Source organism: Oenanthe melanoleuca, chromosome 8 (assembly GCF_029582105.1).
Source record: "Oenanthe melanoleuca isolate GR-GAL-2019-014 chromosome 8, OMel1.0, whole genome shotgun sequence".
Taxonomy (NCBI): domain Eukaryota; kingdom Metazoa; phylum Chordata; class Aves; order Passeriformes; family Muscicapidae; genus Oenanthe; species Oenanthe melanoleuca.
The window spans coordinates 15,561,939-15,614,125 of record NC_079342.1 but is presented as its reverse complement, the minus strand read 5'-3'; the positions used below and the strand labels follow the sequence as shown (position 1 = coordinate 15,614,125).

Here is a 52,187-nt window from a genome sequence, read left to right as displayed (position 1 = left end):
TACTGCATGTGAATTCCCCTTTGCTCTCTTCCTTCACAATCAGCTCTCAGGCTTTGACACTGGGATTCCTCTCCAAACACTTTCTTGCCCTTCTCTCTTCTCTCCAGTGAAATTCCACTAATGCAATTACTGAAAATATAATTATCTTTCATTAGCTCTCTGCTTATCAAATCCTACTGTTTATCAAGAGTAACTGGCTTACTGAGATTTCATAGGTAATTCTGCCTGGCTTAAGGCTATATCTATATAGACTGTATTAATTTAGTAAGAGCTGAATGGTTACATGGCTGCCTATCACATTAATATATTCTAATTAAGGGTATAAACTTGTTTTCCAGCTTTCTTTAGCACAGATGTTACTTGAAGTAAGCCAACACTGTGAGAACTACTTATAAAAAATTAGATTATTGTTAATTAAATCTTTCCACAGAGATACCTCTCGACATCACAAATGAGTGCTCTTTCTTTTCATTAATGTGAATTTATTTCTTCATCAAAAAATTATCTTCTGCCAGGAAATTTGAACATTTTCATTTAGTTGAAAACCTCGGGGCTGAGTTCCTGCTTCTGGTTGTGGTTTGTTGTTGAGTCTAAAGCTCCTACTGTGCTTTAAGATAAGTATGATTCTAGGGAAAAAACAGTGTTATGAAAACATGAATTTTTTTCCAAAATTAGATTTGTTTGCCTAAGCTGTTGTCTTACTCTAATTTTATTTAGTTGACTTTGGCCTGTAATGGAAGTCTCATCACTTTTGGATGATAAGACATTCAGATAACTTTTTATTATTTATCTGGAGCAATCACATATTTTTGTATCCCTATCAACTTGTAGCTGTGGTGGCATGGCTCAGGGAGAGAAATGTTTATTTGAAACATAGTCATTGGCTATTCTGCTTTTTCTGCTAACCAGATGCCTTTTACTTTGTTTGTAGCCCAGCATCTCATATGTTACTTGAAATCTTCCTACTGCTTTTTAATGAACTTTGGATTTGTATTTTAAGATACACTTAAAGAATAACACTGAAGTAGTTTTACCTTGAAACAAGAAAAATGATAAGAGGAGAATCAGAGAAAAAAACCCCAGAAAACCAAATGAACATTCCTACTTATGAATATATCAGAATAGGATAGAATAGAATATTTCAGAAGAATAGAACAGAATGGAATGCTGGAAGGGGCATAAAGTGACCATCTAGTCCAACTGCCTGATCACCTCAGGACTGAGTAACTTCAAGCATCTTTTTAAGGATGTTTCCACATGACTTAACTATTGACAAGCTTGGGGTATCAAGCATTGCTTGAGGAATAAATGAATATAATAGGTTAGGATAATTTGAAGGAAATTATTTCTTTATTTAATTTGACTTAAGCACACTGATCAAAAAGAATACTTGATGAAAGATTTCTTCTGCCTTGTTTTTGCATTGTCTCCATCCTGGAGAATGGAAGAAGAGAAAAGGAGATACTATGAAGCTAAAAAGAGTTAATTTAGTATAATTTTGTAGAATGTTTGTTCTTTGTCTCCAAATACTAAAGAGATGAGTCATAAAAGAGAATATTTTGCCCTATATATTTAAAATGAAAGAAAATTACATTGTTATTTTTATGTGTAGAACTATACTTCCACTCCTGATTAAGCCCACTTACTACAAATTACCCCAGCCTGAACAGGCAATATTCAGTCAGTAATGGCAATATGTGTTTCCTCTGGCCTTTTAAAAATTTGTGTGTACAATAGTATAAAAAATTTGATATTTTATATAATCATAACGAAGGCAACCCTTGGTTCTGAAATGTCAAATGTAACTTTTAAAAATACGCTAAAAATGTTTAATCTGCTATTCATTAGTCAGATAAATGGGTACAGAACTGCTACATGAAGTTTCCTATAAATTCTTGAAAGAATGCTTTCAAATTCATAGGTTTATAGGAAGAACATCCTCAGTGATACACCTGCTCTGTAATCACATTTCTATTATTCTATTCCTCTTCCCTCATTTCTAAGGGCTGTACTTGTATGAAGTAATGCATAAAGCTTCACATAAAAAAGAATCAAACCACACTCAGAAGGATCTTAATCATCTCCCATGTATGCCTTGTAGCATCATATCAGAAAATAAAGGGTTCAAGGAAGTACCAGATACAAGGTTTGCAAATGAGGAAGAAGGAAAGGGAATCATTGTCCTGCAGTTCTTTCTGATGCAGCCAAATTAGTCACTATTTGTAGCAATCAGATAATTTTAGAGAACAGTATGTGATTAAGATGAAAGTGTATCCCTAAGCAGGAATAAATGCAAATCAATAAACTGACGCAATGAAATGTTTCAGCAGCCACTTCTAAAATTCAGCACTGGTTGTCATGATCCATTGGGGAATCATTTGACCAATATGAGGCAGCCCAATTTTTATGCTTATGTAAACATTGCTCAGAACAAATGTGAATAATGCAGTATAGAATCAATTTTTGTTGCTGCATTGAATATCCTGGCAGATTGCAAATATTCTTAGACTGGAAACTTGTGGGTTTAGTAACGTGTTGCCATTTGGAAGTTTTGTCTGTGTCTTTGATAGCTGGATGATGATACTTGAGCTCTCTCCTCCTCTGCTAGCACAGTTTGGCAGTGATGACTCAGTCAAACTCAGCAGTTTCAGCAGTTTAGCACTTCAGTTTTGGGTTTGCCCATCAAGGAATTATTTTGCAGGTCTGTTGGTATCAGAAACAATTTGCTTGGTAGCAATAGTACCATCAGCCATTTGATGACCAGTTCCTTGGTTAAAGGATGGCCTCTGAATGGACTTCTTGTGAGATCACATTAAAACAGAAAATCTATCTTTGCTATTTCCAGTCAAAATAACTACACTGCAAATATGAATGTCACAAATTATAGCAAACCTCTGTGTCCCCTCTCCCGCCTCCTCACCAGGGAAATTGAGAATATTTCCTTTTTTTTTTCTATCTATGGCAACTCTTACCTCATTTGCCAGGAGCTGTGTCTCATTATCAAGAAGCAAATAATTTAAATTCCTTGCTGAGAGGGATGTTTAGTAAACAAATCACCATTATCCACAGCTGTACTTCCAGTAAGAGCAAACAGTCCCTTTTCACATATCAGCAGGTGGAAATCTCTGCAGAAAGATGTATGTTTGTTGTTATGATCCCTGATGACCTTTCTTGGTTTATTTCTCTCTGATAGTGAATGCTTACTGGCATGTTGGTGGTTTTAACCTCCTGAACTGATCTGGGGCTTGTTGCAAAACTCCATTAATTTATATTTAACTACCTAGAATTTCCTCCTTTAGCTGCACTGGCCAGTGTCCCAATTCAGGCAGTACTTAAGCCACAATTTGTGACTGTTTTACTGCTTCATGGTGAGGTATGAAGGTCAGAGCTGTGGTTATCAGAATGACAAAGCCACGGGTGAGCTGTCTGCATTCTGCTGAACCACACTTTTTAAAACACTTGGTGAACTGTCTTAACATATTTTAAAACACATATTTTGAATATGACAGGATACAGCAAATATTTTATCCCTCCTCCCTCAAGAATCAAGCAAACCCAGGGTCCTGAGACACATCTTTAAGGGGACAAATTCCAACTTCCATTACTTGCTTCAGACACCTACATGGTCTAACTGCACCCAGTATGGCCGTGCATGTGTTCTTACTAAATCTGTTTCCTAGCTTGGGCAGAAACTTACTGTCCTGTCTTAACACTATCAAGCCAGGATCTTCAGGATACAACAGTCACATAACACTTTTTAAGGAAGCTGTACTTGGTAAATTGACATGGGTGTTTAAAAGCCTATGAATTTGTGACATCCTTTATTGTGTGCTTACTGCCATTTTACTATGCACATGATCACCTTCCACATTACTGACCTAATTTTCTGATTGCATTTTCCAGTCAGGAGGTGTAATTAAATTCTCAAGAAAAATTAGCCCTTATCAGTCAACTGTTTAATGAAATGTGATTGCAAATTGTCCTTCACTACTACATCATTTAAAACCAGTTTCTTTGAAAATCTGCTGTAAAATGAAGTTAACGACCTTAAAAAAGACATGGAAATAATTCCTCATTTTATAAAGAGAATACTAAAAAACACCACTAAAAACCCAAGAATTAGTAATGCTGGTGCTCTTAACAAGTGACTCAGATTTTCCATGACTGTAATTTTTTATCTCCTGCTTCTGCTGTCTGACTATTGCTAACTTCAGAACAGAGCAAACCTCTGCCCAACCTCTCAGCGTTGGTTATTGACCTTTTGAAACTCATCATTTGCATTAATTTATTTCTTTTCTCTCAGCCATATAATACTTAGAATGGTATGGATGGATCAAAATATGTACAATGTTTCTGATGTAAATCCCTCCTAGACTAAATCTCCTTTTGTATCCTCATGTGGATATCAGCTTTTTCATTTGCATAGCTCATTCATTGTGTATAGTTGGATCTTTGACAGAAGTTGTTCTTTGGGGCATTAAGTCCAGAGGAGAAGGAAGTCCTGAAGGATTGCTGATTTTTGAAGAAATAAAAGGCAGTAACTCTAACCCTCTGAGGGGATGGATACTGTAAACTCATTGTCAGTGCCTGTGGCCTCAGAAGCATTTTTTGTCTCAAACAATTATGGGCTGAACAAGGTGGCATTTAACTGAAGGATTTTCACTGACAGCTTTATTTGACTGAGGTGCCCCAAATCTGATCCTATATTCACAATTTCCCTGTATAGTTATTTTGATTTACTACTTTTGTCTCTGAAATATAAAGGCTTTTATATCACTGCTATTTCACTAAATAGAAAGATGACACTTACTATTGTTATGTACAAAAAGGAAAAGGTTTCCAGTGTTTTGCAGCAAGAACTGTGAATATAATAAAAGTATATAGTAACTATCATTGAAGGCTGCACAAAAAATTTGGGTGGATGAAAAAGGAGAAAGAGATACTGTTCTTACTTGCATTTTACCAACTTTGTTGTTGCTACTGAAATGCCTACCTGTTCATTTACAGCAAGGTTGTTTGAAGCAAGTATTTAGTGAAAAACTAGTGCAACACTTGAGTATGTTCCTGGATTTGTAGCAGGAGGCTTTGAGGATTTGATTACTGTACACTTCATTTGCAAACCAGCAACGTGGTTCTCCATCCAGAAGTTTTTTGTCACATTTCCTTTCCACTCTTTGGTAACCAGTAAGTGGACTGCAATTGTCACAGGACAAGAGATGCCTTTTTATCTCTGTATCTCTTTCTCTTTATATATATTAAACTTTTGGTCTTGAATTTAAAATCATTGAATGTAAGCAGGGAATTCTGATTCCTTCAGTCAAGTTGAAACTTGTAGCAAAAAGAATATTTATCTTCCTGATTCTTGGAGTATGCAGGATTTAAGGGTTTTGCAACACAAGCAGCCCAACACATTGAGAAGTGCTGAAGTCAGTGAGCTAAGCCAAGGCACCACCTCAGTTCTTCAGTCTTTGAATAGATAGAATGAGAAAGCCTCAGGAAACACTCCATTGTGGCTCCTGAACCGACAGCTTTTGTTCTCAGACATAAAAAGGAGCTCAATCAAACCCAGCTCCATAATGGTTCACTGTCAAACTGTTGAGAGGAGGAGCCTCTGCCCTAATGAAAATGACATTAGTCCTTCTCCTGTCCCACAGCTGTCCCTCAGGTTTTGACCTGTGAAAAGACTGCTACTGCCTAAGCAAGCAGTGGCTGCCCATTCAGAGGCACAGAGGCTGTGATGGGGCAGATTTGGTCACTCCTGAATTCATTAGCAATAGATGAAAGGAGCTGACCATTGGTCAGTATGAAAAACTTAGTTCTGCTGGTGCCAGTTTTCACCCCTCCACCACCCTCTGAAATCTCCATCCTACTTAGCCATAGTCCTACAAACCCTCCCCACTCCAGAGAAGTCATTACTTAAGTTATTCCTGTATCAGAAGCACCCAAATGTGTAGAGGCTGAGCCCCAGACACATCCATCCTGCTTATGCTGATGCTTAACAAGCTGCTGTCCTGCTCACAGCACATGTGATGTGGCACTTTGTGCTCTTACAGCTGTACAGGTGCAGGAGCACTCTTCAATGCCTCTTGTCTGAAAAGCGAGATGGAAGCTTATATTTACTTTCCTAACTCTTCTTGCCTTTTTTCTCCATCTCTGCAGCAACTGAAATGCCACTCTCCCTCCTTTTGGCAGGCTAATGCTTTACTCAGGATGCACTCTACAAGCTTGCCTTTCCCTCACTACATTTTTACAAGCAGGCTGAAACAGATGTCTTGAGGTTTTTCTGTTCCTCCCTTTGTCTTGATCTATCTGATAATGCTGTTTCAGCTTCTACCACCCAGACTGCAGTCTTGAAGTAGCAACTTCATTGCTTCTTTTCAAGAAAAATCTTCCCCCATTTCAGGATCTTTGGGTGAAGAAATCTGGCTAGGGAAGAAGGGCATGGAGCAAGCTGTTTGTAGTTTGAGATCTCCATCTCCCTTTATCCCTGGGCAGGGGAACATAAAATAAACTCTTCTCTGAACTTTAATAGGAAATAATGTATGTTGAGATATTTTTGTTTTACTGTTGTCTTAAAAAAGAATTTATGGGAAATTATTGGTCCCAATCAGACCAAATTGAGCATTTTTGCTCATTGTAAGATAAAATGTCAAAATCTGACAAGCATTTTGAAGAATAAGGCCATCATGTGGTGCTTTAAACTGTTTATGTATGTGACTTTAAATACTGTTTGAAGAAATAAATTTAGCTAGCCTGTACTTCCTCACTGGTGGATTAAAGAAATGCAACTTGTATTATTCAAGATATGAAGGTAAGCAAAAACTGGTATATTTGAGAATTTTATTTTTAAGTAATTGTCTTGTGGTGCCAGGAATAGTGCCACTCAAGACTGCCTGTCAATGAAAACAAATCCAAGTTCTTCATCATTGTAGCCCATGCATGATAAATTCTGTAATATTTTACAGTTTTGTTTCAGAATTTGACATTGATTTTATATTTTGGCTTATTTCTATAGTAAGAGTTCTTAATAAAAGTTCCCATTCAGGCCTCTTTAGTAGTACTGGACATCAATGGATGAAAGAACTTGAAAGTCATCTATAACTTCAAGTTGTAACAGTTTGAGTGCAGGATCAGAAACAACCCTTGAATTTCCAGCCTTATTGGTAGTAACATTAATGCCTTGCCTGGATGTATTCTCATTGTATTTCTGCAGTGGAGAAATGGTCCAAGGAGCACTGTTAGCTCCACTTGACTGGGAGGTGTGAGGGGCTGTGTGCCCAGGGATGTGCCCAGGGATGTGACAGGGATGTGCCCAGGGATGTGACAGGGATGTGACCAGGATGTGCCCAGGGATGTGACAGGGATGTGACCAGGATGTGCCCAGGGATGTGCCCAGGGATGTGTCAGGGATGTGACAGGGATGTGCCCAGGGATGTGCCCAGGGATGTGACAGGGATGTGCCCAGGGATGTGTCAGGGATGTGTCCAGGGATGTGCCCAGGGGTGTGACAGGGATGTGACAGAGATGTGACAAGGATGTGCCCAGGGATGTGCCCAGGGATATGTCACGGGGATGTGTCCAGGGATGTGCCCAGGGATGTAACAGGGATGTGCCCAGGGGTGTGACAGGGATGTGACAGGGATGTGACAGGGATGTGACAGGGATGTGCCCAGGGATGTGCTCAGGTATGTACCCTGGGATGTGCCCTGGGATGAGCCCTGGGATGAGCCCTGGGTTGTGCCCTGGGATGTGCCCAGGGATGTCCAGCCACATCCCTGACAGCATTCCGGGGCTGTCCCTTGCCGAGCTCAGCGCGCTGCCGAGGTGCGGAGCTGGGAATAAGGACGTGGAAAGTGAAGAAGGGGTGAAGCTGAGGCCGAGGACAGGTGTGGCCTCTTACCTGCCCCATGAGCTGCTGCTGCCGTGGCTGCAGCCTGGCGGGCAGGAGCCCGCCGTGCCTGGCCGGGGCGGCCCTGTGGCCCGTGGCTGTGATGTGACACGGCAGCCCGGCTGTCCCAGCCGCAGACACGGCCGCAGCCCGGCACGGCCGGCTCCGAGCGCTGCTGCCTCCCGGGACAGCGGGCGAGGTGCGAGTGCCGCGCCCCGGGCACCGGGGCACACGGGCACACGGGCACACGGGGACACGGGGACACGGGCGGACAGCCCCGCAGCCCCGGGCCGGAGCAGCCCCGCGTCCCGCGGCGGCGGGCGGGGAGCGGGCGGGAAGGCGGAGCGGGGCGGGCGCGGGCGGCGCCGGCGGGAGGGGGCTCGGCGGCGGCCGGCGGAGCTCCGCGCTGCGCTGCGCTCCGGCCCCGCGGGACCGAGACCGTGAGCGGCGGCGGGGCCGGACGGACGCCGAGAGAGGGTAGGGAAGGAGCGGTGTCGCGGCGGGGACAGTGGCACTTGTGCCGGGCTCGCCCCGCCCCCGGCGGTGGCGGCGCTTAAGGGAGAAGGAGGCGGCGGGGGGCGCGCAGCTCCTCCGGCACCAGCGCGGCTGCCCCGGAGCGCGGCGCGCCCGGGCCGGGTGCGGGGCTGGGCACAGGGAGCCGTGCAGGGCTGGGTGCGGGCTGGGTGCGGGCTGGGCACAGGGCTGGGCACAGGGAGCCGTGCAGGGCTGGGTGCGGGCTGGGTGCGGGCTGGGCACTGGGCTGGGCACTGGGCTGGGCACTGGGAGCCGTGCAGGGCTGGGTGCGGGCTGGGTGCGGGCTGGGTGCGGGCTGGGCACAGGGCTGGGCACAGGGAGCCGTGCAGGGCTGGGTGCGGGCTGGGTGCGGGCTGGGCACTGGGCTGGGCACTGGGCTGGGCACTGGGAGCCGTGCAGGGCTGGGTGCGGGCTGGGTGCGGGCTGGGCACTGGGAGCCGTGCAGGGCTGGGCACCGGGCTGGGCACCGGGCTGGGCACCGGGCTGGGCACTGGTAGCCGAGCAGGGCTGGGTGCGGGCTGGGCACTGGGCTGGGCACTGGGAGCCGAGCAGGGCTGGCTGCAGGGACGCTGCTCAGGGACGCTGTGCAGGGACGCTGCTCAGGGACGCTGTGCAGGGACGCTGTGCAGGGACGCTGCTCCGCTCCGCTCCTCTCCGCCCGGTCCGAGGAGTTCTCCTGCCGCGCTCCATTGAGCGCTCCCGGGCCGCAGAGATGCTCGGTCCGGCGTGCCCCGTTCCCGATGCAGCTCAGTAACCGAGAGGCTTCTGCTGCAATTTGTAATACGGGTTGCTAACGCCTGCTGGTTTTTTACCCCCCGCTACTTATTTTTTTTGTTTTTCACCCCCTCTGCCTGGTAAGGTTTTGCTGTTAGGAATGTCCTTGGAGTAGAGATGGGAGATAAAGTCTAAAGTAACTTGCAGAATTGGTGCGTCTGAAAACCAAGTTTGTGCTTCAGCGAGGGCACTGGGAACTTGATGGCTTCGGTGCTGGTTAGGTTAAAGCTTTGAAACATGAATTTGTGGCAGCAGAATTGTTTAGAAGATGCTAAGACATTGGTTTGAAAATAAATGTTTAAAAATTGAGTGTGACTATGATCTCAAAATGCTCCAGTTTCAGTATTTCACTTTTGACTGTGGCTGGGCTGATTAAATACCGTCATTCTTGGAGTTCGTTGCAAAAACATTTGTTTAGCGTAGTTTAACCACAAGAATTGTTTGTACTGTTTATCCTGCTATATGTACATAACCATGATATATTTTATACATTATTTTGTATATTTTATGCGTGTAGAACTCTAAATTTCCTGTAGGCTATATTTGCATTGTGTAATGCATGCAGATAATTGTTTTATCCTGTGAGTGATGAGCTTAAAATGTGATGCCATATCATATCACTCAGAAAACTGGAAAATTAGATTTGTACCACAGACTAATACTAGGGAATTTTTGCTTCAAATGCCATTTGAACAGGGCTATGCCTTTTACAGCGTTGTGTATATTTGTTTTTAATATTGCAGATGCCTTTTGACTGCAAGACTGCTGAAATGCTTTGAGGGCTGCGTCTCCTCTCCTAATCATGAACAGTTCAAAATCACCAGGGCTGGCTGGATTTGGAGTCTTGAAAAACTCAACGTGCCACACGGAGAAAAAGATTTCAGTTTTCTTTTCCATAATCTTCATGACGGCGGGAATTTTGTCCAACAGTCTTGCAATAGTAATTCTCATGAAGGCATACCAGAGATTCAGACAGAAATCAAAAGCCTCCTTTTTGCTTCTTGCCAGTGGCTTGGTTGTCACAGATCTCTTTGGTCACCTCATCAATGGAGCCATTGCAGTGTTTGTGTATGCATCAGATAAAGACTGGATTCGATTTAACCAGTCCAACATTCTGTGCAGTGTTTTTGGCATCTGCATGGTTTTCTTTGGTTTGTGCCCACTCTTCCTGGGCAGTGTGATGGCTGTTGAACGGTGCATTGGAGTCACTAAGCCAATATTTCACTCTACAAAAATGACTTCTAGACATGTGAAAATGATGTTGACTATGGTATGTCTGTTTGCTGTTCTTATAGCTTTGCTGCCTATTCTTAGGTTTAGAGCCTACCAAATTCAAGCATCGAGGACCTGGTGCTTCTATAAAACAGAACATGTTGAGGACTGGGAAGACAGATTTTATCTCTTACTTTTTTCTTGCCTTGGGTTCCTGGCCCTTGCTATTTCATTCCTGTGCAATGCTGTCACAGGAATTACCCTCTTAAGAGTCAAATTTAAAAGTCAACAAAGACAAGGCAGATCTCATCATTTTGAAATGATCATTCAGCTCTTGGCTATAATGTGTGTTTCTTGCATTTGCTGGAGCCCATTCCTGGTAAGAGCCTAATGTATTTGCCAATGTTTAATGCACATCACTGTATAAAAGTTATGTTTTTTTTGTCTCCTGGTTTTAAAGCACTTAAGTTGTGATAACAGCTCCACCCACTCAGTGATATTAGCATATTGCCCATAATGTATGTACCTATGCATCCATAATCATCTGGTAGTTATTCTCCACTTCTGATCAATAGCACACTAAGCTAAATATATAGTGATTGTGAGGATTGTATTTCCAGTGCTTTGAAGCAGACAGTGGTGAAAGAATCATGGCTAGAGTCTTTCAGAACAAATACTGAGCTCTTCCAAAAATTCAGTGAAATCTAGCACTGGAAAGTCTTTATTCTGTACAGCGTAAATAATTTTTTTTTTTATTTATGGCAGTCTCTTTGCTGTTATTTCAACAGTTTACTGCTACTTGTGAGCTTTGTTAGGGCAGATAACAGTTAAGAACCTAAAACCCTCCCTGCTGTGACTCCCAGAGGTCAGTGCCAGTGCTGGTAGCACCTGCTCTGCCAGTCTCAAGGGGCAGGGGAAGTGATACAGGAAAGAATTTGGCAGCTCCAGTAGTATCATGGCATTGTAAAGCTGGTGTTAGCTTTGTCTCCTTTTAGTGTAGCAAACTTGTCTGAAGAAATTTAGTTTTTTTTTTTTTTGTCAGAGGATTTGAATCACAGGTCATGTGGAATCTTATTTTCTTCCCTAGAAACAGCGTCCTGTAGTTTTCCAGTGATATAAATGAGGAGCAGTTTTGGTTTGAGCTAACAAATACCAACATTTAAGTCTGAGATCTGTATCAGATGCAGCTATATTTCATCTGCACACTATGGTTGAGTCTGAAGTTACCTGAGTTAGTTCAAAATTAGATACTGACTCTAGCCTAGCTACAGCAGTTTGGTATAGCTGGCAGGTAGCATTTAATTAATCCAGTATCTCAGTCTTCAAAGTGGAAGTCTAGGTATGAATTTGTGCAATCATTGAAATGCACAAAAACTCTTTCACTTTAGTTCAAATCACAGAGAATTTTTCTAGTCTTGCTCTGCAGCATAGTTTAAATTCATGTTGGCTTCTGTCAGTGTCGTGGCTGTAGTGTGTGGAGCATAAAGTTGTCAGAGCAGCAGAGCAGGTTTTGTAGAAAACTTTTTTACAGTTACTTCAGAGACCATCTGGTCTGGTTTGGGGCAAGCCACAGAATGGTTTTCAAGAAAATCATCTCATATGATGACTTTCCATGAAAAAGCAGCATTATTATCCTCTGGTGACATTTACTTTCCTTTAAAATAATTGTTAAAAGCAGGGATTAATCTGGTTTTGAAAAACCCTTGGGTTTTTCAAACCTTAGCTCAGAACACCTATAAGTTTTTTAAGTTCAAAAGAGATACTTCACTTATTCAACACATCAAGGTACTCTAAATTGCAACCACTATGGTTGATTTAGTTATGCCATTAATTTTTAATTATGATCTATATTACATATATAAAATTATAATTTAAAAATTGTGGCAATCTAATGAAATCACAGCACTGCTTTTGTTAAAGTATTTAACTTCATCTAAGTTGTAGTTGAAGATGAATTATTGGTCTAGCAGGAATTTTTTTCAGGCCCTTTTTGGAGCTGGTTCTTGCATCAGTTTATGATGCAGGCCAGTGAATTCATTGCTTAATTTTGGACTTGGTGTTTTTTGGGTCTGTGTTGCAGAGGGGAGTTGGTACTCAAGGAATTCTGGTTCAGGCAAACCTGCTGGTGCTTGCTGTGCCTGCTGGGCTTGTGGTGCTTTGCCTCTGGATCTCTTTTGAAATGAGCCAAACTTACACCACAATCAGCCTGGCATCATGGAAAATGTGGACATTTCTGCAATGGGGACAAATTTAGGTTAGAAAGGAAAAGTTAAAAAAAAAAAGAAAAAAAAAAAGAGAAAGTAAGTGTAGTGTGGGATTACATTCTTGAAACAAAGTTTCAAGAAAGTGAACAATTAGTGTTCTATCCATAGAGTGGGAACTGCAAAGGAAGAGGGTCCTTTGTGGGTGTTTCCTTTCTTAGCTGTTAGGATCATAGAGTTTATATCAGTTAATTTGCTGATTTATTTACCTATTCCTTGTTTTGCTAGCAACAGAATACAAACAGAATTACAAGTGTGGTGTTAATTTAGCAAGATTTTTTGGCCTGCAGTTGAATAAAGCTTTGTCAGAATGTACTGCTCAAGTGCTACATTAAAGTGATCCAGAATTTATCAAATTGCATGCTTTATGACTAATTGCTGATTCAGACCTACTTGTCTAATACATCTTAAAGATCTCAGGGCTTTGAGTTTGTGAAAAGAATGGTATACATTCTATAATATAATCAGCATATCCCAAAATGAGTATTTCTTGACATAAATATGAGCAGGTGTTCATAGGTGAAATTATCTGGAAAAGGATATAAACACATGCTTGTTCTGTGATCATTTGCTTCTTGAATTTTTTTTTCTCCAAGCTGAGTCTAAAAGTCAGAATTTGAAGTCTAGTCTTTGAATTGTGAATCCTACCTATGTCCTCTGTCCCAAAGAGTATACAGAACAGAATGTTTCATGAGAGTCAATTGCCTCAAAGTAAATCAAAGTTATTAGAAACCAAATAAACTTCTGGAAGAGAAAGTGGAGGAAGGCAATGCATTTTTACCACATGTGGTTTGCAGATACAAGGGTTTGGATTCATTTGGTGTTACTCCCCATCTGATGGGGGGGTTTGATTTATTTCCCTTCTGTTTTCAATCTAGTCTGGTATGTCCATTGACATATGTGTATGGCTACCATAATCAAGTCTATCCAATACTGTAATCCAACTGCAGATTTACTTCACTGTTAGATTTTAAATTAATTTTATTTTGTTTTCCAAGCGGAGCTAATATTCAGACATTGTCACTGTCAAGTGATAAAATCATTTTCAGATGTCACTAGAGTCACAAGACCCTGGATTGTCCTTTATGGTGTCTGGTATGGAATTGATCTTGACTTTTTCATCTGCTCAGTGATAGTGAAGTTGTCTTGATGCCTATTTATAGATGTATGTAAATGTGCATCTAGCTAACACTTAATATTATAAATAATAATGTATAGTATTGTAATCAATCACCACCTCTGTCTTAAGGTTCCTGAGGATTTGGATGGAGGGTTTTTCAAAAGCAGAGCCCATGGCATGGCTCTTGTGGAGCTCTCCCTGTGGCTCTTGGTCAGGCACCTCCTTCTGATATCTTTATTTTCCTTTTGATTTCTTTCCCCATCTCATCTGTTTTTCAAAAAACAAGCAGCTTTTTCGAGTTTTCTGCCACTGTGATAGAATCTTCCCTTAATGAAATATGAGAATGAGAGGTGGTCCCTGCTTCTTCACTTATGGGGGAACACTGATGCCTTTTGAGGAGTTGATAGCAGGAGAAAAGTCACAAAAAACCCCAAACAATTGAATTTAATGAGTTTTATAGTAATATATATAGTCAATGATTTGCAAGGGCACATTTGTTCTGACAATCTAAATAATTCCAGGTAAATGTGTTCTGAAGACAGTAACTTCAACTTCACTGTGTGGTGTCAGCTTTCCTCATCCTTGTGATGCTTTGCTAAGGCAAAGCAGATAGTTGGGCAAAGCATTTTGTGACAAGCACCTCTGATGAAATACATTGTTATATAAAGCTGTTTTTTGGCTGTGACTTGCCATCTGGCCTGTCATGAAACAGCTTGGTTTGGAGCTGTGCTTGTGTGAGCAAATTCTGACATCGGTATGTCGTGTTCTGTAGGGCTCTAGGGATAAACATATTATAAAATTTGTTTTTTTAGAGTAGCAAAGAGAACTGCCAGTAACTATGGACAGGAGAGTTTATTTGGGAGTGAATTTATTTACAGGAACAAATTATGATACGGAGAAACTTCTAATCTTTTTCGTGTGTGAAACACAGCCTGGGAAAAATACTTTTACTTTCAAATTATTCTTGTTAAGATCTTTTTCCATGCAGTTAACTGATTAAATTCATTCCAGTTTTACCTCCTCTCTACTGCAGAAAAAAACATTCCTGTTTTTTTTTGGAAAGAGCTCTGTTTATTTCCAATGAATAAATCAACTTTTATTCAGTTGCTTTTTTTTTATTGCTTAGATTAATTTTTATCAGTCCCTTCTCATGTAATCTCTTCTCTTTCCAATTTTTTATGCTAATTGTGTCTCCCTGAAATTGCTCTGACTTTTTCTTGTCCTCAGGCTGTCTCATGCAGGGTTGATGGCTGTTTTCGTGCACCTAGGGCTGTGTTCAGACTCTGATTTACTGAATCACTGAGCTCAGAAGCTGCTGGTGCTGCTCTGAGTGGTCCTTTCAGAGAATGTGCTCTGGGGCTGGTGGGAAGCTGACAGGGAGGCTCTCATTGGAATGCCCTTGTCCATCCCACCCTGGCTGTTCCACCAGCTGTGTTGGGTGCAGACAGGCTCAGGGCTGGTGTGTGCTGAAGGAGGTCAGTTTGTTGCAGGTTTTACAATAATTAACTTCTGGGCCATGTCCTTGTGTACAGTGTAAGGTAGTTGGATGTACAAGGCAGTGCTCTGCATCTTGTTTGAGTGCTTTTGCATGTGTAGCCATGTATATATACACTTTGTCAGGGTTCATACCTGTGCTGCTCTTGAAGTGTCTCCCTCCATTCTTGTTTTTTCTCTTCTTTATTAAGGTGGCAGTTTACCTTTCTGTTGCACTGCCTTATGCTTATATGTGCATCACATACATGAGCTTGTTGCTTTGTTAATGCTGTGTGCATGCCTTCATTGCTGGTTGTATTGCCCCTACAACTAAAGAGTTACTAAAACATTTATCCCCTGTGCTCCTGTGGCTGGTGGTTTCTCACAATCAGAAAGTGCAGCTGAGGAGAAGCAGGGAGATGTCCCAAGATGCAGGTGCATGCTCTGCCAGTGAGGACTCAGATCTCATCTGGGGCTGCTCTGCAGAAGTGTGTTATTTATTATCTTACTATTTGTTAGTCAAAGCTGCAGCCACCCTGAGCTTGTTGTGCCTGCACAGGCACTGTCAATAGAGAGAGTGATCTTTTCATTTGAAAAAGAATAAATTAGGCTTTCAATTTCCCCAGGTGTATATCTGAAGAGTGAAGATGGAGACACTCTTAAGTATGTTCAGCTAACCTTGCAGCTTTGAATGCTGTTGTAAACTTTCTGAGGGGAAAATAACACTTACCTGTCCTTTTCAGGGCTCAGATTTTAGAGAAGATAATCAGTGATGATTTCTCTGCTTGTGCTGGTTTTTGCCATTGAGTTCTTGCCTGCTGACCCTGCACAAAGGCAGGATGCACTGTCAGCAGAAGTGGTTTGTGATGGTGTGGGCACCTCACCCTGCCTGTGCTGGGGGGTGACCTGTGGGCAGGTGTGTGGGGAAAGAGCTCCTTGGACACTGTCTGTGCATCCCTGGGACTGTGTTAGCAGCACACTGCTGTCACAATGGCTTTAGTAAATCCAGTTTCGTGGGGAAAGGAAAAAAAGCTTTTTGCCAGAGCAGGCCTGCTAGATGCACCTCTATCTCTAGTCCACAGCATTGATGCAGTGATAGTTATTGTTGGCTGTGGGAAGTTATTTCTCTTCCAGACCTTGCTGTGTCAGAGGAGATCAGTTTGAATTAATAAAATGCTCCCTAAGTTCCTCTGAAAAAAAAAATATCTCGAGTTTGATTGTCTTTCATGGTCTTTTGATTGCTTGCTGAGTTTCTCAATAGATCCATTAACTCTGTGCAAATTCAATTACTGCTCTTGCTTGAGTTTCTCCTAGTGTCTGATAACTCAAGGTTAAATTGCTGGAAGATTACTGTCTTTGCTAATATTATGGCCCAAAAGGTATTTTGAAATACATAATTCATTTTATGGGTTAAGAGGAAAGAGCACTCATTTTGATTAAAGTTTTTGTCTCAAGACAGAAGTTTTTTCCAGCTTAGTTTCCCATGGAATAAGGTTTATTCAGCAGCTCAGATGATTTGAGTGTGCTTTTGTTTGTCCCCATGAAAATACTCCTGGAAAGAATTTGCTTGTATTGGCAGAGAGAGTAACAAAGTTTAATAGAATGCATTTAAAAGTCCAATCTACCTAGATGTGTTTCTATGATACCAGAAACCTTTGGATAAGTTGTTCATGCCTTTCTTAGTATTGGTTGTAGAGAACTTTCTTAAATTTTGCACTCTTAAGTGGCACAGCTGCCTAATTTCACCAGGTCAGATGAGAATTGGAATGGCATTAATTTTAGGCTATACCTCCCTCAAATGAAACTGAATTTTAAAGGTACTGCTTTTGGTGTTCAGAGTTGGTCTTCCTATTTTCATCTTTTACAGTACACAGAGATCTTACAGGCCTTATCCTTTCTGAGAAACATGAATCATTTTAACAAAAATATTTATAAGCATGGGCCAGGATGTAGTTATCATGGAGTGCTTAGAAACTCTATAGTAATTGTGGCTATATTTGTAATTCAAGTGTTTACCTCCCCCTCACAGAAGTCAGGAAAGTGCTGGAGGAGAAATGGGCAGTGGTGGTGATATGAGCTAGGGAAGGAAGGAGGGCTGAGACTGACATATTGCCCTTTACCAGAGTCTTCTGGGGATGCATAAATTTAGTTGTTGTTATCTATGTTTACTTGTGCTGTTTGGGAAAATTTACGTAAAGCCTTTTCTGTTAATGCAGTGCCATCAGAACACAATAAGATTGTTTGTTTTGGAGAGAAAAAGTAGGGAAAGCAGGTTTCCAGTCATGTGAGAACATGGCATTTTTCAGAATAATATGCTTCTGGTTTTCATACATAATTTTTTCCTTCTTGATTGTTAAATTTAGATGCTATATACACAATTAAACTATAAAGCACAATATTTTTATTTCAAATAGACATCAGAAACTTTCACAGAAAATGTGGGTTGGTTTTTTTTCCAGTTTTGAAGTTGCCATCTCAAGAAATCAAATGCTGAAAACTTCACCAAAATAAATTTGCCATTCATAACCTTTCCTTTCTTATTTCATTTGGTTAAGTTTTTGGATTCTGTGCCTGATACTAAAAAGTCAGGCAGTTTGACATTCATTTTGTTGTTTGATATAAGAGAATTCTTCTTATTTCCTAGATATTACACTTATTCAGGCATTTCTTACTTGAAAATGTCATACAGTACATAACTATCTTTGGAAAATGTCATACATGGCATAACCATTTTTGGATGGTTATTTTAGGAAAGCTGTCTTTCCTGACTATCTAAACACTTTAAATGGTAAAGTTGTTGCTGAAAAATCTCAGGGAGTAATACACTCACATGGAAAAACTCCAGAAAGTCATTCATCCTCATCAGTTTTAATGACAGACATCAGGGTGTAATACACATTCATATGTTCTGTGAGAGAATATTTATTATTATGATTATTATGGTGTTAATTCACAATCTGAAGTGTGGCATGGTGCTTTCTAGAAGTTCCTTGTGTCTCCAGTGCTGTAGAATTGGTTGATGTCTGAGAGGAATTGCTGGGTTGCAGTTTGGGCTGCAGGCTCCCCTGTGAGCACTGTCCCATCACCAGGGGTGACAGTGAAGTTTCAGTACTTGTGACTCAGTCTTTGGGATTCATTTTCATACTGGGTGAGGTGAAATAGATGGACAGTGGGATGGACTGGAGCTGCTTTGTACAGGATGGTGCTGTACCGTCTCCTGCTGTCCTGGACCTGTGTGTGCTCCTCAGGAGGTTTGGGCTTCCAAAATTACTGGAGTGGGGTAGGATGGAAAGGATGCAGTGAATCTGCTCGAGATTAACCTCATGACCCATGTGAGTACTGACATCAGGGTGTGATGGGGAGGAAGACTCTTGTGCTGAGAGGAAAGTGACCTGCTGTATTCCCATCTGCTTCACTGCATGGAAAGAGAGAAAGAGAAGCAGAAAGGAGTGGTAGCAGTTTGTTTTGGGATTTACAGTTCATTACTGAATTGGAAGCAAAATTGAATCCACCTTTTACCAGAGGAGTGCATTTGTAGAAATAATGAGAAATAAATCACTTCTAAATGAAGACTTGATTTTTCTCTTCCATCCTTCTCCTGAAAGGTGGTTGAGCTGCACAGCAGGCTCTTGCAATTTATTTGCCAACATAAAAGAAAAAAGTAATAGTAAATTATATATTCCAACTTGGTAGATATATTGCTAATTCATTAGTCTTGGTATTTCTGATCATAGCTGCTTAGTTTACTCCTTCAGAAAGATACACAGAATAAGTCACTTTAACAAAGGTGATCTAAAAAGAAAACCATCCTGTCTTCTTTTGCCTCCAGTCAGATTTTTTCAAACACTGCAAATCAGATAGTACTGAGTGATTAGGTGACTATGACTGCAGTCCATCTTCAACAAGTGCAGGATCCCCAGTGGAGGTTTAAATAGAAAATAGGAAAACACATCTTCATTGAAAGGGTGGTCAGGCACTGGAATAGGCTGCCCAGGGAAGTGCTGGAATCACCATCCCTGGAAGTGTTCAAAAGGAATGTGGATGTGGTTCATAGGCACATGGAAAAGGTTTCCTGGTGGGTGTGGTGGTGCTGGGTTAATGGCTGGACTTGGTGATTGTAGAGGTCTCTTCCAGCTTTTTCAGCTGTTCTCTAGTTATGGACCTCTGCAGCTCCTCTTCCCCCAGGCTGTCTGTATATTGCTGCTTTTTTCTTCATACAGACAGCTCTCTTCCTCCCCAGTATCATGTGCTATTTGTGATTCTTTCTTTGGATGTTTGTAGGGTATTAGTGGGAGAAGTTCTGTCGCTCCTAGATAAATTAGAATATTTATTTAAGCATTAAAAATATGATTTTTTTTTGAAAAGCAAAGTGACAATAGAGAAGTAATAGTTCATTTCTGGGGTTTAAAGCTTTATCCAACTGGCACTAATGGAAGAATAAATGAATCCCAAACACTTATAATCCTTGACTTCCTAAGTACTTGAAGATGGTCCTTATTATAGATATTAGACATATTCTATTGTTTTCTGGTCCTTAAAAGTGTACTGTAAAGCTTCTCTAGCATTTCTGGATAAAGAATTTTTTAATTCTAGCTATAAACTTTTTTTGTGCAGGAGGTTTTTTGTTATGGGCCTTGTTCTTAGGCAGGAATGCATTCCTCACGCTGTGGAAACAGGCTTTTTTGTAACTTTAAAATATGCAGCTCAGGAAACAGGTTGTTTATTTGACTTTGGTATGGACACTATGTCTTTTCATTATGAAGTGAGTCATCTGCTGTTTCCAATGCTAGAATCTTTTCTATCCATATCCACAATGCTTTCCTTTCAAATGAGTTATCAATTAATCTGTGAGAATAATTACATTGCTAGCTAGTTGAAGTATTTCTTATTTTAATGGTCAATCCAAGATAGAAATTTTTTTGATTATTTAGGAGAAACAGAGGTAACTTTGAATGCTTTATTCAAGCCCAGCACAAATTTATCCTACAGCAAAACTGATGCAAAATATGTAGTGTCCAAGGGGAAGTTGACAGAAAATAAAAACTTCACTTTCATTTAATGTTTGCTGGGTCATGCACACAGATCTGTCCCTGCCATCTTCTTATGAAACTTACTTCATAATTTCTTTACTGCCAACTTCAGTGAGAAATTGTCTGGTCACAGACTAAGCTGTGTCTGAGAAAGGAATATGAGAAAATATTTTTATTTGCTTTGTGAAAAATTTTGTGTTTTCTTGTTTTCACTATACTTTTTTGGACTTTTCATACCTCTTTCACACTTCTGTAGCTTAACAATATATTCAAAATGTTTATGCAATTCCTTTTTTTAAGAGGGGCAAATTGTGAGCCAGTGGATCCACTCTTAATTTTTGGTGGCATTATTATTTTATCATAGAAATATACATGAGAGAAAAGGAGACTTCCTTATTCTGCTGCTACTTCTCAAGAGCTGATCCTGCCAAATTGTATGTAAGGAATTACTACATGTGCTCTTAAAAGTACCCTGTGCATTCTAATGTGGCAGAAAGCTGGCTCATATATTTTGTCATCTACAATTCCTTTTGAAATTGGCATTTTTTTATAAAAACACTATGCTCAGTTAAAATTTAATTGCTAAGCTAAGTGATTATCTGGTATATAAAAGTTGAAGATACAGTTAATGTTTTTCTTTTAGAAAGGGGAAGGAAAGCATTAGGGAAAGGCATGTTGCAGAACTAGAACATAAAAGGCATTATGTGGCATAAGTAGAACAGTGTGTGTACTAATATTTTGATGGCAGAAGTGCTGCACTGCATATTGTTCTTGGAAGCTCTTGTTTTTAAACTGACTTGCAGAATCACATTAAAACTAAAATGAAACATACTCAGCTTTGTTGCAACAAATGCTCGGCTTGTATAATGCAAGATCAATATAGCAATGGTACAGGCAATTTGCTGTCAGTGTTTTTTTTTTTAACAGCTCTACTTGGGAGATATAAAATGGTACATAAAATGTGAAGATATATGCATTTTTATTTCTTTCTCACGCTATTTTGCAAATTTATTTTCTTAAGGTCTGTGTTTATAGAGTAGCACAAAATGACATCTTGTATGATCCCTTGCCTGGTAGACTGAAGCTGCTTTTGTAAAATGAAATGTGAAAGTTCAAAAAACTCTAGAAATTCAAAGTAAGTGAATATTTTTTGTTTCAGTGGATTGGAACATAATCAGTAGAGTTCTGCCTTGAACCCTCTGTGGTTTAGTAGAAGGGGATTTGCACCTCAGGGTTCAACATAGGCAATAGTGACAAAATCCAAGTGTTCTGTGAATGCTGAAAAATCCATGTACTTCCTCCCATTAATGGAAATCCTCAGAACTGCTTGTAAGGAAATCCAAAGGAAGAGGAAGAGGCTTGGGAGGGTCTGCAAGGTTCCCACAGGGAAGTGGAATCTGAAGCTGAGCTGCAGAAGACAAGAATTTCCGATATTTGTCTGTTCTGCTTTCCATGTCAATCTCTTGGTGACTGGGTTTTATCCAGTTTCCTGAAGTCAAGGATAGAACCTGGATTTAGAGCCTGTGAGGTGATGCATCAAAAGTCTCATTTTTGTCTTATTTCTTAACTAGCTCTAAAATCAGCTGCTTGTTTTGACTGGCTGTCCTTGAGTACTAACAGGAATGTGACTAAGCAGCACAGCCTTTGAGCCTATTGGTTGTTCTTGTGTAGATCCAATTGGAAGGAAAATTAAATTCGTGCTGTTTATGTTTGGAGAGTGGTGTGAAGCCTTGGAGCAATTTTTTTGTTTATTGCCCTGAGCTTTGTCCCTGAGGGAAATGGTAATTCTCTGATGCTGTCTGCTAGGTAGAGAATTGAAGAAGTCAACAATTTCAAAATGTTTAAAAAAATTTTCCATCAGACTTTCTTTTTGCAAAGTGAGCTTTGGTTGTAATGAAGCTTAAAATTGGACAAAAAGTACGTAGAATTTTAATGTATTGTGTCAAATACACAAATCTGATTTCTCTCTCTATATTTTTAGGGACACTGAATTCTCATGTCCTTTCTTAAACCAGCAAGGACTTGTATGAGTCAGAGTAACTTTATATCTTTCAAGCAGGTACCTTTGGTTTAAAAAATTGCTTTTGCAGTTATGCTTTTATAGTACCTTTTCTAAAGAAAGTTTGAATTGTCATAGTTACATCATGTGATACTTTTTTTTTTTTTTTTTTTGCAAACCAGGGAGACATACTACAGCTGTCTTCATATAAACAGTGTATAAATCAGCAGAGTGCTACTTGGATTCTTACATTTCTAAATATGTCAGAAAATGTCATGAGTTACGTTTATTATTTACCAGCTGTGGATTAATTTCTTGAGTCATGCTGCTGAATCTGCATGAATATTAACTTCAGTTGTGGAGATCAAAGGTGATTAGATATGATGCAATAGTGCTGCCTCTTCCCCACTGCCTACAGAATTCCTTTGTCATACCAACCTGGTGGACCTGCAGGGAAAGGAAAAAAGGGTTTGAATTGGTTCCCTGACTTTGAACCAATTATTGACCTCTATTACTCAAATAAAGATAAATGAAGTGTTCTTTTTGTGCCCATGGAGATGGTGCCTCTCTCAAAAGTCCTCTTGGCACTGCACCAAGTTCTGCTGGCAATTTCTGAACTTGAACCATTTCAGTGACATGGATTTCTCATACCCAGGGAGAAAATACAGACTGTCTGCTTGTCCTGCTGCAGTGAGATCCTTTATTGAATAGCTGGTAGTGTATTAGTCCTTTTCATAACTTATGGTTTCAAACTGGCTTTGGAACAGTATTTTAAGAATTTACATTTAAATAAATCGACTATGAAAATGTGATGGAAATAATAATTTATATTAACTTCATTCCATTCCACCCCTCTTCTGCTGAAGTTTAAGTCTTGTTCTAGAAATCAGCAGATGGTTTTAGAAAGGCTCCAGAATACAGTCTCCTCTTTGCACAGTTTCTTACATGATTTTTCAGAAGATGTGAAGGGCAGTCTCTTTGGAGGAGTGAGAAACTCTCTCACTTCACACTCAAAGTGATGGCAACATGTCCTGCTGCTCTGCCGTGAGTATTTTAGTGTAAAAATGCTCATACTCAGGGCTGCAATGAGATCCTCTGTCTATTCAATTTCTGCATGGAAATCTTGGCCTCTCAGAACTGGAAAAAGCTGGGACATTCTTTTATATTAGTTTTAGAGATATAAGAAAGAAAATATTTTTAATCCTCTGTGTAATACTCCCAAATAATGTTAGTAATATGGTTAGGAAAATTGTATTTTATAAAACAAAATTTGTAGATAATTAGATTTTATCTTATTGTTTCAAATCCCAGGGACCTACAGCTGAGTTGCTTAAAAGTGTCTGTGACATAATCTCTACTTGCTGTGTGTGAGTTAGATGTATTATTTTTTGTATGTCCAATGTTCAGAAGAGGCAACTGAAGTGTTCTGGATGAAGCTTCTCCAAGTGTCAGAATCCATTAATTATCATTTTTCCTGATTTACTTCATGCAAGTCCATAATCAAAGCAGAAGTCATTTATTTTGACCAGCAAATGAATAGATTCACTTAGAGGTGATTACTTCTAAATGCAAATTCCTCCTAAATGCACACACTTCTCAGATGTGCTCTAAGTAACAGGAGAAAATAAGTTTAACAAAGTCTGGATGGAGCTAGTTTTCCTTCTGCGTGTTTTTCTGGACATGAAATTGTAATGGATTTGGCATTTATTAACTCCAGAGAATATGAGAGAGGAACAACAAATGAATTTTTAAGTACATCAAGAGGCAGAGTAGTAGCCTGTATGTCTGTATTAAGTCACACATGCTGTATGGGATAAGGTCATTGACCTGTGAGCTCTGTTGAGCTGTTGTTTGCTGCACAGTCCTGTTTGCAGAGTAAGGAGTATTCTGTCTGAGTTTGCCTTGTGGTATTGGACTCTTAATAAATGAAATGTGAACTGTACTGAAAAAACATCCCCTGTGAAGCCAAAGGAGTTGTTCAAGTTTGGGTGGGATGCTGATGTCAGAGAGGAATGTGCCCAGTGGTTGTGGGGTGAAGAGCAGATTCAGGGAACTGGCTTGTGTTTGTGTTGGCTTGGGGCTCAGACATTCCTCCTGCTCCCCACACCAGTTCCCAGCTGTGCTCCTGCCAGTCCTACCAGCTTCCTTAGCAATGTTCCTGGGGGCTTCCTTTGCTGCTCCTGGAGAAGCCATACAGAAACACTCCATCAAATGCTTCATCAGACAAGTTCAGTGTCCTTCTGTGCATTCACCTTGTACCTTTCCAATTTATACTCAGATGTGGTGACCTGCAAGCTATAGGTGGGGTCTGGAAATACAGAGAAGCATTTAAAAATTGTAGAATGGGTATGCTGGCATATTGAGCTTTAGTTTTTTCTCTTCATTCTTTATTATTTAGATGTTCTGTTAGGTTTCTTTTCAGTGCATCTTTTTGAAACTACAACCCTGCACTTGGACAGCCTGACCCTACCTCTCATTGCCCAATAAATCAGTGTGCTCACAGCATCAGTTGTAAAATATCCTGTTTCTTAGTTAAATAGCTGCAGTGGTTTAAAGGCTTTGGAACTAAAAGCCTTACAGTGTTTCATCTTTCTACCAAAAAAGTCTTCATGTGGTTTTAACATTAATAACAGGGAGACATAATTTACCATCTTCTGGCAGATTCCTGGCTTGGCAGACGAGGCTTTCCTCGCACAGCACTCAGGTTACAAACCAGAGTGGCAGCCAGCCTGCCAAGGAGGTTTCTGCAGGGCAGGAGTCCCAGTGCCCGAGTTTCCTGGGCTGTCTCACAGCCCAGCTCATTGCTCTGCAGAGCAGAGCCCAGAGCCACAGCTGGGGTGGCCCTTGGGTGTCCTCAGCCCTGCTGAGCTGCTCTGGAATTCCACCATGTGGAGTTACTGGCTCTGGCAGTGTTGTTCCTGGTGGAGGTCTGCCCTTCCAGAGGTGAATGAAACCTTCTGTCTCCCCACTCACAAGTGGCTTTTGTCACCATGGCTTAAATTTTCCTGCAGACCTCTGAATCCTCTGGTGTCAATAAATTGTGTTCTGCTGCAGTGTAAAAAATGTGAATCTTCTTGTTGAAATCAAGGTACTTTGTTCCTTGTGCAGCCTTTAACTAGCAAAATGTGAAAAAAATAAATAGCTTTTATAAAAACGTGCTGACCTTCAAGTGGATACAGTTCTTGAGAAGATCCATTTCTGGAGCAGTCTTGGCATGCTTTGTTGGATCAAATTCTGGATTAAGTTTTTACTTGTTGCTCAGGTCAGTCCCTCCTTTTGGAGGGTATTCCCTGGCTGGTTGCCATCCTCTGCTTAAAGTTCAGCAGAAGCAATTCAGCAGAGGCACATGTATGTCCTTTGTAAAACATTAGAGGATTTCTAGGATGATAAATGTTGTATGCCTGAAAGTTTTTACATTGCAATTTGGGATGCACTGATGCTGTGAAGGTGTGAATATTAGAGATAATGTTGAAACTATTTTATTCATTTTCATGCTCTCTTTATATGTTTTTTAAATGTACAATTTTAAAATACTCGATTTTCAGGTAATTTAGATGCTGTCTTGGTGTATTTTTTGATGGATAATTCTAAAATCTTCCCCTTTTCAGGTGACAATGGCCAGGATTGGGATAAATGAAGGTGGCTCAAAGGAGACCTGTGAAACAATACTTTTTGCTCTCCGAATGGCCACGTGGAACCAGATTTTGGACCCCTGGGTGTACATCCTGCTCCGGAAGGCTGTTCTCAAAAACCTGTACAAGATCACCAGCAGCTGTTGTGGTGTGCATGTCATAAACTTGCACATGTGGGAACTCAGCTCCATCAAGAATTCCCTGAAGGTTGCAGCAATATCAGAGTCACCAGGAAGTTCCAAACAGATAAACCTCCAGCCCCTCAGCTCTATGGGACAATAAAGTTTGACTCAGTCTATGAAGAAATGATGGAGGCAACACTCCTACATGAGCAGTACCTTAAAATGAGTTCCAAGGCTCAGTGGTTTGGCATTTGTTTTAAATTGTGAGTGGTTTGCTGTTGTTGTTTGCCAGTTTGGTATTGCTACTTCTAAAGATGCCCTTGAATGTTTTAATTCACTTTTGAATACAACCCTTCCAAAACTGGTAGTGGAATGTTAAATCATCTATATTTTTCTCTTTCATGTACTAAAGTGAAGAGGGCTCTTAATAAGACTCCCCACCAAACCTTTCATCTTAACAGGCTTCTTACAAGTGCAGAAGTGATCTCCAGGATGATTTTCAGAAGGGATAGATTTTCTCCTACCAGAGATACCCTCAAATCCTTTGCAAAGTCACTGTTTTCTGGAATAAAGTCAAGCATCCTTTCCATAAGGGTATTCTGTGCTTCCAGGCATTGAATTTCCCAATTGTATATATAAAAGACATTTTGCTTTTGTCCAATTTATTAAATGATCCACTGTGGTTGGTTCATTGACTTGACCTCTTAATTATTTACTGTTCCATGAATTTTTGGGAGAGCTGCAAACTCTGCATCAGTGTTAGAGTTCCTTTCAAACCACTGGCAAAGCCTGAGGTTCCATGTGGGAGCACAGAAGCAGATGAGCTCATCCTCCTTATAGTTATGTTTTGAGGTGTACTGGTGAGCTTTTAGTCCTTTCAGCAAATTTTGTTGAAACTAGCAGGCATAAAGCAGTGGTTAGTCTGTGAAAGCAGTAGTGTCCCCCTCCCTCCCAAGTTAAGGATGATTCTGGAAGCATTCCCCTAGTGCATGTACTGAAATACTCATGTGTACATCTGCCTCATTTGTAAAGGGTCACACATGTGTCATGAAAATGTGTGTGACCAAATGGGCACCTCTGCAGGGAACTGCTTTGGGAGCAGGGTTTGGTTTGTGAAAACAAACTGAATGCTCAGTTTTTGCAGGGTCTGTGTCTGAAGAGCTGAGAGCATTCAATAACTTGAAGGTACCAGACAATTTTCAGGACAGCTTCACATGGAAGGCCCTTCACCTTTAATGCTGCTAAAAGAAACTTTGGTTTTTGTGACTGTGTGCTATTCAGAAGCCAAAAATGAGAGATATTGCTTAAAGATAGGTCTATGTTATTTTTACCTACTTAACTTCAAATAACTACATTAGCAAAGTGTTGGTATATTTGAACAAAGTAGTTAAAAGCAGATTCACTAAGAAGACAGTCTGAGGGACCAAAACTATTCACAAAGTACAAATTCATGTTGTATGTGAGAATAGTTTGTAAGTCAGGAAATGAAAACCCAAAAGGTTTAAATATTTCTTCTTCTTCTTTTTTTTTTTTTATATTTTATTTTTAAAAGCTATTTCCTTTTTGTTTTAAAAAGGTTGAAAAATAAGTGGGTTAAATAACCCTGTAATGAAATGGCTTTATTTACCCTAAAGAATTTCTGTATGTGATTTTTTTTTTCTTAGCCAGAGGGCTGATAAATGGTGGACAGGTTTGATGCTGGTAAAAGTTCTGCACTATTGCTTCATGTGAGTTCTGCTGAAATCTGGAAGCATTCAGTCAGGGCTCAACTTGGCTTTTTAATTTTGTAGAATGTGATATCAGTGTATCTGTTGACATAAATTATTTGTTCCTTATGGAAGATTGTTGTTTTAGCAGCTGCAAAATAGTGTTGGTCCATAAATTGTTGAGATATTTGATTGGTGAATGAAGCTTGCCAATGTTCCATTTTGTTGTGTGAATAAATGTAGCTTATGTTGTTCATTCTGGTTGGCTTGTAAAACAACAAAGCAAAGTTTATATGTATATGTGATTTCTTATATTTTGTGTACTGATACACACTGAATGTAAATTGCAGAGTCTCATTAAAAGTTACCAATCTGTATCTGAGAGTTAAGGTGTTTTTGTGTAACAAAAACGATCCTAAGTTTTTAAAAATAATCCTTATGACAGAAAACTGTGCTGGATTCAAGCCAATTACCATTCCCTTGTGTGAAGGCAGAGGGGAGCCCAGGGAGAATTCAGGGGACAGGTACCAGTGTTTGTACATGGCTGTTGCATGAACAGCCCAGGGCATTTGGTGGTCTGAGGCAGACAAGTCATGTTCTAATGATCCATGCTTAGAAAATGCAAATAAATTGGAACTGAGGCAGTTTGGTGCTTGGGATGAAAGTATTTTTATCCAAGTGTCTGCCTGTGTCTCACATACACTGTGAATCCTGAAAACAAAGTGAGTTTTGCTGTTGATATTTTGCCTTGCTCAGTGATGTGGTGGCCTGCAGAGGCAGCTCAGATACAGCCACCCAAGGACCTGTTACCACTGAAAGTGATTGGATTATCATTTCATTCCTCTCATCTCACAGAAGAGCCAGCAACGTGCTGTGTGGTGTGATTAGCAAGTTACATGTTTTATGGAATATGAGGTTATTAAAAAAGCAGTGGGATGGCTTCATATTAGGATCAGAGTATTGCCCAGGCAGGGAGCAAAGGACACTGTGCTCAGTGCTGATGATCTCTTCAGAGGCTGGCAAGCACTCATGAGCTGCCTATTTACTGCTGGCAATAATTAGTGCCTCCAGAGCAGGCAGGGGCCATAAGTGCTCTGGTGGGAAGAAAGTGAATCTCATTTCTGACTAATGACTGAGGAAATCCTCAGAGTGGGAGAATATTTTAATCTAATTGGGGTTTTAAGCAATGGCAGGCCATATAAGGAAGCACATTATGCTAAAATGAGGCCCTAGCCTGGGCTGAATCAAGGGCTGAGGAAGGAAACCATCAGTAACCAGTTGCTCATCACTGGGATTATGCAAGCATCTGTAGTTTGTTACCTGGATACAAAGATGGAGACCAAGGTTTAAGGTCTTTTAGATGTGATTCTTGAGACAAAGAGTCCACCTTGTTTGCTTATTTTCAGATTTCTGTATATTAAGTGTTTTCATTAGTTTAGTCTGATATGTTAGCAACAATTTCAGGAATAGCACTATGTATCAGTTCTGTGGGATGGTGATCCTTTAGGACAGGATGTTGGGACCTTTCAGATGTGCCTTACCTGCCAATGCCCTGCTCAGGATGCTACAGGTAACTCAGCACTTCACTGAATAACAGCATAGATCAGAATGAGATTCAATTTTCTTGGGAAAAGTGCTCAAATGCCAAGAGAATTTACAATGCCTATGGTGACTTTTATTGCTTCCTTGAAAAAACCTAGATGCTTTTCAGTTTTAACTTCTGCAATCTGCCACCATTAAAAATGGCAAAACTGGTCTTTCATTTCAGCAAATGACTTTCTATTAAGGGTTGCTGCATAATACTGAGGAAAGTATTTACTCTTTGAACAGATGATGTTTTTCTGCTGAATGTCAGTTAATTTTGATACTTACTAGGAAATTGTTAAATACTGTTTAAAAAGTGAAGTAAGAGAGGGCCTGTTTAAAATGCTATGGTGAAGAGTAGCTGCAAGGAAAAAAGCCAATGATGAGTTCTACTACCCCTTGGCCATCAGCTTGTATTGAGGGTGTATCCCAGGTGGAAAATAGTGCCCATTAAAGCTGTGCTGATTGGTTCAGTAAAAACGTGCTTTGTATCCTCATTAAAATGACTTTTTCAGGAGTGTTTCTCCTCAGCAGTGGCTGCAGCAATGTGGGGATTTGTGGTGACAGGTATTGTGCATCTCACAGGTTGTTGTCTTGGACACTGGAGCTGGGCAAACAATGGGTAAAATATCATATTTGATTCTCTGCATGGAACAGCCACTATCATAGCTTACTTTTTTTATCACAGCTCATTTATTAGTATATCCAGCTGGATAATTTGGAGGGAGATCTTCTTATGTCCTAAACAGAACAATTCAGACTATCAAGTTAACTGTTCTTTCTACACCAAAATGTTTGCTGTTGATTTTATTCAATTGTTTTTGGAGCCCATGCCCTTTGTGGGAGGAGCTAGTGAGCAAGACCTGCACTTGCTTATCATTAGAGATGCTTGAATGTAACTCACAGATTATTTAACTCATACTTTCTTCAGGCTCTTGCAAGCTTTCCTGGTTATTTAATTAGGTCTCAATTTTTTTGGTGAAGGCTGAAAGGCAATGACAGTTGCAGGTCTTTATTATCTGTTATTGGTTTGTCCTTGGTAAGTAGTAATCCATACTTTTTCTGGTTTCCAGTTCACTTTAATAGTGTCTGGGAAATCAAAACAGATTTGTAGTCTGACCCTTTTGTAGCTGGTGCTCTGCTATTGCAGATGGATGCAATGAATGCTGTCTCTGACCCCTGAGTTTGGGTTCGTGTTTTTTGTTTTGTTTTGTTTTGTTTTGTTCCCTTAAGGGATGCCACAGGAAAAGGTTCCATCTTTCCATCTGGTTCTGGAGAAATGCAGAAGTGATTTATGTTTAGCAAAGGTAGGCAGTGCAATCGAGGAATAGATCTGCTGGTGGGGATTTGAGCAGAGCCTGAAAATTGTGCAAGCCCTAAACCATTAGGTCTTAGTACAATTTATTCATAAGAAACAGAAAACAAACAAATATAATATTTGCAGCAAGTTACAGGAAGAATTAATAGCACAGAAATGCCAAAGGTCGAGTCAATCAGGACTGCTTGCTGTAATAAATCTGACCCTTCCTGGGGGGAAAAGGCTTCCTGTAAACACTTGAGGAGCTCCAAGTGATGATGCTTTAAGGACAGACTCATCTACTTCACTTGTCCCTTCTGACTGCCTCTTGTAAACCAAATGACGTCTGAAGTGATTGGACAATGCTTAAATATTAAAAATGTAATTTCAAATGCAATTTAAAATTTGTTTATAATTAGGATAAGTTAAAGGGTGACAGATATATGAAACACTTGGTTTCTTAGCAACACATTCATGGAGTCTTTAAAAAAAGTTGTGTGGCTGCAGGAATATAAACATATATCTATCTAGCTGTTTAATTTCAGTACCATGGTTGCAAAATAAATACTTTCTACAGAAGTTTACAAAAATAAATCCATTTCAGCTTTTTTTTTTTTTAAAAAACCACCAACTTTACTTTCAGTAGGAGGTTGACAAGTTAAAGTACTTGAGGCAGAAAAATTGTTACCATAAAACATCTGTATGAAGCAGCTACCCTTCCCAGAAAAATCTGTGTGTGTATCTACTTGCTTCTGAAGGCAGCAGCAGAAAAATAGCAGAAAAATGCTTTGAATTCTTTCATAAAATATATGTAATATATTTGTAATCTGAAACAAATTCCTTTTGGTTGCTTCCATAAGTGTCATCTTGGAAAATAGTTTATTTCCCAAGAAATAGTTTATCTGCTTTCAGGGATCTGAAGGGAATGCAAGATATGATTTACAGATACATAGAGAGCAAGCAGGTTTCTCCCCAGAGCCTCTACAAGCTATTTCAAAAAGTTCCAGTTTCAAAGAAAGTTAAAAAATTGCCAAGTGGAAGTTAGCATAATTCATATTTAAAAAGTTACTTTTGTTCTTAAAACACTTCAGGTCATCAAGCACAACCTCTGCTTTTTGCTATAATTGAGCAGGGGTGGTTCTTCCAACTTGCATGCCTCTCCTTTATTAAGATTATCCTACTCAATGTAACTAATTTTAGCAGATGATATTTTTATCAAGGGAAAATGCATTATTGTTGCAGGGATATCCCCATAATGAACCATCATCTACTGTGTGAGAAAGCTGTACTTGTTTTTGGTCAGCAGTTTGTGCTGTGTGTTGTCGTGCTGGTGCTGAAATGTCAGCAGTTCATGATAAATGGTCTGAGTTTAGGGTGGTAATCTGCAGAAAAATAACATCCTGAGTCAAAGCCTTGCTAAGGTTATATGTGAGTGCTGGTGGCTCCTGCCAGTGAGTAATTAGTGCTGTAAGGTCATGCATACCATGTTTTGCTTACTTCATTTTTCTTTGTCAGTTATAAAAATTAGAAATGCCATTTTAGTTTTAGAGCTGTGAGTAACAGGAGAGTCAATCCAGGATGTGTGTGTCTGTGCTCCAGATGTCTTCCAAAGAAATACAGAACTACAATAAATTTATTGTGTAAAGGTTTAGCAATTAAATAGATTAGGAGTTACCAGTGATATTCAAAGTTATTACTGGCATGCCACTTGAGAGTAATAACTAATTATAAATGTTCTTACTTACCCCAAGTCTTACTGACTATGTGCAGTCAGAATGATGAAATTCTCAAGCCAGCCTGTGTGGAAGGTAGGGACAGCTCTTGGGAGCAGGTCCTTATTTATATATTTCCTTATTTACTTGAGGCACTTTTTTTTCCTGCCTCAGATGACTTAATAAAACCATCCTGCAATGTGGTCAGTAATTTCTTGTCAAGGACTTCACCTAGACTGTAACAATGTCAGAGAGAGGCGAGTACACACAAGTAAAAAGTCTACATAAATTCAAGGAACATTAGCATTTTCTGTGGAAAGAACTACTGCTATTTTTGTGAATTTGAAGAGAAATTAAAGAAAGTCTGGGTGATTTTGTGATGGTATTTATTTTATCTCCCTACCTGATAGGGGAGAAATATTCTTTTTCATTTCAATTGTTATGAAAGTGGAACTCATTTCTGAGGAGACCTCAGGTTCTATAAAGCCTCATACAGTAACAATGCCCCTTCAAATGAAGATTTATTAAATGCAAATGTTGCCTGATTGGGGCTGAATCAATTATTTTTACTCACACGAAAAAAGAGTGTATTTGGAATCATAGAAGAAATGCACAAAAGCAATGCATTAGAAAGAGGAAAAAGCTAGCACTTCATTCAACACTCCTATTGCCAAACTGTCTTATATTTTTTATTTTTCATCTTTCCTCTATTTTTATGCCTCTTCTCCATTTTAATTGCTTTGTATTTTTGTTGTCACTGGTGGGGATTTATGGCAGGAGTAATGAGAGCTGACCCTATTACCCTTCTGGTATGATTTTGTGTCCTAGTTCCTTCTCTACTGCTTATCTTTGGGATGATGAAATGCTCATCTCCACTGTTTTGTTCACAAACAGCAGCAAGATCAATGTACACAGTCTTTCAGAATGAGAAGTGATGTAAAAACACAGAGTTACAGCAGGATAAACAGATGAGAAGCACTTTCAGTCAGTGGCCATGCAGGGAGGGTGTGACATGATGCACAGTGCTCCCTGTCCTGCACTGTCCTCAGCCTGTCTGCTGTGCACATCCAGGGCTACAAGCACAGCTCTTATGACCTCTTTGGGAATATTTCTGTCTGGGGGGCACATGCTGCACAGAGCTGTCTCACCTGGGGGAGCGTGGGACATGCCTGTAGTCCCATCCCCTCGCTAGGAGGGTCTTTGGCCAAGGGAATCCCAACAGCTTTGCTGCATTTCCCCTGCATTTTCCATAGGGAACAGCAGTGAGAACATGAGGGGAATGAGGACTGTGCCACTGGTTAAAGGGCTTTTATGAGCTGTGCTTGCTAATTCTTTTTTTTTTCCCCCCCAGTATTAATAAATATTTATTACTGCTAGCAGACAAAATGAGAAGTCATAGTGGTCATGCTCTAAAAATGGATTCTCCAATGTCTTTTCAAACTGCCATAATCCCTGCTACCAGTTTAGAGTGGCTTGTTCTGGTTTGGGGATGAGTTCTATTTACTGAGATGGATTCCACTGCTACTAACCCAGGATGATTCACATCAGAGTTTTTCATGAGTGCCTCGTGTCTGCTCGCCTCACTTTAATGCCTCAAGTAAACACAACAGCCCACAACTGCACAGCCTGCCTCAGATAAAAATAAATGTGTCAGCAGGGTTAAAATGATGCTCAGTTATGTCTCTGGTGCTCAAGATGTTCAAGTTTTGTCATCCAGAGGAAAGGAGGGTCTGGGTGAGTTCTTCAGTTATGGTTATGAGGGAAGTTTCTCCTTTTCTGGGGAAGATGGGTGAGCAGACATCCCATTCTCCCCAGATGTATTAATTTATGCTAAAACTTGTTCAATACTTGCTAATACCTCTGTGTGTATGAGGCATCATGACACTATTTTACTCTTCACCAAGAGAATTTGGGGGTTGCAGGAAAAAATGTAGTCACAGAACACAGACTCCACAGGTCTCTGGCTGTTTGTGCATTGTTAAAAATGTACATTTTTGACCCTTTTTTTGACTCTGCTCAATTTTTTGAGTGCAATTTATTTATATTTAAAATATTTTTAAATTAAAAATTCTCTACAGTAACAAGGATCTGACAAGTATTTATCAAAATCTTTGCAATTACTCTAAAATTAATAATCTCAGAAAAAATTTCCACATTCATTAAAAGACTAATCTGATAGGTATCCTCTTGACACAACATGACAAAACATAAAAATAGATCCTTGGTTCTTTAAAAATATCCCAAGGCTCTGAATGAACCTGTTAGAAGACTTCATTGTCTTTCATCCAACAACAAAACACAGATGCCTTTTCAGTGCCCAGACTGGGTGTTGTTATGCCAACATCCAAATCTTCAGCCAGCTTCATTCCTCCAGATCACATATTTTCCTAATTTATTCAAAACTCTTTGCATGATAATTGTAACTAACTTGGATCTTTCTAATTAAAAGTGTTGTGGGACTCTAAGCAGAAGGAAAAAAGCTGGGACTGTGGAGAGGGCAGAAAAAGCAGGACAGAATGAATGATTTCTTTAACCTGTTTGTTGTATCACTGTAGCACTCAGGGTAAAATGCCAAGTGTAAGATGTTCCCTAACTATCCACATTGTTTTTTACTTGTGGGATCTTGGGATCCTCAGTAAATGTAGAATGAGACACAGTGTTCTGAAGGCACTAGTGAGAATTCCTTTTACTAATACCTAGTTCTCTTTTAAAATTTTAAAAATTCTATTTTAATAGAAAAAATAACCTGAAAGGTGTGATACAGATTTATATGAAGTGCAACTTCCCATTACACTTCAGAATTCAAAAATGGCTGAAACACAATTTATTTTACTTTTTCACTTATTATTTGATGTGGAAATTCAAGTGCTGTCCTCTGTGTTGACGCCACATTTTTTCCCCTTTTTCTATTTTTTTGTGCCAAGAAATGTGGCTTTTGATTCTCTTGAACACTTAGGAATATATTTGGGCACTGAAGCCACGGAGATCTTTTTTAATGATGATCACCTTATATTAATGTCATTATTCTCAGTGAAAAGATAAAGGGATTTCCTTTCAGTTATATGCCAGTAAGTCTACATTAATGATACAGCAGTCAAAATAGGCAAAGAGGCTCCCATGGTTTTAATTTTTAAAATATTATTCAAACTCAGCCACAAAAAGCCCTATGAGCTTTTATATTTGAAAAGCAAAACTCCTCAGGAAATGTAGGGCTGTATTCTTAAGTCTCCAAAGTACAGAGAACTCCTTTCACATCCCTCTTCAATCACAGTAAGCTGATCTCCTTGTTACTGTGGACACTGTGTGCTATAGAGTGTGTGTGGTGAATAGAGCAGATAAATCCCTCCTGCCTTGAAAAAAAAACAGCTTGAAATAAAAAAAAACCCGAAACAACCCTGAAAGTAAACTAAGGGAGAGCTACACCTTGTCTCCACTGCTTAAGTTGTGTTTGCTTGGGAGAGACAGTCCTATTTGTGGAAGAACAGATTTTAAAAGTTCAGAGTCCAAACTGTGAGAACAATAGGAGCTAGAAGTGAATCCCTTATCTGGATGCCATTAGTAAATGCTGGCTGCTGCCAGCAGTGTGTGAACACCTCAGCCACTCTCTAAAGCTTTGCTTTGTACTTTTTTTATCTGCCTTGGAATAATTTGTTGAAAGCAAGAAATTGCTTATTTGAGCTGGTACAATAAAGATAGGTATGTAAATAGGTATTAATATGCTTTTAAATGGCTATTAAAATGAGGGAGGCATGATTAAATCTGCAGAAAGATTCAGTCTTGGATTTGATTCTCTTCTCCCAGTGATAGAAATAAAAAGCATTTAATGTAAAAAAACCCCACACCATGCAATTTAAGGATATGCCAACACCACAAGCACTCCAGTGTGCAGTGGAGTAATACCTTATCTAAGTTCAAGTAATGTAGCAGGAATATCAGGAACAGTGCTCCTGCAGTATGAAGCCTTGAAAGGCAGCAGGGATTTTGTAATGGAATCCAAGAGATGGCCTTGAATTCATTCAGGAAATTGGCTCACAATAAATGTACATAGTTCAAATGAACATGAAAGAAATTAATATACTGAAAAACTGACTAATTTAGTTCTATGTTCTGAACCAAATCTGAATTAAAATGATGGATCTTATAGGTAATCTAAGTAATATCCTACAAGTAGTGCACAATTGTATTACTTAGTGGTAGATTTAATAATTACAAGAGAGATAAGATTTTCTTGCAAGTCCTTTTCATGTAATTTAATACAAACCTCTTGTTAGGTTGGATTTTATGGGGCAGGAATTCTGATCCTGTTTCTAGCTCCAATGGCAGAAGAAACCTGCCTGTCTTTGGTTATTTCTTTGCTACAAATATGAAATAGCAGTGTAAGGCTGACTTGAACAGAAGGGGCAGAAATCTGGTTTATAGACAGTGTCAGCCAGGCTTGCTGAGCTCACAGATGTGTCTGCCTTGAGAGCAAGCAGGAAACAGAGCCCTGGGACAGGTCAGCACAGCTGAGAGGGCTCCTGAGGCAGATCTCAGGATGGGCAGTGGCTCATGCTCATTCCTGGTGCTTCAGGAGCAGCTGCAGGATCAGGATCAGACACCATGGCCCCAGAGTGGTGTCCCCAATCACCTGTGCCACCCCTTTCCTGCTCCCTGGGTGGCGGGGGGTGGCTGAGCTGGGCAGTGCCTTTGGTCTGCTGATGGATTCATCCTCTGCCCCCGACCCTCACAAAGGATGCTCGCTGTCTGCTCCTGTGCAGGGAGGTGGCAGGGAGCCCCTCTGGGGTGCTGACAACTCCAAACACAACCAGTTGCACTCGCTGGAGTTTGAAACATTAACCTTTAGCTGGAAATAGTTGTGTTGGATGGCTTCCTGAAGGGAGTCTTTTTGGGACAAAAAGTCAGCTAAGTGGTTCAGCTGGCTGTGAAGACAGGACTGGGGAATATGTTATTTGGCTCCCAGCCTGTGGGAAACAAAGCTGAGGATTGTTTTGTGGTGCACATGTACATGAACCATAAAATTTGGCTGCAAAGGCTAAATTATTAGGAATTATTAGGAATTATTAGGAATTTTCTAACTTCTGAGCACTAAATTTTAAAACCTTCATGTCTTCAACAAATTTTTTATTAGTTGTAAATGTGATAAAAAAAAAGCTTGCCTTCATTAAAAAAACTTGATCAATACAAAACCCCATCAGAAGTTAACTGAGGTGTTCACTAGGCAGAAAATAGACTTTCTTTGGGCTGCATCCATTCTGAATTTCTCTGGAATTGCCACCTTTGTGTCTTTCACGAAGGGAGCAATATCTGAAGATGCTGTGGTGGGGCCAGGTTGTAACAGAAAGCACAAAGTGCTGTGTGGGAAATGAGGTTAAAGAGCAGCACACAGCTCCTGGTCCTTGGAGTGCTGGAAGCCTGAGCTTCAGGTGTGGTGTAAAAATGGAGCTGTGCTGTAAAAACACCTTTTTTTTCAGCACTGAGTAAAAACAGCTTTAACAGGAGAGCCTCCATCACTGAGTTACTCCACTGACATAGTTATGATGAAGAGGTAAATTGGTTTCTATATTTTAGGAGACAAAATTTCTAAGTCAAAAGTACAGTTTGATTTTTTGGAAATAAATCTTACTTTTGAGCACAAAAACTTCTAGCATTTTTTGTTGGAGAGGAAATGTTTTTTAGTTCTTAAAAAATGTAATTTCCTGCTCCCTCTGTTTTCTAGTTCTACAGAATAAAGTTTAATCAGATTATATATAGAGAAGAATTTAGGAATATATGGAAAACTTTGATTTTAGAAAAAAACTTGTTTCAAACTAACCTTTCCCCCCCACTAAATTTTATCTGCTTTCACATAAGATACTGCTAGTCCCATAACTGCCAGCAGTAAACTAATCACATCCAATTATTTGTAAATGTTCATATCTTTATCACAGGAATATATACTTTCCTGGGTCCATAGACCAAATTCTAATGAACATGAAATGATAAAAATTAATAGCAATATTGAAGTAGTAAGAGACAAATTATTTAAACAATTTTTTCTCTTGAATGGAGTGTGTTTGTACATGAACAGATGTATACACACAGAGAGACATGGATATGTATAACATGGCATAAAAGTTTTAATTTAAAAGAATTGAAAAAAGCTCCAAGCCTTCCCTTTATAATTATTAAAATGGCTTTTTATGTCAAGAGAAGGAACACATTCTGTGTGAAACAATTAATTATGTGAAAATAATCTATGTAAATAAAATACAACAATATAGAAGTCATCTGGTACTTTTATTGCTGCAGAGGGAAGAACAAAATATTTCTGTTCCCTGTAAAAAGGATTCTTATTTGCATCATTTTAGCCTGATGTATTATTATCTTTGTCTGAAATACTTTTATTAATTATGTTGTAAGTTCATCTTGGAAAGTTGTTTGGACTGTGCACTGATTTCAATTTACCTAATAAATAATTTCATTGTATGCAATTTTGACCATCTTTTTACTCAGTTATAATTAGGAAATCACACAGGAAATGTGGAACTTTGCCTGTAGCAGTGCAAGGCATTACATTGTTCTAAGTCAGTTTTAAATACAGTGAAAGATGATGATATTTATTCTTCCCTGCAGTCTGATCTCTATTAATTTTGCTACGATTATTTCTAAATGAAGTTGTTTGTTTTCCATCTTGCTGTTTGCTATCATAGAAAAAAAAACACTGAACATTAAAATGCTGCAGCTGAAAAGCCAAAGCCTTTATCTTACAGGAATTTGGATGCATTTTGAATCCCTGTGTGTAATTCTGTAATTCCTTCAGTTAAATGTTGTTTTTCAGGTAAGACCATACACAAATGACTTGGACCAGGAGCAGTAAGTTTGAATGTGTTTTGCCCCTTTTTGAGATAAGAGGGATGATGATTTCAGCTGTTTTTCTTCTGAAAAACATTTTATTAAAAATATTGGTTTTTTTCTTCTTTCTGAATCAATATTTTTAAACATGATAAATTTCCAGCTACTCATAACCAGATGGGATTGGTTTTCCTTTTAATATTGTGAAGTGTCTCCAGACAATAGGAGCAATTAGCAAAGTGCTGGTGTGTCCAGCTCTCCATTGTGGCATCCCTAAGGACCTCAAAGGGAGTGCACTTGCACTCAGGGGATTGTACAGACAGGATCCTCATCCCAAACCCAAAACAATTGAGTGTAATTTTCTTTCCCATCTGCATTTGCAATCCCAGCAGGATGAAGTTCATAGCTGAACAGATGGAGTCATAGAAACTCTCACTATGTCTGATAGATTTTGAGATTATGACAAGGTGGTTAAAGCCCAGCTGTCAGCCAGAAAATCACAAGCACTTATGAATGCAGGGCCCAGTGGATAACTGGAGTGATGCCTTGAGGGGCTACCTAGAAGAGAGGAAAGGAATAAAGCAGGTATTTCTTAAAAAGTGGAGGCAGTGGAAACTTGTTACCCATGAAGAAAGATGGAATCATGAATTGCTGCTCTTGTGGGACCATCAGTTCATCTTGTTCATTCTGCATCAGTGATAAAATTCCTCACGTGGAGAGGAGCAGCTGAAGTCTGTCTGGGTGATGGCAGGAACAGCTGGAGATGTGCTCTGTGTCGCAGCTATTTAAAAAGAGAAAATCAGCTTCTTTTTCCAAAGTCCTGAAAAGGTCTAGAACTGAACAAGAAAACAAGCTGTTGGTCATACTTTCCATCTGATCCGCAGGTTTAATGCGTAAAACGGGAAAATCCCTCTTGGTAAAATTATTCTCAAGTGTGCCTTAAGCATATTGTATAATTTTTAGGATGACTGAAAAAATTCTGAATTAAAACCATGCAACCAACTAACCAACTACCCACATGTTTATGTAAAACAAAACAGAAAAAAATATTTAGGTCTTGCTAATGATCCAGAATATTTTACTGGACCCTGTGTCAACAAATCAAATGAAGGGAGGTTTGGAAATTTGACATGATATGTAAACAGAGCTGTACCAGGGCAGATGGTGAGGAAATACTTTCTTCATCCTTTTTGAAAGAGAATGGGAAAGTCACTTTAACCTAATTTTATTTCGGTTTTCTTTTGCATTGCCTGGAAACGCTGTATGCAATATAATGCTGTCTTTGTGCAGTGTCTGCATAATAACATTCCTGACAAATGCAAACCAGGTAGGGCCTGGGTAGTCATTAAGACACAAAACTTTACTGACTGGATGTGTCTTCAAGTTCCACATTTTAGAGGAAAACTCTAGTCACAATGATTATCAAGCAAATCTGACTGGGAGATGTCACATGTTTTTCTTATTTTTACCTCTCTGATTTATTGAATGTGTATGTTCACTGTGGTGTATGAAATACTAACTTGTTGGTAGGCATTTGGAAGTTTTATATCTACAATAATTTCTGAAATGAATTACAAAAGGTTCCTTTTTGTAGCATACTTAGGTATCCCCTAATTGTTGCACATGCAGTGGCACATGGAACATCATCTGGGAGATAGCTGCTTGATTTTTTTCACAAATTAGATAGCTTACATTTTTAAGGAGGAATTTAAAGATCAAGGAGTGTATTTGAAAATACTATTTGCTGTTGTATATCCATGAAATAGTATTAGCTTTAAGTGCAGACACCCATCATGTGGAATTTATTTTTGCTTTCCCTTTCATCTGTATTTGCATTTTCTCAGTAATGTGACCAGATGTCTCAAACAGTATATTTCTGTTTTTCAGTTTTCAGTTAAATAAAACTTAGTTACTTAGTTTGCTTTGAGATAGAACTTTATAGTTTTTGCAGTTTGTAAAACATTAATAAAGATGATTTATCCACTTCTGTCAGAGAACTGGAGTAACACATTTGAAATGACACTGTGCTGAGAGCTGCTTAAATTCCTGCCACTGCATGACAGTGTGCTATCAGATCTGGCAAGGACTTCATTATAGTGTCTTCCAGATTTGAATCTATTTTAAGGTGCCTGAGAAAAAAGCATCTGCTAGAATGAGTTGGTGGACAACTTAATTGTTTATATTTATCTTGCAGGAGCAACATGGTAAATTGCAGATAATGAGAAGTAGAAATGTGCAAAGATCAGTTATGACCTGGAAACTTTTTGGCACTTTGGAGTATTCCTTTGGCTTGACATCTGAGTCTGCTTACTGTGAAGCCAAGAATGTATGCCTTTAAATTTAAATGTTGTACTGCCTTTCAGATTGTAGTCCATTTGTCTTCTCTTGTAATATTATTCACCAGTTACTGAAAAATTCCTTGGAGTTACTGTTACTCTGGTTATCCTTTCTGTTTATGCTGTGAAAACTCTGTTGATATTCCCAAATTCTTGCAAAGTGATAGAATCCTTTGAAGTTTTTGCATCTTCCCCCAAATACAGAATTTGTTTAGTGATACTTTACCCTTTTGTTTTGTTTTACAGTCTTGAAGATTGATGCTCAAATTTCTCTCTTTATCTCCCACATTATTTTGAATTCTTTCTTGTCCTTGGTGTCAAGATTCTATTCAGTCTTCAAACTTGATTAACTTTTGCTTGCCAGCAAATAATTCCTAAGATTTCTAGTCCTTCTGAATGTCCTGTGGTAGACCCAAAATGTAATACAGTCTGAAAGAGTTCAGATACTTTACTTTTAAAATAGTCACAGTTTACTTCCATTTTATACTTTGTAGAAGGATAATCTTGTAGGTCAGAGTGTGGTAGGTGTATGTCAGTACACAGTATTGCAGTTGCTGTCTGTCTAACCAGACCAAGGCTTACAGAAAACAGTGTCAGAAATAGAAATAGCCAGATATCAAACTACCTTCTGCTTCTCTATTTTCTCTCTCATTCCCATTACTTGCTGAAAGTCTCTGCTCCTGCTGTTCCCACATTTCATGTTACTTTAATGCTGTTGGGACATTTTTTAAAAGAAAAGTCTTAGCTTGCTTTTGCCTACTGTGATGTTTTTCCACAGTTTCACACGGTCTGATGTAGACTTGCTTCAAAGGATTTCTAAGTTGCTATGTCACTTGACACTTGCTCTTTCAGTCTTCTGCTGCTTTCTTTTGTTTTGTTTTGTGTCTGTGATTTTGTTTTTGCTCACCATGCAGGAGATGGGGTGACATGGGTTGACATATGGGGAGACAACTTGGCCTGTAAGACACAAATCTATAGCAGCCTCACCATCTGTGAGTGCTCCAAGAAAAAAATGAGCAAACATTCAGCCCAAGCAAGCAATCCCCAACACACAGAATCTGCTGCTGACAAGAGGAATATAATGGAAATGGAGGAGGTGGTCAGACACAGTGAAAGTGTTTATGTGACAAAATAAATTAGAAAAACCACAACAGGGCAAGCCCAGCAGGGAATCAGATTCCCTTTATTTACTTCTTGTCTCTGCACTAGAGGAGGAAGGTGGCCTCGAACTGCTACAGCAAAGGCACGAAACTCAAATTACAAATCTGTGCCATGTGTTTTGTAATGCTTGAATATAACACTTAAACAAATTTGGGTGTGGAGGTTTTACTGCTTAATGAAAGGCTGTCATGGAGATCATCAGGTTTCCAAGAAAACTTGACCACGAGGGCGTGATCAGGAGCTGATGAGAGGAACGCAGGTGTTTGCAACAATTGCCCTGTGCTTGCTTTGCTTGGGTGAGGTGATTTACATTTTGTGCAAGAACTTTCGTAGATTTCTCTAGAGAGCTTCTCTGTGCCAGCAGTGCTTTTTCACAATAGCACATTTCAGAGTTTGGTGTGGCTGGTTCAGTAAGCATATTTGCTCCTTTTTATTCTGGTCCTTCCAATCAGTGAAAATACTACCCTCAGCTAGCATCTCTCTTTTGTGTAGGGACCAGAATGAAATGAAACTGCAGTGAGAAAAAAGTCAAGACAAACTATTTTTTCCTTCTGTTTAACTTTCCCTCTTTAAATCTTTCTTTTCTCCTGTTTCATACTCTCAGCTCTTCCTTCTTCATTTTGATTTCTTGTTCCTAGATGTTACAGTAGAAGATATGACCATCCTGTCCTTCAGAACCAATGAGCAGATTAAAAAAAAAGGAGGAAAAAGATGGTATAACTTTTGCATGCTATATGATGTATATGTATAATATATATATGCATATATATGCATATGTTTGTATATGTATATATATATATAACATATATATGTACAAAAATGTTTAGTTTTTCACTTTTCCTTTTCCTGAGCAGCAGAAAAAAAAGGTAATGTATGCATTACATAGACACAGAAGATAGAGTGGGTTTTCAGTAGTTTGATACCATGTTTGTGTTTGATACACACAGTGACTGCTGGGATATTTTATTCCTCATGATAAAGGTAGCAGCTTCATGGCCAATTCTCAATTTTGCTCTGCCCTGATTCAGATCCACGTTTCCCTGGTGTTAGTGCACTCACTGGGTTTTGGCATTTATTTATCCATGCTATTTTGGCATAATTCCTATGTATTAAGTCTTAGAATTAATAATATATTGATATAATAATTAATTACTGGTGTATTTTTTATTTCTGGTGAACATGATGGATAGTTACAGGATAGTGCTTTAATGGAGAATGTGAGGCAATATGTTACTGTGTTGAAATAATGTCCTGAAACAATGCAAACACCTGCTTCCTACTAATTATGAAAAAAGCATGAGGGGTTTTTTTAATCTTTGATTTCAATGCTCTGCCCTGGCAGTGGTTCAGTATTCTAGAGTGGATACTTCCAAAATGATTGAAAATTACTTCAAAACATCTCCAAGTTATCTTTTTCCTTTGCAGGGATTTAAAAAGAATTGGTACAAATTCAAGATTATACAGACAAAAAAAAGTTTGGAGAGAATTTCTAGGTGGACAAAGGAAGAACATCAGGAAGACCCAGTATTTATTAAGAATTCAAATTCATTTTCTCTTCTCAGCCCTGGCTACAGTACACTCATTTGAATATCTCCTGCTTGCTTGACTCTGAAGAAGCAGTTTCTATTTGTTATACACAAATCCCTGTATGAATTATCTAAGTCTGAACAGAAATTAATGACATCACTTGTTCTTCAGTGTCTCAGACAAACTGTATATCCTAATGCTCTGAGTCATATCTGATATCTACTTAAAAATAGAGAATAATTTCAGAAAGGAAGTACAACTGAAGGATACCATATTTCATGTTTTATATTCTCTCTCTAAGGATCAGAGCAGTAGAGTTTCTGTACCTAAGAGGTGTTTTCTATGACATGTGTGAAGGAAATTCCTACATCTTTGCATAACATTGACTTAGGATTACATATGCAGGAGGAAAATTTTAGAACAGTAGAGTTTCAGGAAGGATTCAGAGGATTCACAGTATAGAAATAAGGCTCATTTACTGGATTTTATGCCTTAGGAATGGCTTGAGAAGTGGAAGATAGGATTTGTTATGGGTGGAGAAACAAACTTCTGTCAGTGAATTAAGATAACAAGGTTTGTACATCTTGTCTCTGAAAGAACTCACTGGATGCAGTTAAATTTGTCTTTCTAATGCTTCAGACTGTATTCATAAAGCCTGTGTTATACAGCCTTACACCGATGCTTTACATGGCTGTAAGGAAAGTTTTTTTATTATTCATCAATGGGGAAATTCACCTCATGGAAGTAAAGCCATCGGGATAAACCAATTAGCACATTAAGACTTAATGAGCAACAAGACCAAACCAATTATATTGTCATTAATTAGTAAGGATTAGACTAAGAGGTGATAAAGTGTTTTTCACCTGCTTGTCACAAAGCCCTTTGCAAGTCAGCATCCTTTTCCCTCGGGGAGACACTGATGGGCTGAAGGTCAGTCAGGTAAAGGGAAATAGAAGATGGTTCTGGGGCCCAGTCCTGTGCCCAGGGCAGAAATAGCCCAATTACACTGACTGACCTTTTCTAGGAACATTACTAAAACTAATATTATGGATTGCTGCTGAAAAACATTGACTTCATAAGCCAATTCCATTTCAAATTATTTTTTTACAATCAATAATGTTTGGTTTCCTATTACCATGAAATTACTCTTCAGCCTTGGTCAGAATATTCAGCAGTGGAAAAATGATCTTTCCTTTATTTCAGAGGAATTTCAAGATGTCACAAGTTGACGTGGAAAACCCAGATGTTTTTAATTCTGAAAATTGAGAAATAGATTTTGAACAGGAAAGTTATCTTGTTTGGTGTGCATCCTCAGGAAGAAGGATGGCAGAACATCCCCCAGTTCTCTGCCAGGCTGTCATTTATATAAAAATATGAGCGGAAACGGTTTTGGGGCATCTGTGCAGAGCTTTAGGAAGATCTTGAAGAAATCAGAGGAAAGTAAATAACCTCCACAACTCTTGCATCTTTATCAACTATTAAATCCTCAATCAGACCTCTCAGAGCAAATCAGATAATTTACATTTTTCACAACCTTTCTTATGAAAGGCATAAGAGGAACTACAAAGATAACCTACCAATATAGAATCTCAAAAATTAACACAGTAGTCAAGAAATGCTAATTTAATTTCGGCAAAGATGTATTTTTAATTATTTTTTTTTTTTTTTACCCCACTCTGTGATGTGACATACTTGGATGCCATGCTCAGTAAACAACATTCTGGGATTTCAACACAAGTGTGGAGGAGAGCACTAGACCTTCAGCTTTGGTGGTGCAATGTCCACTTGGCATCTGAAGCAGAAAACTTCCTTGGAGGACAAGTGCATATTGCAACAAGGTATGTGATACTTCCCTCAAAAATGTGAGTGGGAATCTGCTATTTATGCCCATGTAAAGATGTGGCAAAGGGTGTGAGGGATCAAGAGTAAGTAAACATATTGCCATGAACTCTGACCTTAGGATCCTGATGGCTTTAATCAGAATCTTGTGTGGGAATATTCTCTCTTTTGGGTGATGTTGCCAAACTTGATCTTTAGAAAGAGCATGTCATTTTCCTGCTTTCTAACATATGAATGTCTAGTAAACTCATAAGCCAGTGTTACTTGGGTAGGGAATTTCCTTTTAATCTGAAAATATTTTTAGAAATCTTCTTGAAATGCATGATTAAAAGTGGTGGCAGTGTGATAATTTTATTTCATAGTGATGTTTTATCCTTGGTCAAGGAAAGGCCCTTTGGATTTCCTCCAGTACTCTGTGGTTTTCTTTTCATTCTGAAGAGCTCTAGAGTCACATCAAAGCCATAACAAATTACTGTAATTTGCTATAATTGAGCAGGACTTCTGTATATTCAGTGGGCAAATAGCTGGAGTGGTTGAGATGCTGCTGCTCCTCTCAGAGAGCACGAGCTCTGGGCTGAGACTGGCATGCAGCTCACCAGGATTTCAGCTGATGAGGCTTGTGTGCCAGTGAGCTTGTCCTTGTTTCTGTGTGTTTCATTTTCCATTCTGGTCACAGGAGTCCACAGTCATGGAGCTGCTCTTTCTCCATTTTGGCTGTGATTGTTCCTGCTTCATCTTGGGTGCAGCTGAGGCTGTTTCTGTGCCTGGCTCTGCTGCTCAGGTGCTTCTGTGCTGGTTTGCTGGAGCCTGGGAGGGACAGTGCTCCTGATATCCCTCCTGGACTTTGTTTTGGCAGCAGCATGGGTGTGAGCACCTGGACACCACACCTCAGTGAGAGAATGGAGCATGGGAAAATCAACCACCTTAAAACTTCTAATGAGTCAGGAAACGATGATACAAAAAAACAGAAGAAGTTTGCCAAAAATGAAAGGTGAAAGTAGAGTTTTTCATCTTAAATTCTCAGTGCAAACTCTTTTTTGTTGCAGATGAGCTGCATTTCTGTAGAAAAATCCAATTTTCAGCCCATCTCTTTAATCAGAATGTCACAGCACAATCTAATTTCCCAATTGTTGATGACTTTTTTTTTTCCCTAGTAACCTGGACAGTCCTTTCTTCCATGTATGTGAAAAGGGGAAAAAGTAGAATATCCAAATGCCTGCTTGAAAATGCTGGAGAAGGCAAGGAATTTATGTATATAAAGCCTGTGCTATCATGTGCCTTGAAAAGCTCACTTGACCATTTTAAGTAACACTTGAGTAACACTTCAAGAAAATATTTTCCAGCTGTTGTTTCTGTCTCTTCACTTCAAAATGTTATTTCTAGCAATATTATTCAACAATTCTGTTGTATGCTGTGAAAAACCTCTCATGTTCTGCTTCTGCAACTTTTCATATTACCAACTGTTTTTGCTTTTTCTAGGGAATCAGAAAATAGTGTAGGTAGGAAGAGACCTCAGGAAGTTGCTTAATCCAAACCATCAGTCTAAGTAGGTCTAACTTTAGATCCTGTTGCTTAGGACCCTGCACAGTCAATCTCTGATTATCCTCAAGGATGGAAATTGTAACATCACTGTGAAGTGCTCCTTGATTTCTGTGGTGCAGAGCTTGGGCTGAATGAACTTTAGGAGAAAAACCAGTTTAACACTCAGCATTCAGGTGGTTACCAAAATTGGGATTCCTGTGATGAGTCGGTGGCTTGGAAAAAGACCTTGATAAGAAGTTGGATTTTCTGTGTGGCCTTAACTGGCATGATGAAAAAGTAGTGCTCAGGACTGTAAGGAAACAATCAGTACTGAATAATTTAATCATTATCTCATCAGTATTGCTGCTGTGTAGTCCACTAACATCAGATTATTCTGAAAAGTCAATTTTGGTGTACATCTCAGTAAAACTGTGTTTTATTTCATGTTTGAACTTTGGGGACTTTGGTTTCAATGAGACACTGCTGTAATTTTGAAGAGTACTTTAATATGTCAGTCTTTACTGATAGAAATGAACTTCAAAAATAAGGTTAAATGGATCAAATAGTAGGACACTGCCCTATAATACTGTAAGATTAAAGCACTAGGATGTGCTTTTTATCTTTATTTTTGGTAGAATGTATACTGCTTATGCACATCTGGAAAGATCTCAATGCAGTTATCTACTCAGGGTTTATTTCTAGTAGCTACATTTACACGTCTGAACTTGTTTTAACACACATTTTAGCTCTACAGATACTAGTGTACTAGATGTATATAGGATATTTGATTTAATAAATCTATTTCTACTAAGTTACTGTAAATTTCCATTAATGTATAGAGTTCTCCCAAACTAAGCTATAATAATATATCTTTTATAGAAGAACTAAGGCAAATGGCAGCACATTGGAAATATTGTTTTTGTTGTTCTATGCTGCCATACAACAAGAGATGGCAAAACTACTTCAGACACATAATCTCATTTAAAAAAAAGTTAATAATATATATGTTTGGTGATACTGTTTTTCTTTTGAGATCACAGCATATATCTGAGATGATGTTTCAAAGGTGAAACACAGATTTTACTTTCTCACGTCTGTTTTGGAGTTTGTTGTTTTCAGATGCTCTTTTTAGCAGTGGACAGGGTTCTATGAAAACAAACTTATTTCTTAACATTTTTCCTCCTGGGAGAGCTTTACATCATCAGGGTACCAGTGAGGGGTGGGACTGAGCATCTGATATCAGGAAATCCATTCAATTCTACCGTGACCTGTAGTGTGGGAAATGTGTAGTCACATTGCTTTCCCAATTTCTCTGTCCTGTTGGCTTCCTCCCAAACCAGATTTAGGAAGAGCAGACTCATCTGGAAATGTACTTTTTCTCGTTGTCCTTGTTTTTGCCAAATTTTCAATTAAAAGTGTTCAGCAAGCCAAGAAACCTGCCTCCCTTCTCTGCTCCCACCCCCCTTTTCTTAATATTTATTATGTTTTTGCTATTTGCAATATTTTTTGTACATATATAACCTCACTTTACGCATACACACATAAATATTTGAGAATATTTTCCATGTAAAGGCTTGATAGGAATAGTACATAATTTCTAGAGAACAGAGAGAGATGCCAAAGCTCCTCTAATGGGACAGCTATGGAGTTTATGCAAGGATGAGATTCCAGTCCTGAGGAGCTGAGCAGGCCTTTAAATATGGATCTCTTCCACTCTTTATGAGCAAACCACCATGTGGAATGTGTAAATTCATCTTATCAGGAATCTCTGTCTTTTAGGAGAAGGGATTTGACATTAATAAATGCCAAACCCTCAACATCCATTGTAAATGATACTCTTGTCACTCATGAGCTTATTTTTCTCTTCTACTTCCCCCATAATTTTTTGGGCCTCCCTAGGAGAATGGGAGGTAATTCAGTTTCATGGTGCTGTTAAGAGCACTGCTTTAAAACACAAAGCATGTAATAACTGCCTCAGTAACAGCCCAGGACTGGTGACTCTCACTGTTAAATGAGCAAAGGAAAATGGATTTTTCACACACAAAAGAAAGCTGCATATGTTAGACCCTATCCAATGAAAGACTCAATTTGATCACTGAAAAGCTATTCAGGTATTCTCTGTTCATTTACTTGTTAGTTTTTGAGGTAGGATTAAGTCCTATGAGCCATTGTGCTTCCTGTAGGAACCAGAGCATTTCCAAAGAAAAGGACCTGAATGTGAATCTGACCTATGGCCCTTCTTAAAGTGTTTAAATGAGAAAAAGAAACCATGAATCCCTCTGTCATCTTGAAAATGTTTAGAACTGAGATGTACTCATGAAGTCCTTTCCCTCTGCACCTTGAGGAGAGAGGGTGAATGGGCTCTTTGTGTTACCTCTGAGTGAGAATCCAATAGTATTTAATATAGTGGTAAAATGTATACTGAGCAGGGAGGAGGGATGATTTTTCTACCATGTGTGATGTGAGACACGTTGGTTAACATCAGGGAACTTGCCACAAAAAAGCACAACTAGAAAATTGAAGGTAAAAAGGAAAATGAGCTTGCTGGGACTGGCATTGTAACACTCACTGGTAAGCTCACAAAGGAAAAGTATTGCCTAAAAAACCCCATGCAAGTGAGGAATCCATGCTCTACTTGAACAGTCTTCCAAAGGATGGCTTATGTGAGGGGTTAGGGCAAAACAAGTGCCTTTGACAAAATATCAACTTACTGTTTTATGTAGAAATAATTAAAGGGAATAAATACCATTTTTATACCCAGAATTTGACAGAGTTTCATTGTAGAGAAGGCAAGACTGTATGCTATAGATTAACCTGTGAATTGTCTATGTAGCCAGATGAAAGATGCATTTAGGATATTTGGGTTTAATAATTCTATTTATAAGTTACTGTAGATTTCCACTAATGCATACAGTTCTCCTAAACAAAGATGTGATAATATATCTTTTATAAAAGAGCTAAGGCAAATGAAAACACATTAGAAGTGTTGATGTGCTGCTTTCAGTAGAGAATCCACATATCCTTGAGGAGGTGAGGAGGAACTGGATCCAATGATGCCTTAAGTTTTAGCTTTTATATTTTTTGGATTCTGTATTGCATGTGTGTGTGACTCTGAACTTCATGTGAAACAAGTTCTCTTCACAGTTTAGTTAGACAAAACAATCCTTTTCCAGCCTGAAAACCAAGGGCACCATTGCATCTTCAGGCCCAAAAAGTGTAAACAACAAATTGAGGAGAGCAATCTGGGAGGATGGGACTCCATAACCCCAATGTGTAAAAGGGCAAAAACTTAGTGTGAAAATGTCTGACATACTGTCTGTCTTGGGTGGAGCCATGGCCAGGCTCTTGTTCTGCCCAAGGTGTATCTCAGAAGGCCTTTAAATAAATACCTACTTTATTCCTTTAACACTGTCTAGCCTCTGTTCCAGGAAGCCTCTCAAGGCATCACAAAGCCACAGTCTAGCTAGACAAGCCTTTATAAAAAGCACTGCCATTAGGGAAGTTTGGGAAGTGAAGGAAGGAATCTATGGAATTTAGTGATATAAATGGAAGGACTGAGAAGACACTTTTAGAACTTAGCAGTGTTCTGAAGTTCTTCATTCCATAAAATATCTGAAAAGCATGTTTTTGAAAGCAGTGATTAAACAGATGTAATGATGATGCTTCTTCAGCAGCTGTTTAGCTGTGAGGAATGGCACAGCATAACTCAGAAAGTGAGCCAGGAGCAGAGGCATGCACTACTCCAAATATTGACCCCAAAACATTTCCCTTTAAAGCTCTGGTCTCTAGCTATAAGGAGTCTAGAACTGGAAACAGCAACTGTGTATTTCAAACTATAGGATTTTCAAAGTACTTTTTTGTTTCTTTGGCACAATTATGACATATTTCTGACCAAGCAAGTAGATTCACAGTATTCACAACTCACAGTATTATATCCTTTATTATAATTATTATTATTACCAGTAGTGGTAGTAGTAGGATGCTGAGACTTTCTGATGTCTTGTTGAAGTTCAGTTTCTTTCAGTCTCCTTAACTATAAATATATTGGACAGAACAAAAAGCAGTCTGAGACTGAACCTCATGTTTAGCAAAGGGAATAATATGCAGATATAGATAGGACTTAGGCACCTCCCACAGCCAGATCAAGCAGATAACACTAGAAATTACTTTCATCATGGCTCAGCCTCCCTCTTAGCCACAACAGTTCAGAGTATCCAAGAAGAAAATGTGAGCCCACTTTTGACATGTTTTCTTCATGTCTGAAATTGGACTGGTTTGTCTTTATTTCTCAGTACTGGCAATCAGAATTGCATGTTTGCATTTCTGCAATGATGGTTCTCTCAGCTGCAATAAGGAAATGCTTAGAATGCCCTAGGAAGATGTGCTGCGATGGAGTAGAGTGTGTTGTCCTTGGACTCTGAGCTCTATGAATTTTTTTCTTGCCTTTCTTGAAGTTCTTGTCAAAGGAGATTGCCCAAGATTTGGTTGGATTGAACATTCACAAAAAATTATGCCTTTTCTCTAATCACTGTTAGACAGGCAGCTAAATAGGTTAATGCAAGAACACTGGGAAAAGAGAGTCTGGAAATAGAGTAAGGACATTTATTTGAAATATTGAAACCAGAGTT

The 52,187-nt window shown here is 39.2% G+C and overlaps 1 protein-coding gene across 3 annotated transcripts; it reads left to right on the top strand.

Moving 5' to 3' along the window:
• The first annotated feature begins 8,252 nt into the window (after positions 1-8,252).
• Positions 8,253-28,128, top strand: PTGFR (prostaglandin F receptor). Of its 3 annotated transcripts, none has more exons than XM_056498037.1 (3): positions 8,253-8,365; positions 9,940-10,466; positions 25,900-28,128. In XM_056498037.1, exons 2-3 carry the CDS (start codon positions 9,999-10,001, stop codon positions 26,203-26,205), a joined length of 774 nt encoding a protein of 257 aa, XP_056354012.1. In that variant the 5' UTR covers positions 8,253-8,365; positions 9,940-9,998; the 3' UTR covers positions 26,206-28,128. The 3 variants fall into 3 exon arrangements, with proteins under 3 accessions (XP_056354012.1, XP_056354011.1, XP_056354010.1); XM_056498036.1 differs by having other exon boundaries at positions 9,940-10,787; XM_056498035.1 differs by lacking the exon at positions 8,253-8,365 and having other exon boundaries at positions 9,044-10,787.
• The last annotated feature ends 24,059 nt before the right edge of the window (positions 28,129-52,187 follow it).

Bases quoted from the DNA above. Each gene is read 5' to 3' on its own strand.
- PTGFR (XM_056498036.1), top strand. From the start codon at position 9,999: ATGAACAGTTCAAAATCACCAGGGCTGGCTGGATTTGGAGTCTTGAAA. The intron at 10,788-25,899 runs GTAAGAGCCTAA...TCCCCTTTTCAG, and splicing joins TTTGCTGGAGCCCATTCCTG to GTGACAATGGCCAGGATTGG.